We start from the raw sequence: 72,089 nt of genomic DNA, 5'->3' as shown, positions 1-72,089 counted from the left end.
CGAAGGAGAATATCCAATGCGATTGGTTATCCTGGAGAGTTGGGAGGGAGGCTGTTCTCCATGCCCCGATCATCAGGCGGTCCTCTGGGATGGAAAGGAGTGCGGGGGAGGGGGGGGTAATGAAGGGATGGACTGGAGACGGAACTGATGCTGGATACCTGAGAGGTAATTCCTGATGGAGGAAGAGGCAAGGTTAACCCTTTACGGTTCAATGTCAGACAGGGTCCAACATTACGATTTTCCCTTTTCAGTCCAATGTCATCATCGTCGAAATGACGTAAAGAACAGGTCTCTAGTCATTTTTTTCTCCGGAAAAAGCTGAGAAAACCATTCAATGGCTGAGTGAGACCAATAGGAGCCGAATGAAACCAAAAAAAGGGGGGTGGGAGGGCATGTGAGCAATAGCCCTAGCAGCTGCACCACACAGAGATAAGCAGACATAAACAAAGGACGTAGCTGCTTCCACATCCAGCACTCAAAGAATATCACGGACATTTGCAGAGTTTTTTGAGATGTTATAGTAATTAAATAATGACTTGGATCACATTATTCAGGAGTTTGGTGATAAAACGAGTGATCAGGAGAGGATTTATCAGTATGCTCATCTATAAAGAGGTATGTGAAAAATACAGTGAACAAGGGGTGGGGCTTGGCTGCAGATGCAGTACTGATGTTGCTTAGCCATCAGTAAAACCGGTTTTACTCAGAAAAAAAATAAACAGCGCGTGTGAAATTAAATTGGACCTGACGTGCCTGACGGGCGCTGAATAAATGGACGGCAAAGAGTTAAAGGATAGCCTGAGGTATGTGATAAAAGGCGAGAATGTGCTGGAGGTTATAGGTGGTGGGAGAGATCTGATTATGAGTGCAGAATGTGGTGAAGGAAGACCAGGCGGTAGAATAAGAGCAAGTGGAAGGTTGATTGAAAGGGGGAACTTCCCATGGGTTGGGGTCTGCTTCTAGGACCAGGCTGTGAAACTTGTGGACCATCACACAACCTCCACCATGTTTAACATTGGGCATGATAAAAATAATTTTTTAACTGCAAAGTGTTGTATTATGTAGTAAAATTACTACAGCTGGCCAAAGTCCAGTATCTGGGTGCACACTATGGTTCAGAAGACCTCATGGTTGATATGGCTTTATACTCCAAGTCTATCCGTTGTATTCCCCTTGATGTCCTGAATCCCCCCCCCACACACACACACACACACACACACACACACACACACACCGGTAAATCGTCTGGTTCTGTCACAGTGCTGTCACTTTGTTCCTTCAGGATTCCTGCAGAGGAAATGCTTCACAAGAGCAGTTACACATAGTACTTCCATGGTCAGCTCATTGAATGAACAGGAGCAGCCTTTTCTGAGGGTAGAGATTAAAGAGGAATGATGGAAGGAAGAGCATGGGGGGGCCCTTGAGGATCTCTGAGAGTCAGCGAACTGATGGGATGGATAAGATTGTTGGGGAAGGGATGGAGTTGAGGCAGTAAAAATACTGAATTCTAGAGATAAAAGCTTTAATGGCAGTGGGGGATAAAGTGAAGAGAATCCCTTGCATGGGCGATGGAGGCTAGAATCCAAAGCTCATGAAATTAGAATGGGATGTATTTGGTTTTTGAGTGCAGAAAGTTGTAAATGTTTTTCATCCAGTGGTGTATGATGATTTGATCGCTGGGGCTAAGGCTGTAGCCATGTAATGGTGAGCAGATTGCAGAAGGTTGGAGAGTTGTATTTAGTTTGATAGCAGATGTTGGTGTTGTGAAGTTTGGTGAGGGCTGAGGTGGCAGCTGGAGCTGAATGAATATATGAAATCGACTGCTGAGGAAATGCGTTTTTTTAATTTTTTTTAATTTTTTTTTATCCTGATTCTGGAAACAAAGGCAGAGAGATGAGATGCCGCCCATCTTATGAGTTAGTGCAGACATGTTTGTTACCAACATGTCTGCTTGGAATGTAAAAGGCAAACTCACATTCGGAGATTTAGGTTTCACAACTCCAGTCATTCTCCTAATAGTGGAACTCCTTAACTCATAATCAAGACAGATTTCCAGTCTCGTACCACATCTCTCACCATGTATTAATGCTCGTAGAATCTGAGAGGATGAGCGGACATAAATTGTAAAGGAAAGCTGGATGCTCTGGAAGAGGGTAGTTGCAGAGTTAAACAGAAACTAAAGTAACTTTTGCATACTGCAATAGTGAGCAGGTCTGAAGAGGGAGCCGAGATTTGCTGTAGTGAGGAGTGATTAACAGTAGAGGACAAAATCTGCTAAACAGGCAGAGATCCGAGGAAGTAAATGATGGAATGCTGTAAGCAGTGTGCAGTGGCTTGCTGTAGAGAGCAGAGATCTGCTTTGCAGTGGATATTTGGTATTTGAGAGTGAAGGAGGTTTTAGATGAGGTCAGGATGGGGCTGTCTTTGGGCAGAGATGAAGAATGCATAGTTCTGAGGCTACTGCAGAACCTGAGAGGATGAGAATGCATTGCTCTGAGGCTGCTGCAAAAACCTATTGATTTGATTGGGAGCAATCTATGAGTATATTGACTATTTGGGTGTAGAAAGACGTTTTGACTGAAACGTTGATAATCATAGGCCATGGTTTCCGTATCTGACTGGCAGTTTATATTGAAAAAAATGGTGACTTTGAAAGTTGTATAAAGTGCCTTGATGAAGTTGGGGGCAGAAGAAGTGTGAATCCAGGAATGAGGAGGAATGGTCTGAAATTAATGAGATGGTGGATCTTAGCATCTTAAAAAAGCCGATACGCTTGGCTTCATGACCAGGTCCTCGAAGGGGGGGGGGGGGGGGATTTGAAGAATAAAAGTTAAGCAGGGTAGCATATATTTGGTCATTGCAATTAAAATCCTTGTTTATGTATAAAACATTTGCTTTAGAACAGTTAGTTATGTATATAAATAAGTTAACATAGGCTAACATACAAGAGGAGCCTGCAGTATTTAGATGTCACAATTCAGTGAGTTGAACTCACTATCACATTGCAAAAGCACAGCATAAGGAGCCAGAAGATTGCAGTACTGAGGCACAGGCCCAGCATGCCTGTCAAAGCTACCTGGTCGCCATGGTATGTGAGGCGCTGGTGGAACAGAGTAGTAGTATAGCAGTGTCGTTGGAGCCAGTCTTTCTGATGAAAATGCAGACCAAGCTGAGTAATGAAGCTACGCTTTGGATGGTGCTTTATCTGGGCTGGAGACTGGATGGAGCAGGAAAGATTAACGTTGGAGCTCCTGCAGCTGCATAGAGAAGCTGAATGATGGGAAGAATCACCTGAGCAGGTAGGGGAATAGTTGATAATATCTTGGCAGTGCTGTGCAGAGAAATGACCTACAGTGAAAGGAGCGATGTTTTAAATATCAGCAAAGATGTTAAGTTGAAGCACGAATGACAGAGTCTGAGCATTTCCTACAAAACAAAAAACAAACGCAAGACAAAGAGAGGAAGTAGTGCTAGGTTAATATAGGAAAAAGGGGAAGATTGACAGGCATGGCTGCCAAACAGAACTCCCGGCGCTGCCCTGGCCACGCCCCTTGACTGACGTGACGAGTGCTGTGCGAGGCTATTTTAGAGACGACTAGAAATGACCTACCCCTCACCCAGATGTGATTGAGCTGGCTGATAAGAACATAAGAACATAAGAACATAAGAATGTTTACAAACGAGAGGAGGCCATTCGGCCCATCTTGCTCGTTTGGTTGTTAGTAGCTTATTGATCCCAAAATCTCATCAAGCAGCTTCTTGAAGGATCCCAGGGTGTCAGCTTCAACAACATTACTGGGGAGTTGATTCCAGACCCTCACAATTCTCTGTGTAAAAAAGTGTCTCCTATTTTCTGTTCTGAATGCCCCTTTTTCTAAACTCCATTTGTGACCCCTGGTCCTTGTTTCTTTTTTCAGGCTGAAAAAGTCCCTTGCGTCCACACTGTCAATACCTTTTAGAATTTTGAATGCTTGAATTAGGTCGCCACGTAGTCTTCTTTGTTCAAGACTGAACAGATTCAATTCTTTTAGCCTGTCTGCATATGACATGCCTTTTAAGCCCGGAATAATTCTGGTCGCTCTTCTTTTTGCACTCTTTCTAGAGCAGCAATATCTTTTTTATAGCGAGGTGACCAGAACTGCACACAATATTCAAGATGAGGTCTTACAAGTGCATTGTACAGTTTTAACATTACTTCCCTTGATTTAAATTCAACACTTTTCACAATGTATCCGAGCATCTTGTTAGCCTTTTTTATAGCTTCCCCACATTGAGATGAAGACATTTCTGAGTCAACAAAAACTCCTAGGTCTTTTTCATAGATTCCTTCTCCAATTTCAGTATCTCCCATATGATATTTATAATGTACATTTTTATTTCCTGCGTGCAGTACCTTACACTTTTCTCTATTAAATGTCATTTGCCATGTGTCTGCCCAGTTCTGAATCTTGTCTAGATCATTTTGAATGACCTTTGCTGCTGCAACAGTGTTTGCCACTCCTCCTACTTTTGTGTCGTCTGCAAATTTAACAAGTTTGCTTACTATACCAGAATCTAAATCATTAATGTAGATTAGGAATAGCAGAGGACCTAATACTGATCCCTGTGGTACACCGCTGGTTACCACACTCCATTCTGAGGTTTTTCCTCTAATCAGTACTTTCTGTTTTCTACATGTTAACCACTCCCTAATCCATGTACATGTGTTTCCTTGAATCCCAACTGCGTTCAGTTTGAGAATTAATCTTTTGTGCGGGACTTTGTCAAAAGCTTTCTGGAAATCTAAATAAACCATGTCATATGCTTTGCAATTATCCATTATCGATGTTGCATCCTCAAAAAAAATCAAGCAGGTTAGTTAGACACGATCTCCCTTTCCTAAAACCATGTTGACTGTCTCCCAGTACCCTGTTACCATATAGGTAATTTTCCATTTTGGCTCTTATTATAGTTTCCATAAGTTTGCATATAATAGAAGTCAGGCTTACTGGTCTGTAGTTACCTGGTTCAGTTTTGTTTCCCTTTTTGTGGATCGGTATTATGTTTGCAATTTTCCAGTCTGTCGGTACCACCCCTGTGTCAAGAGACTGCTGCATGATCTTGGTTAGCGGTTTGTAAATAACTTCTTTCATTTTTTTGAGTACTATTGGGAGGATCTCATCCGGCCCAGGGGATTTGTTTATTTTAAGAGCTCCTAGTCCCTTTAACACTTCTGCCTCAGTTATGCTAAAGTTATTTAAAACTGGATAGGAACTGGATGACATGTGGGGCATGTTGTCAGTATCTTCCTTTGTAAAAACTTGTGAAAAGTAATCATTTAACATATTTGCTATTTTTTTTTTCTTCCTCTACGATTTTGCCATTTGTATCTCTTAAACATTTAATCTCCTCTTTGAATGTTCTCTTGCTGTTGTAATATTGGAAAAACATTTTGGAATTGGTTTTAGCTCCCTTAGCAATGTTCATTTCTATTTCTCTCTTGGCCTTTCTAACTTCCTTTTTGACTTGCTTTTGCAGTTCTGTGTACTCTTTCTGTGTACTTTCTTTTTGGTCCTTTTTTAATGCTCTGTAAAGTGCCTTTTTTCGCTGAATATTTTTTTTAATTGATCTATTAAACCATTTTGGCAATTTAGTTTTACATTTAGATTTGTCTACTTTAGGGATATAATTGTTTTGCGCCTCTAGTACTACGTTTTTGAAGAACAACCATCCTTCTTCTGTGGGTGTTTTCTCTATTTTACTCCAATCTACTTCTGTTAGTCTCTGTTTCATACCTTCATAGTTTGCTTTTCTAAAATTGTAAACCTTAGCTTTAGTCATTACTTTTGGGGTTTTAAAAAACACTTCAAATGAGACCATGTTGTGGTCTGAGTTTGCCAGTGGTTCTCTGACCTCTGTTTTAGTTATTCTATCTTCGTTATTTGAAAAGACTAAATCAAGGCATGCCTCCCCTCTAGTGGGTGCCTTCACAAATTGTGTTAGGAAGCAGTCATTTGTCATTTCCACCATTTCAGCGCTACCCACCGGGTTTTCCCATTTTATTTGGGGGAAGTTGAAATCCCCCATTAGTATGGCTTCTCCTTTGCTACACACATTTCTAATGTCATTGTATAACAGATTATTGTGCTCACCGTCTGAATCTGGCGGTCTATAGCATGCTCCTATTATTATGCCTTTTGAATTTTTGTCTGTTATTCTGACCCATATTGATTCGGTTTTATTTTCTTTGTCCAGGTTTAACACCTGGGCTTCAAGACTGTTTCTTATGTATAGCGCTACCCCTCCTCCTCGTCTGTCCTGCCTGTCTTTCCTATACAGTGTATAACCTCCCCCAGGCGGAGCGCGGCTGAGGAAAGTTGGAAAGTTGGAGTAAACGACATAGGGAAATGAGGTAAACAGGGAAACCGCAATGAGAGCGCTTTCTACGGCGTCCCCCAAATTATGCCTAAAGGTTAACATTTGAGACCCCTATTCCTTGTTTCTTTTTTCAGGTCGAAAAAGTCCCTTGGGTCAACATTGTCAATACCTTTTAGAGTTTTGAATGCTTGAATCAGATCATCGCGTAGTCTTCTTTGTTCAAGACTGAATAGATTCAATTATTTAATCCTGTCTGCATATGACATGCTTTTTAACCCGGAATAATTCTGGTTGCTCTTCTTTGCACTCTTTCTAGAGCAGCAGTATCCCTACATTGTCGAGATGAAGACATTTGAATCAACATAAACTTCTAGGTCTTTTTCATAGATTCCTTCTTCAATTTCAGTATGTCCCTGTGACAGAAATATAATGAGTTTTGGTTGGAAATCTCCCTCCCGACCTGTGAGGGCGCTAAGTAGCAAAAGGGGAAGTCTTTGGACGGGCTGATCTGACAGTTCATTTCCATTTTCCATTTTGTAACACCTATCACATCATAGTTACTTATTAGTGCAGTAGCTTCAAGTTCTAACATTTAGTTTCTGAGACTTCTAGCATTTAGATAAATACATTTAATGTCTGTCTTATCTGAGTTGTTGCCCTTGTTTTGATGTAGTCTCCCTTCTGTTTTTTTGTTGATTTCTCCTCCTTTCCTTTCTAGGTGTCAATTGTGACACATATCCTCTATTATTTGGCAAAACATTGTTTCTTTACGTAAAAAAAAAAGAATAAATAAATGCAGCATTTTGCTAAAACCGCCCAAAAATCCCACAATTGTTTCTTTTTCATTATTTTGAATTCTCTGTTTGCCAGACTTGCCTTGCAGGCTTGTTGAATGCAGTGCATGACTGGTCCATGGCCACAGTGTTTTATTCCACTCAGATTCAACATTGCACTGCTTCGGTTTGGACCCTGCAACACCTAACACTGTCAGTACGGTATAGGGTTACCATGGGCAGCCAGGACAGCACTGGTCCGGTGTAATGGGGGAGCGCGTCTGAAAAGTGTTTCAGTTGTTCTGGAGGGATACGTGACTCATTCCTTAATAATGACCAGATTCTTTGGGATGAAAATCTGTAGTGAAGTCCTTTCTCCAGATTGTGCATGTCTCTGGTCCATCAGGGAGATTCAGTTTGTATATATCACAGAACGCATGTCTGCCATTTACACAGAACTGTGTTACAGAAGTGTTTATATGTCTTAAATTCAGTCTAACCCATTTGCCATATCTAGTGCTCTAATGTAGAGGTTTATTTTAACTCTCCAGAGAGTTTGTGTTGTGGGTCAGCACGGTGTTGATGGGTTGTGTCCTATGGAATATTCCAGTGTGCTGACAAAAGTCTGCTGATCATCCGCCAAGAGCAAAGGCAAACTTTCCCAGGGCAGTGACAAAATACTTAGTGGAACTGGTGAGAGAGCTGGAGATCCTGCACAGCGCTGCTCCACTTCACTAAGGATTTTACTTGGTATTTTGTTACTGATTTGTTCAGTTATGTATCCTATGTACCTTTTGTTAGGCAGGTTGATAAATGATTATAGCAGTTTTTTAAATTTTTTTAAATACATTTTAATGATTCAGGACCAAAACAATACCACTTTCCCAAGCTCTGTTTCTTGGTACTGAAAGAACAAATCTGTTTATTAACAAAATCTAATAGACCCAGCCAGCAGTGGAGTAATGTAAGATCATTAAGCTTTACTGCCTCTGTGCCCCTCATATGTAATTTAAGAAATCATTGTAATAATAATAATAATAATAATAATAATAATAATAATAATTAATTAGTGGGCAACAATATGAAAATTGTATATCGATATTGTGCATGTATTTCGATATCGATAATATCAAAGTCTTCTAAAACTCAAAAATGTAAAAACACAATTGCAATATCAAACATATATAGATGTTAACTGATATTTACATAAGAACAGCAAAAACTTATTTTAACTTAGTGGTGCTTTGCTTCACAATATCCATGGAGAAAAACAAGGTCTTCTTATATTGTTTTACTATTCCATCATCAGCCACCTCAAAAACAAAATATTTCTATACTTCACTGCGCACAGACTTTCTAGCCAATCTGGAAATAATTGAATCTTCAGCTGCTCTGCGTGTAAATGCTGACTCACGACACCTCTAAAAGTATTAAGTACTGTGTCATGCTGAATTTTGCATGGTTTTGAGATGTTGTAACAGGGCCAGGAGCCCTGTACATAAAAAGGGGCAGGGCAAAACCCTGCTGTAAAATGTATTTGTTTTGTATTATGATTTCAAAATGTATTTATTTATTTTAGAACGGGGAACCCCTCCATCCATGTGTTTAGTGTTTATTATTTTGTATTTGTTTTGTTGTATGGTTGTTATTATTATGATTTATTTATTGTATTTAAATATGACGGCGTAACCGTGTTTTGTTATTGGTTTTTTAAATTTATCTTTATTTTCATGTTCTGGCAGAGGCGAGTTCAGTAGCTTTGTTAATTTTAAATTGTAATTTAAAATGTCGTACAGAAGGTGGCCATCTCCGGAATTAAGCAATTCATTTGTTTCTAATCGGGAGATGGTCATCTGCATGTAAGCCTGCAGCTCTCTGCACTCGGGATGTGTTCGGAGGAGAGAACCGAGGGAGCGAGCGAGCGAGCGAAGAGTTTAAAAGTAAAAACTAAAAAGTAAAATACAGGAGCAGTGAAGGCGATTACCCAGCCTGACCTGTATGGTTTTTGTGTGAGTTTTTTTTTTTTTTTTTAAACCTTTTACTTTGCTCTGTGAGCAAAGTGATTTTTTGTTAACCGTTTTATTTAATTTTTGTGTTGGTTCAAAAATAAACGGAGGGACAGCGCCATTTTGCCCTGCTGAACTGCATTGTCTGTGTCTTCATGCTTCTGGCCTGATGTCACCACTCAGCTACCCTGTCACAGATGTGTTTTTATGTTTTAAAAGTACATCTCATTTATAATACCGAAAGCTCACATTTTAAAAAGACATTAATAATAGCGGAAGTAATGAACCGCTGAAGTATGCGCATATCTCAAAATAATGCAAAACGGATGGCCAATGGCCTTACGCAGCATACAGCATGCAAATAACAAAGCTACCTCTGTGACTATGAAGTTATTATGTTTAAATAGATTTATTTATTTCAATCTTTTTTTTTTTTTAAATGTGTAATTAGTTTCACATTGCTCTATTAAACTGTTTCATTTAGCATATACTATTTGTGCATCATTATAATTACATTAGCGCAGTCAGCTTATAAAAGTACTCTCCAAACTAATCAAATTATTTTTTCTGCTACGTGTTTGTAGTGTCAAATAAAGACAAGATGACAGCAGAAATCAACGCAAGGGCTGGTGTTCTGCCCTTTTTGCCACTGCCACTTTTTGCTTCCTTCGGGAACTGCTCATGCTCTGCACATGCTATTTTGCTAACTTTGCTCAACACATCTACTATGCCAGAAATAACTACCCAATACAACCAAGAGACGAAAAAGATTTAGGAGGCCATTTGATACTTTAATTTCTGTGACTATGTGATGGAGAATATTCCCAGAATGAAACCCACTCCTGTTTGATTGAAACCTGTAAAAATAAATATGTCTGCATGAGTTCTGAAGTTTCACGGTGACTGTTTGTATGGATTACGAGAATGGGTTCACACATATTTGGCAATGACACAGTTTGTTACAAGCTAGTTACAATTATAGACTCAAAATAATATTTACATAAATGAAAAGGTTAAAATCACTGAATCTGTATTTTTAAATACAGTTTTAGTTTAGAAGATTATATCTGCGATCTATAGTTTTGTAGAGCCCTGCCTACCGCCATACTTCTGTAAACTGTATGTAAACTTTTGAAAACTATAATAAGATCCAAAATGGAAAATTTTCTATATGGTAACAGTATCCTGGGAGGCAGTCAGCATGGTTTCAGGAAAGGGAGATTGTGTCTTACTAACCTGCTTGATTTTTTTGAGGATGCAACATCCAACATTGGATATGCAAATCATATGACATGGTTTATTTAGATTTCCAGAAAGCTTTTGGCAAAGTCCAGCATAAAAGATTAATTCTTTCAAACTGAACACAATAGGGATTCAAGGAAATGCATGCACTTGGATTAGGAAGTGGTTAACATATAGAAAACAGAAAGTACTGATTAGAGAAGAATCCTCAAAATCTCAAAAGCGAGGTAACCAGTAGAGTACCACAGGGATCAGTATTAGGTCCACTGCTCTTCTTAATCTACATAAGACTTGGATTCTGGTATAGCAAGCAAACTTGCTAAATATGCAGACAACACAAAAATAGGAGGAGTGGCAAATACCTTTGGAGCAACAAATGTCATTCAAAATAATCTAGACAGCTTTCAGAACTGGGCAGACACATGGCAAATGACATTTAATAGAGAAAAGTGTAATGACAATAAAAAGTGCATTATAAATACCATATGGGAGATACTGAAATTGAAGAAGGAATCTGATCAATGATCAGATATATAGTTAAAAGTGTTGAATTTAAATAAAGGGAAGTAATGTTAAAACTTTACAATGCATCAGTAAGACCTAATCTAGAATACTGTGTTCAGTTCTGGTCACCTTGCTACAAAAAGGATATTGCTGCTCTAGAAAGAGTGCAAAGAAGAGCGACCAGAATTAAAGGCATGTCATATGTAGACAGGCTAAAATAATTGAATCTATTCAGTCTTGAACAAAGAAGACTATGCGGCAATCTGATTCAAACATTCAACATTCTAAAAGGTATTAACAGTGTCAACCCAGGGGACTTTTTCAACCTAAAAAAAGAAACTGGGACCAGGAGTCACAAATGGAGATTAGATAAAGGGGCATTCAGAATGAAAAATAGGAGTCTCTTTTTTACATAGAGAATTGTGGGAGTCTGGAACTAACTCCCCTGTAATGTTGTTGAAGCTGACACTCTGGGATCCTTCAAGAAGCTGCTTGATGAGATTTTGGGAACAATTAGCTACTCAACCAAATGAACAAGATGGGCCGAATGGCATCCTCTCATTTGTAACCTTTCTTATAGTACAAGTACATGGGGGAATGATAACATAGGGTGTATGTTCTCTGCAATGTATGCAGATGTATGCGGTTTGATATTATAAATGTTGGATTTAATTGTAAGTTTTTTGTTTTTGTTTATTTATTTATTTTTTGGGCTTGAAAATAAATATTTCTTGCTTCTCCTGTTTGCTTCCTGCAGTACATCAACCATGTGACCACACTATCACAGACTGTTCCTTTATTAATAATATTATTGCTTTTAGAGTGGAAAATTTTGCAGCTGTTTATATACTATGTGAAAAAAAAAACATTCCTAAAAAAAACTACTTGATAGTTATTACACTCAAACTAAGTGGCTCATAAGTAGTTTTTTTTTATAAAATTATGTAGTTGCTGACTGTTTTCTTCACCAGTGTCGTAGGAAATGTAACAAATTTTCCCTCCTTTCTAAATCCCCCCCCCGATCGCATCATGTGACAATTTGTTTTTGTTTTGTTGTTCATTATTTTCTGTGAAAAATACAATATTACAATATTTTTTATTGTTATGTATAAAGCAAACAATTAGCTGTCAATGCCAAATTCAGAGGCAACAATTAATTCAAACTGGCTCTGACAGGAATCGAAGGCCACGACGTGCATAGAATGGAGTGTCCTTGTGCTGTTTTCCCCAAGAGTGTCTTTTTCCTTGGCGCGACCATTGAGACCTTCACCATGCAATACTCAACCTGTGGTTGAAATGGAAACCTTATTCCCATCATATGATATGTGCTATTTAAAAAATAAGTAGCAGGGTTCCGAAAAATATAGCGTTGCACATCCCCATATTTTGCTACAACTGTTTAAATAAAGTACCGGTACCTGTAATATTTCTTTTCATTATTAACATCCTGACAACTTTTTACACTTATAAACGTAAAGTCTGTTTCAAAGCTCTTTTCAAAATGTCCTCTCTAGTGCACTGACAGTGTAAGGATTGGCCACATTGTCAAACAGGAACACAGCAATAAAGGTCCATGATGTACTACGGAACAGAAAAGCCAGAGCACTTATGTTTAAAAAAAAGAATGTATCGCTCTTCCTGCAGTGATCAAGAGGACAGATCTCAAACCCAAGTACAGCTTTGAAACAGACTACTGCAATTATTGCTTCATGTAGACTTTTGCAATACTATTTTGTAGTTTCTTTAATTACATGATGTAAAATAAAATATCAAAATTACGTTCATTATTTTTCTATTAGTATGTCTCAATCTTAAAAATGTAGGTTTGATTGATGTACAATATGTGTCAGTATGTTTTAAAGAAGTACCCTGTCCAGACAGGACCGGCTAGGCTTCATGGGCCCTGGGGAAGGACTGGTATGTGGTCATGCATATTCAGAGGGTAGAAAGTATTCATGTGATGCTCTGTGCATATACGGACCATTAGACCAGGAGCCAGTCTGTTATCCTGTGGCCCCCTGCTCTGGCTGATAAAAAGACTGCAGTTTATTTTTTAGCTCCTGCTTGTACTGCACAGGAATTACAAACACCAAAATGATTATACACACCAGCTCCAGAAGGGATGCCTGCTAATCTTAATGTTTGCACATAACATAAGCAAGACTATTTTCAAGCCCTAGGCTGCTGCAACCTTGTGTGACTAACATCACTGCTCCTCTGGGGTTTGGAGCAATTTCCTTGGCTTGCCTGTAGAGCTCCTTTTGTCCCGGGACAGTGAACAGTTAACCCTGGGATGTGGGATAGGGGAGGGGCCTATCTGCCTGCTCTGGAGAAGGGCTCCTGTGTGTGCATCCTGAAGGGTTGGGGTTGGTGGGTGAGCTGGTGAGCAGTCCTGAGGTGCTGACAAAGTGGCTATTGTACAGCAGGTCTCTCTCTCTCTCTCTCTCTCTCTCTCTCTCTCTCTCTCTCTCTCTCTCTCTCTCTCTCTCTCTCTCTCTCTCCTGCACTCCCTCTTTAACCCTTGTGGACGGGGTTCTAATATTCCCTGCTGACTCTCCTCTGGAAGGATGGCTCCTCATGGCTCTCCAAGGATCTTCCTCCTCCTACTTACCTTCCTGGGGTCACTGCTGGCTGCTGTGCGATCAGGTAAGACAGTTCAGGATCTGCTATCTTCTGTTTTCTGTGGATCCCACGTTGCCTGACCTGAGGCAAGAACCACAACGGGTCTCCTGGGGCCAGCATCTCAAAGCTTGAACACAAAAAAAGAAAAGTTGAATTTTGTATTTGTTATTCTTCCCTCAAATGAAAAAAAAAAACACATTTGAGTGTAATTTGATTTTAATTCTAAGTCTTTAATTACAAGTTGTAATTGATAAGTGCTGGACTGTGCTACCAAAGATTAAAACCCTTTGATTGAGTCGTGCTCTGATTGATTGCTGTGTCTTGACTGAAACCAGATTCATTACATTTTTTACTGAAACCAGAAACCTGATTGAAAATACCCTGAATTAGATTCCAAAAATGTTGCTATTTAAAAAAAAAAAAAAAAAAAAAACACCTGAATTGACTCTGCAATATCAGCGAAATTACTGATTATTATTATATTATTATTATATATTATTATTATTATTATTATTATTATTTATATTATGATGATTATGATATATTATTATTATTAATACTAATAATAATATAATAACAATACTAATAATAATAATAATAATAATAATAATAATAATAATAATAATAATAATAATAATAATAATAATAATAATAATAATAATAATAATAATAATAATATATTGAGTTTTGTCCAGGATATCCTACTAACTAATATGCCGTTTTGACTTGCATAGCGATTGAAGTTGTAACTTGTTGTTGAACAGCGTAAATGTATATGTATATGTGTAAGTGACTGTGTATGTATTGGTATGGTCTCTCCCTGCACAGATTTATTATAACACTAAAGTTGTTTTTACATTTTCTAAAAGCACAAAAACCTTAAATATTCAGTGATATGAAAAATATGTTGACACATACATTGGAATACTAGCTGTGGCTTTTAAAAAAGACTTCCAATTACCAAACCTGTAAGAAGATAATTCCAACGTTAAATGTTCCTAAAGGAATTGCTCTTTGTTTGGTATTCAGTACAAGCCGCTATTAGAGTAGTGCCTTCATTCCAGTTGCATTCCCAGATTGCAGTGGAGTCCCTGTTTGCCTCATTCTAATGATGGACATGGCTCTGGACTGCATGGTTAGTCCCTCTCAGTGGGGCTCGTTCTTTATAACTGGTGACATGAACATAAGAACATAAGAAAGTTTACAAATGAGAGGAGGCCATTCGGCACATCTTGCTCGTTTGGTTGTTAGTAGCTTATTTATCCCAGAATCTCGTAAAGCAGCTTCTTGAAGGATCCCAAGGTATCAGCTTCAATAACATTGCTGGGGAGTTGGTTCCAGATCCTCACAATTCTCTGTGTAAAGTGCCTACTATTTTCTGTTCTGAATGCCCCTTTGTCTAATCTCCATTTGTGACCTCTGGTCCTTGTTTCTTTCTTCAGGTCGAAAAGGTCCCTTGGTTTGACGTTGTCAAAACCTTTTAGAATTCTGAATGCTTGAATTAGGTTGCTACGTAGTCTTCTTTGTTCAAGACTGAATAGATTCAATTCTTTTATCCTGTCTTCTTTGCACTCTTTCTAGAGCAGCAATATCCTTTTTGTGGTGAGGTGACCAGAACTGAACACAATATTCAAGATGAGGTCTTACTAATGTATTATACAGTTTTAACATTACTTCCCTTGATTTAAATTCAACTCTTTTCACAATATATCCGAGCATCTTGTTGGCCTTTTTTATAGCTTCCCCACATTGTCTAGATGAAGACATTTCTGAGTCAACACAAACCTCTTTTCATAGACTCCTTCTTCAATTTCAGTATCTCCCATATGATATTTATAGCACACCTTACACTTTTCTCTATTACATTTACTGCTGCAACAGTGTTTGCCACTCATCCTATTTTTCTGTCATCTGCAAATTTAACAAGTTTGCTATTATGCCAGAATCTAAGTCATTAATGTAGATTAGGAATAGCAGAGGACCTAATACCCTGTGGTACTCAATGGTTACCTCGCTCCATTTTGAGGTTTCTCCTCTAATCAGTACTTTCTGTTTTCTACATGTTAACCACTCCCTAATTCATGTATATACATTTCTTTGAATCCCTACTGTGTTCAGTTTGAGAATTAATCTTTTATGCGGGACTTTATCAAAAGCTTTCTGGAAATCTAAATAAACCATGTCTTATGCTTTGCAAATATCCATTATCGATGTTGCATCCTCGAAAAAATCAAGAAGGTTAGTTAGACACGAGTTTGAATGTTCTCTTGCTGTTGTAATATTGGAAAAAAACATTTTTGAATTGGTTTTAGCCCCCTTAGCAATGCTCATTTATAGCTCTTTCTTGGCCTTTCTAACTTCCTTTTTGATTTGCGTTTGCAGTTCCGTGTACTATTTCTGTGTACTTAGTTTTTGGTCCCTTTAAAACGCTCTGTATAGTGCTTTTTTTCACTGAATTTTTTTAAAAATTGATCTATTAAACTATTTTGCCAATTTTATTTTAAATTTAGATTTGGCTACTTTTAGGATGTAATTGTTTTGTGCCTCTTGTACTACATTTTGAAAAAACAGCCATCCTTTTTAGGTGAATGTTTTCTCAATTTTATTGCAATCTCCTACTGTTAGCCTCTGTTTCTACCTTCATAGTTTGCCTTTCTAAAACTGTAAACCTTAGCTTTAGTCATTACTTTTTGGGGGTTTTAAAAATCACTTCAAATGATTGTGGTCTGAGTTTGCCACTGTTTTAGTTATTCTGTCTTCGTTATTTGAAAAGACTAAATTAAGGCAAGCCTCCCCTCTAGTCGGTGCCTTGACAAATTGCGTTAAGAAGCAGTCATTTGTCATTTCCACCATTTCAATTTCATCCATTGTGCTCCCCACCAGGTTTTCTCATTTTATATGGGGGAAGTTGAAATCCCCCATTAGTATGGCTTCTCCTTTGCTACATACATTTCTAATGTCATTGCATAACAGATTATTTTACTCGGTGCCTGAATTTGGCTGTCTATAGCATGCTCACATTATTATGCCCTGTGGCAGAGTTTCTCGCCCTATATATATATATATATGTGCGCATGGTTTTTTATTATTATTATTATTATTATTATTATTATTATTATTATTATTATTATTATTAGTCAGTCTCAAAGTGTGGATGGGGTTGAATCCCCATCCCTGTAAAGCTCGTGGGAATGTGGCTGGAGCTTAATAAGGTAATGATTTAATGGTTAATTCAGCCTCCAGTAACGATATAAAAGACCCACTCCAAGCTCATTGGGGGAGAGGGTTCAGAGTGGAGAACGAGTGAGGAGTTGGGAGGTAAAACTAAAGTCCAGAGATAAACAATTGCTATACATGTTGGTTAAAACCAGCACGATACTTGTTTAGTTACTATTATTGTTTATTTGTTTGGCCAATGCGCATTTTTGTTTTGTGTCTTTTATGTTTGTTTAAATATTTGTTTTATTATTTAAGAAATATACTGAGCATCCCTGTGTCTTAGTTTCACCCGCCTTGTTTTGGAGTCTGTGTTTCTGGTTTGACGTTACCACTACAAGCTACCCTTTCACATGCCCGATGAATTTTTGTCCATTTATTCTGACCCATATAGATTCGGCATTGTTTTCTTCATCCAAATTTAACACCTGGGCTTTAAGACTGTTTCTTGTGTATAGTGCTACACCTCTGCCTTTTCTGTCCTGTTCCTATACAGTGTATACCTACAAATATTAGATTTGTCTCCATCACTCTCAGACAACCAAGTTTCTGTTTCACCTATCACATCATAGTTACTTGTTAGTGCAGTAGCTCCTCAAGTTCAAACATTTTGCATCTGATACTTCTAGCATTTAGATAAATACATTTAATGGCTGTCTTACCTGAGTTGTTGCCCTTGTTTTGATGTGGTCTCCCTTCTGTTTTTTTTGTTGATTTCTCCCCCCTTCTTTCTAGTTTAAATGCTTCTGAACCTGCTCGAGGATCTTTTCTCCAAGTAGATTGGTTCCCTTTTCATTTAAGTGCAGTCCGTCCTGCCTATATAGATAGTCCTTGTTGTAGAATGTGGTCCAATGTTCAAGATAGGTGAAGCCTTCCTGTGTTTGCCACGTTTTCAACCATGCATTTTTGATGAATTATTTCCAGCTGTCCATATGCTCCTTTGCAAGGTGCCGGCAGTATCCCAGAAAATACCAGTTTTTGTCTGGTCTTTTTCATTTCCTTCCTAGCTCTCTGAATTTGTTTTGCAGGGATTTTGGTTTGTCTCTTCCAATGTTGTTTGTACCAGTGTGGACACCTACTACTGGGTCATCTCCTGTTCGTTCTAGGAGCCTGTCCATGTTCTCAGTGATGTGCATGACAAATGCTCCTGGAAGGCAGCACACTGTTGTAGTAAGGGGTTTCAAACTGCGAACTGAACTTGCTGTCTTTCTCAATATGGAGTCCCCAACAATCATGACCTCCCTTCTTTATGCTGTCTGGCCGCCGCTGTTAATAGGGTCCTGGATGTTGTTCCTTTCCTTTTGAGCCACATGGTGGCTTCTCTGCATCACATTTCATAGCTTGGTCTCAGACACTGTTTATTAGCATGACTACAGTGATATTTGCACATTCCAAACCACGACACAGAGCAGCAACTGTTTTTCCTCATCACGCTACATCAAACCCTGCTGACCAGGCACCCAGTGTGCTCAAAAGTGGGCACCTGTAGGGTTGGCCTTCATTCTCCAGAGGCTAGTAGCTTGCTGACATCTGCTCTCGGGTTCCTGGCTGTAAAAGAAGAAGCTGACTTGGTCGTGGGATTGGAGGATGCCCACCGAACCTTTAATTCTCCTGAGCTGTGTGGGGAATTCCTGCAATGAGGGGGGGAAATGATTGGACATTCCAAATTGGGAAGAAAATCGAGGGTGAAATAATTGAGCAAACTACATTTTTAAATAAAGTAAATAAAAATAATAAAATGGAGCAGGAATCAGCTGAAATTGAGCTCTTGGGAAGTTTGAGAAATTATCTCCCCCTGCCTGGTGGAAACAGCTTGTACAGCTCCGAAAGTTCCTCTAGAAACTGTGATAGTCAAAAGAGCTCAAACCACATTTTAATGCAGCGCTTTATAGCAGAACGAATTCTGTTCATGGATTAGATATCACCCATGAGGGACACAAAGAGCACAAGCTCCTACTACAGCAAGGTATACAAACAGCTCAGTAATAACAACAAACGAAGTTTAAAAAAAAAACAAAAAAAAAACCCTGCATTCCTTGGAGAGAGGACTGGGTATCTTTGTGTTATGAAAACCAAAGTCTCCACAAAGGTATCAACACAACTACAAATGGAAACGACTGCAATTTCAGCTTGGATTTATTCAGAGTACATTTCTGAAAGGAACTTTCATTAATTTCCATTTGATTTCTACAAACATTCTCTGTTTGGCTGCTGTAGTTCTCTTCACAGTGACTTATACTTTCAGTTGGCAGAGCCTTGCTATACTGTAGCTCAGAGCTGCCCAACCTCTTTGGCTGAAAGAGCTGCACGGTTGACCAGGAAGCTTTTAAGAGACAAAATAGCTGACTGAAAATAGCAAAGACATTTTAAAGAGAAAGATGAAAATGAGATAAGGATTAACTGCAAAAGCCCATGTATGTTTGTGATCCTCATGTTCCCCTTGTAGTTTTAAAACCCATAAAGAGCCCTGAATGGGAGATTCCTCTCCCATTGGAAATCAGAAGAGACACATTATACATTTCCATGAGCCATATATTGCTCAACAGCATTGTTGTCACAATGCTCTTGTGACAACACTTTTTAACCTGATAGAACTACCAGAAACTGAATATGGTAACTGGATGGCCTCCAGAGTGCCTCGCTCTGGTAAAAGCTAAGCAGAGACTAGCTTGGTGAAGGAGGTAAAATCACTCTGTAAACATATTTGTTTCTGTATCCTCCAGCATTGCATCAGCTAAGATAACCAGAGGGGTAATGTGAGGACATGGGTGTCAGTCTGCTCTGGTGAGGGGGGTCCAATCATTCCGATTGGTTCTTTTTGCCATGTCTCCAATACTGTGGAAGAACAGCACCGTTTGGGGAGCTGCACTTTGGAACACGTTTCCTTTAGTTTTGCTGGCAGTGCACTAGAGGTGGGGCTGTTTTTTTACTAATATAAAGACAGCTGAGCTTGCCTGAGTCTAGATCCTGATCTAGAAGTGAGCAGGAGCTCCTGAGCTCCTAGTTAAAGCAACACAGACTTTTCAAAAGGTAAACCCCACAGTGTGATAAGAATCACAGATTCTTATAAATGAGAAGTACTGTAGGCTGAAGTACTGCAGGCTGCCTGGACTCACTGAGAAGTAGTGTAAGCTGCCTTGACTCATTTAGAAGTAGTGTAGGCTGCCTTGACTCATTTAGAAGTAGTGTAGGCTGCCTGGACTCACTGAGAAGTAGTGTAAGCTGCCTTGACTCATTTAGAAGTAGTGTAGGCTGCCTTGACTCATTTAGAGGTAGTGTAGGCTGCCTGGACTCATTGAGAAGTAGTGTAGGCTGCCTGGACTCATTGAGAAGTAGTGTAGGCTGCCTGGACTCATTGAGAAGTAGTGTAGGCTGCCAAGACTCATTGAGAAGTAGTGTAGGCTGCCTTGACTCATTGAGAAGTAGTGTAGGCTGCCAAGACTCATTGAGAAGTAGTGTAGGCTGCCAAGACTCATTGAGAAGTAGTGTAGGCTGCCTGGACTCATTGAGAAGTAGTGTAGGCTGTCAAGACTCATTGAGAAGTAGTGTAGGCTGCCAAGACTCATTGAGAAGTAGTGTAGGCTGCCTGGACTCATTGAGAAGTAGTGTAGGCTGCCTGGACTCATTGAGAAGTAGTGTAGGCTGCCTGGCCTAATTGAGAAGTAGTGTAGGCTGCCAAGACTCATTTAGAAGTAATGAGACTGTCTGGACTCATTGGCAGCTGACCCATAGTAAGAAAAAAGTAAGCACACATTGAAATTAATCTTTGGAGTCACTAAATGTTTTAAACTTTGATAGTGCCAACATTTGACTGCCATCATAATATCTTTCCCGAAGTCATGGTATACCCCTTCTTTCATGTGTATTTATTCTCCATGGTTTTGTCTGCTGATGGAAATGATACTGTTCAGGAGGAAATCTGCACTTGAAAAACAACATGATGGCATTTTATGCTTCAAAGTTACAAATCTACAGTGACACACTGCACAGCTTCATTAAAATAGTGAGGTCTTTGAAAGATTAAATTAAAGAAACATTATTATTCCAGGTAGTTTTTTCCAGAAGCTGCACTTTTCCAGCGTGTTCATAAACAAATCTGCTTAAGATGCCCCCCTCACTGTATCAGCCCCCAGCACAAGCGCCCCTTTGTGTCCGGAGAGAGACTCATTCATTGACTGAGCCACTGGCCAGGGCCCAGGGAGCTGTACCTGCAGGTTCCTCAGGCTAGCAACATGGTAAAAAGTCAATAGGTGTTATTTCCCAGCGGGTTGAAAATACTTCTGTGGTCACAGACTCTGGCTGAAAGGTGCACTTCATCAGGAACGAGGGGGCAGGAGAGGTGGTGGTGGGGGGGGATTCAACGCCCCTCCTGGGTGGCAAAGTGAGAGAGGAGGGGGGGGGGGGCTGCAACTCCCCTCCTGGGTGGCAAAGTGAAAGTGGCCCCCCGGCAAAGAGGATTGGACGAGCAACACAAGAAGATTTACGCGCAAGATTGATCTCTATCAGCGCCCGTCCGGTTCCATTGATCTCCATCAGCACTAGTCCAGGTGATTCATCTCAAAACATTGTCAAGTCATGTCTTGAACATCCCCATTCCATTGGTAAGAAGTGTCTTCTCCCTTAAGTCTCTCTCTGCTTCATTTATAACTGTGTTCCCTAGTCCTTGTTTCTATGCTGCGCTTAAAGTATTGGTTACAGTTAACCAATAACTGTTAACCAATATTGAGTTAACTCAATTTAAAGAAATCAATCAATTCCCCTCTATTATTTTGTATCTATTACCAGTTTGTAAGTTAATATGTCCAGTTGGTCGTGTCTTACGTATCATTTCATATGGCCAGCTGACCCTGTCTCTATATCATGAGGGACAAATTATCAAATTAGTTTCTAATCTTTATTCTCACACTGATGATGCAAAAAGCCCTTGGTCTTCAGGAGCTGGGCTATGAACCTTCCTGTGCTCAAACTTGTTAAAAAAGAAAAACAGAAACAAGATGAGAAAAACATGAATGGCACATGGGCAATATTTTTTCAAACAATCCCTTCAAAAAGTCAGCTGTATTTAGACTGCATGCTAAATAATAATCTGAGAAAAAGCAATAGAGAGGGGATAGACACATAATGGTGTAATATTAGGAACATGTAGATGGTATAAACACACCTTATGCTGCGTGTACTGGATGCCATGGAGAGTTCCGGGGCAGGGTCTGCATTCAGCTGGTATCACAGTGCTGTGAACAGCATTTAGACTCTCCGCGGAATGTGACTGCGAGCTGCGAGAGGGAGGGAGTGTTCTGTACGATCAGCACCAAACATCTTCTCCTACAAAGAGCCCCATTCACAGACACATGGAAAAATATTCCACTGTCAACACCAAAGAGCAACCTCTCTGCCAGATTGCTGTTTATTTGCTTAGTCAATATGGAGGGGCCGGACAAAAACAACTATGTTCTAGACTTTTTCCCACTCGTGTTTCTTGACAACTTATTATAGAAATCCACTGACCAACCACTTTATACAGGAAAAGCCCTGTGTGAAATAAATCCAGTGAATACGCAGACTGTGCAGTGCGTTTCTAGGTGGGTGATTCTGAGTGTTTCCTCTCTCTCTCCAGAGACCCCAGCAGGCCACGCCCCCACACCTCAGAGTGACAGCCTGGACACTTCCTCAGGGGGAGGGGCCTATGACATCACCACAAGGGGCACGTTCCATGAGCTGACACACGCTCCCTTCACTGTGGAGTACGAGGACACCACCCACTCACAGCCAGTGGACAGGGAGACGGGTGAGAGCAGCTTTCCATCAGATACCAGCCCTCTCTTTCCATACACAACATCAAAGCGGTTTGAACAGAGACTCAGACGCTGCCAGAACTTGCCTGGCTAATTGTGGTGTTAAAGTGTTCATTGCTAGCAAAGTCATTGCGTGCATTTCCACTCATGCAGATGCATTCACCAGCAAGCTCTCAAATGTGGAGTTTTGAAAGAAATGTATATTTTTCATTTTAAACACTCAGTTAAGACATCTCTGTTTACAGACCTGATTTCAGATGCACTTTCTTAGTCATTTCACCTGGACAGTGACATTGATCCCACCCCTTTAGGGCCTTCTTTCCTGTCAGCTGCTTCTGCTAATGATTGGCATGCTCTGCAGCCAGTAACATTCTTGACCCAGAAGACACTGCTGAGGTGAAATGGACCAGGAAGTGCAAGTGTGACAGACTTCCTGGAAAGCAGGGCAAACAAACTGAGAATGCCCTTTTATAGTACCAAATGTCATGTGTTTAAATAAAAACGCATGTTTGCTCTATTATGTTATTTTCAAAACTGCACATTTGAGACCCATAGTCAATTAAATTGTAGGAAAAAAAAGGTTTAAAGTATTTTGCTAGCTACACCAACCATCAATATGAGGGTCACTAGAGGTGGCTTGCGCTACAATATGTATGCAAAAAGGAAGGCTGACATGTCATGGAGGGATATTGAGGGCATTATAGATGAAGATGGGACCACTGATAGGCAGGCAGCCCACCATGTCTCAAATATGCACTACAGAGTAAAACACAGTTCACGTAACAACCTGTTCAGAGTGTGATTTTCTTGTGCTTTAAAATAATCCCATGTTTTTTCCTGCAGTCTTCCAGTGTAAACAGTGGCACCTGCTATCTTGCTCTCCGTCTCCCCCTGCAGGCTCCCTGGGTCCTGGCGCCATTGCTGCCATTGTCATCGCTGTCATCCTGGGGGCCTCAGTCCTCATGGCGTTGATCGTCATCACTGTGAAGAAATTCACAAGCTCGTAGGTAGAGCCAGCACCTCCTCCCCCTATCTCCCTCAGCGGCTCTCTCTCTTTAGAACCTCTTTAGTTGGATTGGACAAAGAATTAGAAGCACCTGCCATAACACTGTCAATGGGGTCAAATTGTGAACCACCAGGAAATCTGGTCACGTGACCCCATCTTCGTAAATGCTGTTAGTATAGTTTTTTGGCTTGCTCTATATTACTGTATGTGGCATCTATATACACTTAATCCAGCCTTTGTTGTGTTTTTACAATCCAACCTGCAACTGGACAATATATGTGATTCCCATTTAACATTTGAGTATGTGTCTGGTATATAGTGCTGGTATGAGGTCCATCCACACATACTGTGGCTTATCGAGCTGAGGTAGAGTGCTGAAACTTAGTACTGGCACATGACAAACCCTTGGGAGTGACACAATAAAAAAGTGGCCAAAGAGGGCGCTGCTGAACTCCATTACATGCTTACACAGTGTAACTCTGAGTGATGTGATGCTGAAGCGATGAGTCCTCAAACAGCTTTATAGTTGCACAAAGGTAATTAACTAACATGTTGGCATTGTAGCTTGCAGTTCATTTAGAAATATTGATCTATTAAGTTAATTGATTGCTGTGTCTGTATGTTCCAACCAAATATTAGCTTTTTCAATTGTCTCAAAGTGATTTTCTCAAAACAGCATCTGTGTTGTTACCTTCATCTAGCCTGACTCCTTCATAGATATCCTGTCTAGCCCGACTCCTTCATAGATATCCTGTTTAGCCCGACTCCTTCATAGATATCCTGTCTAGCCCGACTCCTGTCCTCTTGTTATAATGATGAAGTGATAAGGGGGTCCAGGGAAGGTCTATTCACTCTTCATATCCTGCTCTTTTACGCTGCTAGTGAAATGCTAGTGGAATGAATAAAACAAAACAAACTGTAGATCTAGCTGGTTCTTTGTGTAGGAGAGAGAGAGAGTGTGAGTGAGTGCGAGAGTGAGAGTGTGAGAGTGAGTGAATGTGTGTTTGAGTGAGAATGTGTGAGAGTGAGAATGTTTGAGAGAGTGAGAGAATGAGTGAGAGTGTCACAAGTCACACTGTTACCCACAGGTGGAGCTGCATTGCTCTTGCTAGTATAAATTAGTATAAATGGTATAAATTAGATTCTCTCTCTCATGCATGTCCAGTGGCTGTTGTATTAAATGTTTTGGTCTGCGTGTGTTGTTGATTTGTGCACCTAATCAAGAAGTAATGTGTACAATAGAACCTATGACTCCCACAAATATTTGAAGTCGGTGTTTTCTGTTCAATATTTCTCTTAAAGGAAAGTGTACACTTATACAACTCACACATTTAACACAAATACGACCTGAAAAAAGAAACAAGGAACAGGGGCACAAATGGAGATCAGATAAAGGGGCATTCAGAACAGAAAATAGGAGGCACTTTTTTCCAGTCAATTGTCAGAGTCTGAAACCAACTCCCCAGTAATGTTGTTGAAGCTGACACCCTGGGATCCTTCAAGTTGCTGCTTGATGAGATCCTGGGAACAATAAGCTGCTAACAATCAAACAAGCAAGATGGGCTGAATGGCCTCCTCTCGTTTGTAACCTTTCTTATGTTCTTAAATAAACAGTAAAGGAAGAATGAATGTTGAAGCAGCGCTGTTGATTTTGACTTTAACAAAAGCTACATATTTTATTAGTATTAGACTGTACACCTCCTCACATCAGCTACATTGGAATCTGTTAGTCGTTTCAGGGATCCAGTGATATTTACTTAACAAGCAGGTAAGGAGTCTTAGTGGCTGTGTAAAATACCCCACCCCCTGACACTCTGCATCTATTCCTCTGTTGAGCCATGTGACTCTCAGTCATTAAGATGTCCTGATATTCGTGGAGCCGGATGCATACAGTCGGTGGAAAACACAGGGTTGTGATTGAAATCAGGCCAACGTTGAGTTCTTGTGTCTCAGCACAGGGGGCAGGCCTGTAAATAGGGCTGCAGTCTCTTGCCTGGCTCCCTATGGCTCATCTCCTGGTGTATTTGTACATACAGTACACTTAACTGTTTTGTACAAGAGGCATAGAGCTAAAATACTATTTATTTTTTAGAGTCAGTAGCTTCAAATGAAATACTATTACTTTTTTCTTATTGTTCCTTTACTTATTTTTTAAAGACGTATCTGTGTTAAAGTGTTTTGACTGAGTTCAGGAGCAACTCTCCAGGTCTAGTTACCAGATAAAGATATGTGTAACACAGGCTGGATCAGCCAAGCCTGTAAGCTGTGTGGTCGAGGGGTTAAAGAAAATAGCTTGTCATCCTTCCAAGCATTAATGTTCTATTTGCTAAGTCTGTAATGTGCAATTGTGTTGCTTGAGACACACTGGTATTACCATGTATTGTACTAGTGTATACAGTGTAATGATGACAACATATATGGCTATATGGCTTAATAGCAACTAAATCACATGCAAACAGTCCTTCGACACTTCCCTAAAAAACGGGATTATGATGAACAGCAATGCCTTTAAATAATAATGCCAGTATGCATGTGGTCTGAAGTGATATTAATGGCCATGTGACAAGAAGACAAAGTAGAGTAACCATCGGCAATGGCATCGTCGCTTCTGCGACAGTATGAACTCAAAGAACAATATAGCTGCTGGTGACCGGTTACTCTAGGTTACCACATATCTTAAGGGGCTCTTTCTTCTTAAACAATCACAACCTTGTTATTTCCCAATCACATCAATATTGAGGTTCTAGTTAAATGGCACACACTGTTAACCCTTTGTATAACTATTTTAATTTAATGTTTGTAATGTTACTTAATATGTGTGTCCATATACGTAATATGAAGAAAACAAAGAATATGCATCGCAAAAAGACGACAATCTATAAGGATTATTTAAAAAAATGTAAATATCATTTTGCACATAAAATATACATCTTTTTCTTACAAAACTGAAAGTGTCTCATGCAGTCTGGCAAGACCAACATTTAGAAACAAGGTCTTTCATCGATCCAGACCCCGTAAAGTTTGTGAACCCACAGAAGACTGCTTGGAAAGCAAAGCCCATATAGTTCCCAGCCTCATCTTGCATCTTGCAAGTCCAGGGAAGACTGGCTACTGTCACCAAGTCATGTTGTAAAGTGGATTGATAAAAATAAACCATGTGCTGTACAACAGTATTCACAAATTAACTGGAGTTGAGGTTTATAGTACACAATTGCAGTCAGTATCTGTTATTTAACTCTTATTTATTAGAAATTATTCATTCAGAGAAATCTGTGATGCTGTGGCTCTCCACTATTTTGTTTATTGTGCAGTCAAAGGGCACTTTTGACTGCTCAACTACTGAACATGTGACCCTGATTAGATGCAAGTTTCAATCTAATGGTTCAATAGTTTATCAATAATTAAATGACAGAAGACAATTTACATTTCATTAATAGATACTGGTCTAGCCTCCTTGGAATTCAAAGTGCTCTCTGTTCTCAGAGGAGCTCTGAGGGCAGGAAAGAGGCACTGCAGTTCAGTTGCTGGAGTAGTAGTTTTCTGCTGTTTACATGCTGTTGTGTTGAGCTCTTGCACGCTGTATCATCACATGTGCTTCTGTTTGGTCACAGCTTCTCACTGCGGTAACCCTGTCAACAGGATAGCTTCACCTGAATGTCTTATCCCTGTTACATAGTGTCGGTGTTTCTGTCTCTCCCTGTGTGAGAGTTCAGCTGGGTGCCACCCTGCTGTGGTGTGCTGTGGATCCCAGTCTGTGGTTGCTGCGTGTCCAGCTCTCCTGGGCCCTGTAGATGCGGTGGCACTCCCGCAGGTTCTGAGCCTTCAGCTCCTGGTTATGGATCTCTTCCACCACCTTGCAGGGGAACCAGCCCTTCTCCCGATCATGCAGCCTCTCCCCAAGCATCCAGCCTGCAGAGGGGCAGAGCAGATCAGAACAGAGAGGAGCACAGCAGAGCAAAGAGGGGCAGAGCAGAGCAGAGAGGGGCAGAGCAGAGCAGAATGGGGCAGAGCAGAGCAGAATGGGGCAGAGCAGAGCAGAACAGAACAAAGAGGAGGAGAGGACAGCAAAGAGGGGAAGAGCAGAGCAAAGAGGGGCAGAGCAGAGCAAAGAGGGACAGAGCAGAACAGAGAGGGGCAGAGCAGAGCAAAGAGCAGAGCAGAGCAAAGAGGGGCAGAGCAGAGCAAGCAAAGAGGGGTATAGCAGAGCTGAGAGGGGCAGAGCAGAACAGAGAGGAGCAGAGCAAAGAGGAGCAGAGAAGGAGCAGAGCAGAGCAAAGAGGAGCAGAGCAGAGCAAAGAGGGGCAGAGCAGAGCAAGCAAATGGGGGTATAGCAGAGCAGAGCAAAGAGGAGCAGAGCAAGCAGAGCTCAGAGGGGCAGGGCAGAGCAGAGCTCTCCGAATCACAGAACCCAAACACACTCAACCTGCTCCACTGCACAAACGGACAGGGCAGGGCAGTACTGGATATTTCTTTAACTACACTTGTACAGCTATCACGACAAAATTCTAACTAAATTTTGGGAATCCTGTGGTTATTTGTGTATGTTTATGTTTATTTCATGTACGGTAAGTAATTGTATTTGTAATAATAATAATAATAATAATAATAATAATAATAATAATTATAACTGTTGGCATATAAACCAGTTGATTCATACATGACATGCATATTTTCTTTTACATTTCTTAAGCTCAGCAGCACAAGCCCTGTGTATCTCGACTGCACAGCCCCTTTACAGCAGTGGGGTATATTGTCATTTTTCCTCTTAGCTGTAATGCACAATACATTCAATGCCCGGGCCCGGGTCAAAATTCTCGGTTTTCCCCCCTACTGTGGGCAAGGCTGGTGTGGTGCATTGTTATAGTACTGTGCATTGTAATAGTACTGTGTGGTGCATTGTAATAATACTGTGCATTGTAACAGTACTGTGTCATGTGCTGGAATAGTACTGTGTTGTGCAATAGTACTGTGGGACCTACCATCCTCGGTCTGCTCCACAACATTGAGAACATCGGCCAGGTCCAGAGACAGCTCATCAGGCTCCTGAGAAACATAGTTGTGAACACACTGCACCTGTGGAGAGACTGGCACACCCAATACATTCAATACACATAGAACTACTGCCCTGAGGAGAGACTGACACACACAAACAACACACTGAGAACTACTGTACTGAGAGACTGACACACACAATACACCGAGAACAACTGTACTGAGAGATTAACACACACAATACCATCAATAAACAGAGAACTTGAACTCGTAAAAAAAATCAAATGTGATGAAAGTGATGTAAACTGAACAGATTTTCCCTAAATGCCAGCAATGTTTTTTTTTTTTTCCCCTTGTTGTTAAAGATAAAGTTGTGGTTTGTGTTCAGCTTGAACATTTTAAAATATTGACTGCAAATTTCTATGAAGTAGAGTTTTGTAGGACTATGTAGGAGTAACATCGGAATGTTTTGTTCTTATGTTGTAATATATTTTTACAGTGCTAAAGATAATTTACAATGAAGTGAAGTGGAACCCCACAGAAATAGCAGGGAGTTCAGTGGAATTTGCAGCCATATTCTGAAGTGTAAACAAATTTTGTATTCACATTCCTACGTATGGCCACACAAAACAGAAGGATAGATTTTTTTCCAATATAGCATTCCATTTCCATAGTAACATAGAAGACAGCGTTATAATACACTGCATGCACTGTTATTCTCAATATCTTTCACAGGGAGGGGCCAATTAAAGTGAAAGCAAAGTGACATGCATAATTATGTGTGGCTGCAGCAGAGCCAGGTCCACTCATATACCTGCTTCACTCACTAAGGAATCAGGAACCAGGTCCACTCATATACTTGCTTCACTCATTAAGGAATGAGGAACCAGATCCACTCGTATACCTGCTTCACTCACTAAGGAATCAGGAACCAGGTCCACTCATATACTTGCTTCACTCATTAAGGAATGAGGAACCAGGTCCACTCGTATACCTGCTTCACTCACTAAGGAATGAGGAACCAGGTCCACTCGTATACCTGCTTCACTCACTAAGGAATGAGGAACCAGGTCCACTCGTATACCTGCTTCACTCACTAAGGAATGAGGAACCAGGTCCACTCGTATACCTGCTTCACTCACTAAGGAATGAGGAGCCAGGTCCACTCTTATACCTGCTTCACTCACTAAGGAATGAGGAGCCAGGTCCACTCATATACCTGCTTCACTCACTAAGGAATGAGGAGCCAGGTCCACTCGTATACCTGCTTCACTCACTAAGGAATGAGGAGCCAGGTCCACTCATATACCTGCTTTACTCACTAAGGAATGAGGAGCCAGGTCCACTCATATACCTGCTTCACTCACTAAGGAATGCGGAACCAGGTCTACTCATATACCTGCTTCACGACCTGTCACACGTGGTGATCAGGAAACAGCAGCAACGTTTTATATACCAGGCATATTCCAAATTCAGTTTTACATACCTGCATATCCCAAATTCAGTTTTACATACCTGCACATTCTAAATTAAAAGTAAAATATACTACCCAATGGTGAGTAACACAGTAACTACATTAGGGCCACTGCCCCAGTGTACAGCACAGAAACTGCATTAGGGCCACTGCCGCCTGGTGTACAACACAGTAACTGCATTAGGGACAGTGCCCCCTGGTGTACAACACAGCACTTACCGGACTGATGTGTATTTGCAGAGAGGAATTTGGTTCTCGGATTGGGAGTGAGAGCACTAATCCAACGCTTCTTGTCACTCCTACAGACAGGGGAAAAAACATCCTTGTGATTGTGTTAAATGTGCTGCTGCACTGCAAAATCAAAGAAGGTGTCAAAGAGGATACTCCACTAGCCATCATGAAGATGTTGATGGAGATCCCCTTGCTAGAGCTTTTAAGATGCTACTAGAGGGGGTTTACTCAACATGTTACACTGGCCCTAACCATAGCCATACTTTAGACTTGGTTCAGAATCTATTAATCACTGAGCTCATGTTTGCAGACCATTCCAGTGTTCTTATTAAATATCATTAGCTAGTTCTATTAAGCACCCAATGCGCTGTATTCAATATCATTCTTATAACTTGTCAACTACTGCTATGTTTTGGAAACCTTGTCTGCTGCAGCTCCTGCTCATAGGATCAGTTGAAGAGTTAGAACCCACTGTAATATCCTGGATCCTGTATCACCATTTATGTAGCATCCTCCCCTTATTTAATGAAACATCTATGCTTAAACAAGTGTGTTCTAAACTAGAACGTAGATGGAAAGAATGGAAAAAATTGCAGGTGCATTATCTCACCTGGAAAGATAATTTTTTAAAATGCAGGCTGCACTGTCTTCAGCAAGATCATCCTACTATTCAAATCTTAGAAACAAATAAGGATAATCCTCAGTTTCTTTTGTGACTACAGCTAAATGAACAAATCCGCAGAAGGTACCTGCTTTAAATACTTTATCATCAGCAAGTTGTGATGATTGTATGAATAATTTTAACAAGAAAATAATTGATAGAAGAAAACAGATCTCAAACAGTATTGTAACAAACTTTCTTATTATTAATACTAGACACTTAGTCCATAAGCGTATACTGATTCCATAAGAGAACATTCAAAACTTTTGGAAACAGCAAGTAAGAAGTTAGTGTATAAGGGATTAAAAGGGGACCTGAGGAGTACGCTTAACCCCAAAAATGTTTATTAGAAGTATATCTGGAAGGTGAAAGGGATATAGAAACCATATGAGCATAGACAACACGAAAGTGTATCAGCAAACAATCCTGTCGACACTGGGGCTCACTATACATAAAGTATAATTTAGTTTAACCAGCAATTGACAATAAGGTGTAAGCAGGTAAAGACAAACGCCATCCAAATTCTCCTCTTGTCCTTGTTTGGGCTCCAGATCTGTAACAAACTTTCTTAGTATTACTACAAGACATTTAGTCCTGAAGCGTATGCTGTTTCCAAAAGTTTTGAATGTTCTCTTATACAATCAGTATACGCTTAATTCTGTATCCAAATGTCATTGCACCTTAACATAACCAAAGTTGGACCTTTTAATAATTTCAAAGTCACCCCACATCATATTTTTACATATTTTAATAATTTTCAACCCATCATGGGTTCAACACACTAAATTGAATAACATTTCTAGTCACTCAAATTATGACTACATGATTTGTTGAATGTTTGCTGCTTGTTTTTTATTACTAGTAAAACCTTTGTACCCTTGAACATCAATCTTTAAAATTGAACAAACAAGTAAATAACAGAAATGGTGGCCCATCTGTCTATCAAGCACAGACAACAGAGGTATGCAAATTCAGTCCACACATGAACATGTGCTAACAAGAGTGTTCAAGGAATGTAAGTATCATTCTTGTTTTAGGTCCTGAAATTGGGAGATGATAATGGTCTGCAATGTCCTTTAACTGCTTCTGTTTTAGAGTCTTTAGACCTTTTGTCTTGGGTAAGTGGCAGAGATTGGTTTGACCATACATGAGAGGGTGACTAATGTTAATTTGGTCATAGACTGCCTTGCGCAGTGATTGCCAATCCTCCTCCTCTCCCAATGCTTCCAGCTCTTGAGTGTCATCATAATCAGGTGTCAGGTGTTTGTTGACATGGTGACTTGTAAAAAAGCCACTGATTTGTCTGGCTGTTCTCCACTCCTCGATTTTGAAAAGCAGTTGTCCTTTGTCATTTCTAGTATGTTTCATGTCCCTGGAAACTTATGTTGGATCTGCCTTTTGGCCAGTTTTGGCCATCCTGATTGAAAATGTCAAGCAGATACTTTTCATAGTTGAGCATATAGCCTAGCCTTCCTCTTTGGATTTGCTTGGGATGGTGGATTTTCCTACTGACAATTCAAAGCTAAGTTTCTCTGGTCCAAATTGACAAATTCCGGATATAGCTTGAGCCCACTTCTTTGGAATTTTATCATAAGTGGATTCCCTCTCCGTTTCTCGACAATGTTGTCCAACATCCATGTGCTCTTCCTGCTCTTTACTTGTTGCAAAGCCTGCCACACATCCAGTTTCAGAACACTGAAATAGTGTCTTTGTAACTAGTCTTTTGGATGACATTTGTCCTTGAAAAGAATGGGAAGGACCAAACGGTTGACATACAGAGCGATGTGGCCCCCTGTGACATCTGTGGGACTCTCTGATAGAGGAATAACTCCCCTTTGTCAATGTTGTAGCCTTTCCATGCCCTCACACCTTCTACTTCAAACTGGAAGTTATTCAATGCCCTGATTCCCTCCAACCCCTGCTCTCTATGCTCTTTGCCTGTGATACCACCGTGGGATTCCTCGGCTTCTTTCATGTCCTCTGCAGTCAGAACATTGCGTTTCTCATTCACATACTGTCTAATGTGCATTTTCATGGATGCAATCTTTCTATCACAAATGTCCTTTCCAGCTTGAGGGTCTTAGAAATCATAGCGTGACATGGATATGCCTGTCCTTTCACCCATAGATGGCAAGTTTAACAGCAATGAAGCACTGTGATAACAGCCAGCATTGTCTGACCTTAGGAATGTTTAGACATTGAGGGATTCTCAGCCTTGATGGTTGCTAGCACATGCTCTAGAATAGAGGCAACAGAGAACCAAGCTTGCTTGCAGTTGTTGAACACATGGACTCCACATTGTAGTTTCCATCTTCTCCTTTGCTGATGACCGCTGACACATGCCAGCTTCTCACATGTTTCAAAAAGAACTGTCATCTGCTCTCTGTATCGCATATGCAAAAACTTCATTGCCCAATCCATGATGATCAGAAGAGAATGGTTACCAAGCTGCTATAGCACAACTTGCCTTGCAAACTCCTGATTGACCACATGCAGCAAGTGACCCTTCCAATGGTGTATAGCAATTGACGATTGCTCAAAATCAAACAATCCAACTTTTCTGCTCCTGTCAGAAGCCCTTCCTTCCTCATCATGTTTTCCATCTCTTCAAGATAGTTGTCTATCTCAGAACATCTATCATATTCAGCATCATGGTTGTGGTTGCATTGTATAGCAAATGCCTCCTTCCCTTTCTCGCTCAGAGCAAATGCTACACAGTGGTCTGTGCTTATATCTTCTATGCTGACATGGGTCTTGTAATCTGTCTTGAGGTAGCATTTGCCTGATTTCAGATGTTGTTTTATAGCCATTGCTCATGCTGCTGGGGCCCCGTTCAACATGAGAACATCAACAACTTCAGAGAGCATGTCAAAAGCTTCAGCTCCATCTGTTGACATATAATCCAGACCTTGTAGTGACTTTGTCTGTCTGTGATGTCTTCCTAGGGTGTATTTAAACTGGACCTTAATGGACTGATTCGTCCATCAGTGTTATGATCTATGGCTGCACTGAAATTATCCCTCTTCTGCTCTTGTTGCATTTGTCTATCCACCCATACACTTGTTTCTAGCTCTCCTTCACTGCTGCTCTGGGATTCAAATGTGACATCATTGATGGCACTTCAGATTCGCTATCTATTTGACAAGGTTGATTCCCCTTGCTAGCACCAGCTTAAAACAAAACAGTTGAGGGAGATGCAAAACTTGGCCCTGGTTAAATTGGTGGTCCCATTGACACCACAGAAACAACGCTTTCATCAAGTGCCTGACTTGCTCCTGGCTGCAGAGAAAATGTGGTCTCAGAGATTGCAGATGTATCCGTTTCCACCACTTGTGGATCCTCTGGTTTGTAAGCTTTTCTACATGAGTCACAGAGTGCAGCTCCAACAAGTATTACCTTATTATAGGTTTTGTACATCTGATTTGACAGACGCATTGATATTCGTCTAGGATGTCTCAGTGCCACTCACTTCCCCTTATGTTCTGGGTGTGTGCATTTTGTTCTCCTTGTCCCATTCAAGTTTATGGAAAGGTCATATCGATGCCTGGGACAGACCGTCAGAATGGCCTTTTGCTTCTCTGACCAACCAAATCTCCCAGCCCTATTTAGAATCAGATCATCTTCTGTGATTTGTAGGGTTTGACCATGTCCACTAACTCCCAGATTACAGAGGTAATCTGTAACATCTTGTATACAGACAAGTAGGGGGATTGCACCATATTCTGACTCTGAATTAACAAATGTTTGACCTATCAAAGAGACATTTAGACCTAGGAAAAATATCCCTAAACTTAATTTGATTCAATTATGATATTAGATATTAGTAGTAGAAAAAGAAATAGAAATAGAAATTAGAATATAATTAGAGAAAACATAACCCACAATGTTTTAACTGTTAATTACACAATTGCAAACAGGACAAATAAAAACAAAAACACATTAAATCAAGTAATGAAAACAGGCAATGAATCAACTCTTTAAAATCATACACCTATGGGAATGAGGCGCATGTTAACAGTATTATTGTAATCAATTTGTACTTACAAATCTATTGTTGAAGGCTCACACTGAAGAAATATTCAAAAAAGAGGTAGAAGCCAGATCCAAGAGTTCCTGGAGTGACAACAAGGGTCCTAAGACTAAAAGGGGTCCTAAGACATAACATCTCTCAATGATTCATGTGGGAGGGGTTTGGGTTGGGGGTTGGGAGGTGTTTAATCAGTGCTTGAATGCTGTAACTGCTGTAATATCAGACACTCAATCTACCATGAACAAAAAATATACACACACATAAGTGAATAGAATATTAAACATTATATGTGGAAGGCCATAAAGTTAATTAAATAAAAACCCTGATCAAATGTGATGGAATAGCCCCTGGAATGATAAAAAAAATGAATCATATTTTGATTTAATTTGGTTATGTTAAGGTGTAATGACATTTGGATACAGAATTACTGTTGTAACACCCTGGTACACCACTATCACAGCATTCTTGAGACCACTATGAAGATTCCAAAGCTATTCATTTGATATTTCTAAGTAAAGGTCATGACAGCAAGTGGTTTAATTTGAGTTTTAAGATATTTACCCATAACACACCCAGTTTTAGCTTTTAAATCAGATATGTGTATTCTTCCCAAAATCAAAGTGTCCCCCAAAGAGCCCCCTGTAAAGATCTCACCGTATTAACATTCCATGTATGTTAAGGTTTTTATTAAAAGAGGGCACATGCCTTTATTCAAAATTGCCAAGCTTTTTTCTTGGAGTTGCTGAGGGTGAGCATCCTGCTGCCTTCAATATGAGCCAATTTTTCAAAAATATGTTTTGAGATTTATCCGAACTTTGAATGCCGATACTACCACCATAACTTAATGATTAGGGCTGTAAATGTTCATGGTTGGAGATCTCCTTTGATACGAACATTAAAAGCAGGAGCTGAAGTCATACCTTTTTTTTTAGAATTGTCACAACAGTAGTATGAAATTAGTCAATTTTAAGGCCTAAAATGTATATTTTGGATGGCCACTAGGGGAGCTCCCAGATCTCAGAAACTAAAAACATCTGAAATCTTATATTATATGGTTAATCATAGTTCCTCATAACTATCCTAAATACAAAATATGGAGAGATTTGGCTGACCCCCATCTTCCGACCTTTGCCTGGTTCTCTCGTACAATGACACTTAAGGGGAGACGCCATCAGTCACTGCTTTTAAATTAAGATTAAAGACATTTGTAGAATTTAGGATATGTATTTTAAATTTTATCAGCCTTTTCTTTTTACTACTTATAATAATATTTTTATTCTTACACTGCTTATTTTCATCACTGCTTTTTTAAAGTAATAATTAACCTGACTTGGGTGTTTGTATTTTCTCTCTTTTACTTGATTTGTATGTGATTCATTTTTGTTATTTTTGCATGTGAAGTGCTTTGAGGCAGAAGGCTCTATATAAGAAATAAAGATTAATAGTAAGTCTGACAGTGCTTTATTTCCTGAGTCATTTCACCGTAGCAGTGTCTTCAGAGTTGAGCATCTGTGTGAAGTGTTCATTAGGAAGCAGAACAGGTGTCATTAGTTAATGTCATCTCTGCCATGCTTTATTGAGCTAGATCAGAGTTGCTGACCTTCATAGAAAACAATGGGAGAACCGTTTCCAGCTGTTGTAGAATTAAATGTAATAAACTGTTACTCTTTGTTAATAATCATCAAAACCTATGACAATGCATTTCTAGACGTTTTCGAAATGTGCCTGTATTGTATATAAATGCGTTTCTAGATGTTTTTGAAATGCGCCTGTGTTGTATATGAATGCATTTCTAGATATTTTCAAAATGCGCCTGTGTTGTATATGAATGCTTTTCTAGAGGTTTTCGAAATGCGCCTGTATTACATGCTTGTGAATCTCTAGTACAGGTGATTGTGCTCATTACTCACGGGCTGCAGGCCTTCAGCATGTAGTTGACAGTGCGCTCCTCCTGGTTCTCCAGCAGGCACAGGGAGAAGATGTTGGAGAGAGCCCTGCCCTGGTCCTGCTGCTCCTCAGTCCTCAGCATGGAGCGCAGAGCCGAGTCCAGCACGCAGAACTTCTCTCCACTGCATGCCATGCAGACAGAAACGCACACACAGCAGTGAGAAGAAACAAACTACTGTCCCTTTACCCTTGCAATGATCCAGAGTGCTTCTAATTGATGTTATCGATGATGATGACTATTATTATTGTCATTGTCATTATTGTTTTATGTTAATCATTCTGAGTTTTGTTTTATTATTTTTAGAAGTCTGTGTTCAGGAGTTTCTCTTCTGTTCTAGTTCCCTCTGACAGATATATGTTCTCTAGATAGTGCTGGATAATATTTCAACACTAGACATGTTGACAACCAGGTCACACGTGTCAATGACTGGTAAATAGAACAGAGGAGCAGCTTCTGAACTCAGTTCAAAGCACAATAAATAAAAGAAAGCTGAACTAAAAGCAAACCCAGTGTTTGAGTAACTGCAATAAGAAGCATCAAGTGGTTGAGAACATCCTAGAAAGGTGAGGGGACATAAACACATAACTGTCTCTGTCTAATTTATACAAGTGGCAGTAATCTACAGTGTAATTAATTGCTTGTGTTAAAATAGTGTCATTTTTCCTGTGTTGATGGGCATTGGACTAGTTCGCTCTTTAGATTGGAGTTTATAGTCAGTGGTTTATCATATACATTAAGGCTCTATTTGCAGTGTTCAGTTCTGAGGAGCGAGCAGCATATTGTAACCACTTTTTGAGTAACATATCTGTTTTAAACTGGGTTCTTCACTGATACGCCATGAATCCAAATGTTAATTGTGTAGCAGGCTCCACAGAGATGAAGATGCAGAATAAAGGGCCCTACACCTGTACATGATATATCTGTGTGAGCTGAGAGCTGCTGGCCCCCTGCTACCTGGAGCTCCTGCGCGTGACCAGCAGCAGGTTGTTGAACAGGAAAAGGTAGAGGGGCTGGAAGAGCTTTCTGCTGCGGAAGGTCCGGGTGCTCTTGGGTCCAGACATCAGCTGTAGCTCCCCTCTCTTCAGCAGCCAACGCGAGTGCGAGATCACCGGCACAGACTATCAAACACACAGCAGACAGACAGACTGTCAAACACCCTGAAGCACAGCACAGCACTCAGACCGGCTCTGTCCCTGTAGAGATTACATATTAGAACACTCAAGGGGACCTGTCCCTGTAGAGGTGAGGTATTAGAGTTCTGAGGGGGGCCTGTCCCTGTAGAGATGAGGTATTAGAGCATTCAGGGCGGTCTGTTCCTGTAGAGATGAGGTATTATTATTTACTAATGGGATTGCATCTGTGCAGGAGTCTTCAAAGTAACAGTGCCTTAGTGCTGATGCTCCTTGCTGGGTTATTCGCTTACCTTGCATTTGAACTCCAGAGTCTTCTCGATACTGATCAGCTCCTCGGTGCGGCTCATCTTCCTCACCCCCTCATTGCAGTCCCTGACCACCTGCCAGGAGCAACACACCCAGCATTAAAGCACAGAGCAATGCCGGGCAGGAAACGCAGTCACACTCTGGTCAGATCATTCTTATGGCTTGAGCACTGCCAGCACTGCAATCTGGTGTGACTCGACGGGAAAGCTGGTTAGAAGCTTACCGCTCAATCAAGTGAACGTATTTGACAACAAAACAGGATTAGAATCACAAAAACACAAAATATATCTCAGAGTAACACACGCTCATACAGACTCACATAGAAATATACACCAACATACACTCACGCGCCTACTACACTCACACATTTACAGTCTAACACTCATACACTACACTCACAATCTCCCACTCATACACTACACTCACAATCTCCCACTCCCACACTGACACTCACTCACTCACTCTCAAACAGACAATCACACTCACACAGTGGCACTCACACTGAAGTCTCACACTGATACACTCACACTAACACTCTACAGACACTCACACTCACACATGGACACTCACACACTGGCACTCACACACGGTACCTTTTCCAGGTATTTGTGTGCCATCACAGCGCTGGCCTCTTCCTCTGACCCCTCCTCCGCTTTCTTCAGGATGTTCTGCAGTGTAACAGAAGAGACACATTTCATGAGAACCAGCTACCTGCTCACACAGCTCCGTTTATCACAGCCGGTACCTGGTGAGGGAAGAGCACTGCTTCAAAAACACAGAGCAATTTGGATAGGGTCTGTTCATGCAGGTTACACACATAAAAGGAACAGGTGAGTTTATTAATCACATTGTCTAAAGCAGTGTTTCCCAAACACAGGAATAATGAACCCATGACCCCAAATTATTCACTAGTTGGTATATCAGCTGAAATACTTAAAGGTAACGAAAGGTAAAACACAAGCTATCCCACCTTGCTGTTCCAAATGTATTTGGTCATAATGCCACACTGCTAATGTCCAAAATCACGGTTCTCGAGCATCTCTTCTGAGCCAAAAAACATGAGTTCCGCATGTACCATCTGAAATGTACCAGCACATGCTCAATGAAGCATTGTATAAGCTATTTTACTTCCTCGTGGAAACACACTAGACTGTGTGACTAACATGGTCCGTCTAATTTTCTATAAGGAAGGAGCTTGTACCTGCTTTTATTTTGTGTAGTAGACAGCTTTCACACTGTATATGTTTCCTTCACGTGCTGCATTTTTATGTATTATTATGATTCATGTTGCATTCAATAAAAGAAAAAAATGACAATTATCAGCATACTATTCAGCTAAATAATTAAAGTTTTAGTTTTTAGAACAAAAGCTTGTATTTAAACTTTTACATTTTAAAAAAGGAACAGAGGCCAGAAACCCCACTCCCTCACAACTGTCTAATGGCCTTTTAACAAGGAGGAGACTGGGGAAAAATAAAAAGTTTTTTCCCCTAATCGCCACACCTGCTGTCAGACAAGAGTACAATGTTAAAAAGTAGGAGAAACCAATGGCTTCTCTTAAAAGATCATTTACCCTATTGTTTTCTCTTATGCTTGTTTCTCTTTTAAATAAGTTAAATGTATTGTGGCAAGATGCCCTGCCCCTGTGCATGTACATGTGTGTATGTATGGGAGCACAGGGATGTGTGTGTGTGTGTGTAACAGTGAGTGACACTGAGGCACTTAATCCTCCCTGCAAAAACACATGGGAATGAGGCTGGGAATGTGGTTGAATTAATGATTAAATGATTAAGGCTCCAGCCACAGGTGTATAAATAGAGTGATCATGAGTGACATGGTGTTTGAAAGAAAAATAAGTTGGAGGAAACGGTGTGGAGGATCAGTGACACAACATCCATGGGAGCTATGTGGAGGAGAATGCGGGGTATGAATGGGTTGCAAAGTGGTTTTAAAGAGATTCCCATACTAAAAGGGGATAAAGAGTATGTAGAAGATGAGGAGAGGGCACAGGTGTGGGTTGAGGCGTTTGCTAAAGTTAGTAGTAGAGAGAATTGGAGTGAGGAAAGGAGGATAGAATTTATAAGGGAAAACAAGGAATTCAGAGGTAGTGGAAAATACTATGAGTATGAAGCTTGGGAAGAAGAAATTAAAAGAGCTTTGAGAGGGAGGAAAAACCCTGTGCCAGGAAAGGATAGAATTTGTTACATGATGTTTGAAAAAAATACCGGATTGATGTTTACTGGTTGTGCTACAGCTCTTTAATTTAGTTTGAAAGACAGGTAGGATTCCTAATAGTTGGAAAGAAGAAGTAGTAGTGATTCCTATTGGAAAGCCAGATAAGGATGTAAGTAAGTCATTTTCATATAGGCCAAATTTTGGAAAGATAATGGAAAGAATGATAAATTACAGATTATTGTATTTCTTGAAAAAAAATCAAGGAGTCAATCAAAAAAGTCAAGGAGGATTTAGAAGTAATAGATGTACAATGGACCAGACTTTCTAGTGTCAGAGATTCAAAAGAGGATTGTTAATAAACAGTATATGGCAGCAGTGTTTCTGGATATTTAAAAGGCATATCATATGATATGTTGTGGAGAGAGCATTGGTTAAAATGTTTAATATAGGGATAGTTGGAAGAATGTTTAGATGTTTTAGAAATTTTTTGGAAATTAGAAAAGTTGACTGGGAACAGTTTATCAGAAATAGCAGACATTGAAAATCTAGTTCCTAAAGGGAGTGTGTGAGTCCACTCATTTTTAAAATTATGACAAGTGATTTGCAGAAAAGTGTTGAAGATAGTGGGACATTGATGTATTTGGATCATTGTGTTGTTTGAAGTAGAAATAGAAATTTGTATAGTGGGGTCAAGAAATTGAATGTTAAATTGAAGGAAATAAATTTATGGGCAAAGAAATGGGGTGGTGAGATTTTCAACGTTAAAAACAGAAGGAGTTATTTTTTCTTGTAAGAAGAAATGGGGAGATATTAGTAGAGTTTGATGGGATGATGTTAAAGATAGTACCAGTGTTTAAATTTCTGGGGAGTTTTGTTAGATGACAAAATTAAAATGGATAAAATAGTTGTTAGATGTAAAAGAAGGAAGAATTTGTTGGGGAATGCATGGGGAGCAAGTATGAAAACATTGTTAATGATTTATAGAGCATTGATTAGGCCTATACTGGATTATGGATGAATGACATATGAGGAGGTGGTCAGTAAGGATTGGGGAAAACTGGATGTGGTACAAGCTAGGGATCTTAGAGTATGTAGTGGAGCACTGTGTTCATCTCCAGTTGCAGCATGGCAAGTAGTTACTGGGGAAATGCAACTTTATTTAAGAAGGAAAATGCTGAGAATTCAGTACTGGGTCAAGGCATTGAATGGAGGAGATGGAAATCCTGTGCAAAGTATTTTTGAGCCTTGTTAGGAATATGAGGTAATGAAGAGAAAAAGGAATGTGTGTGAATGTGTGTGTCTATTGGGGTGAGAATTCAAAAGGATATTGAGGGTCAGGAAACATTGAGATATTGTTTAGGTAGGGTGAGATTAAAAAAGCACAATCTAATATTAGTCCGTCATGTTTTAAATCTCCTTGGATTGATTTATCTTTGTTGAAAGAAAAAGAGAAGGCAAAGGACAGAGGTGAATTTTGTAACAGGCATTGAGATGAGTAAATAACGATTGGGAGAATTATTGTAACGTTTTTACAGATGGGTCATTGCAGTGGCCATTATATACCGGAATTTGTGGTGGGAAAGCATTTACGTATTACAGATGATGTGTTAGTGCAGGAAATAATGTATATTTTTTTTTTGGAATGCTGTTTTTTAGGTTTCTATGTAATTTTAGTATGGATTCCAGCTCATATAGGAATAGATGGGAATGAGAGGGTGGATATGTTAGCTAAAATAGCAGTGAAGAAAGAGGAAGTGGATATGGATGTGCATTATGGTTTATCCTGCGATTTCCAAGTGGAGTGCATGCATGTCAAAATTTGCCACTCCCGTGAGAATAGCGTGCAGGCGCTTATCTGCGCATCTGCAAAGTTTAACACATCTTTTTAACGTGTTTCAATGATAAAATAAGAAAACTATATTGTAAAAGTGTATGCAGTTTTGTTTTTTATTGGCAGATGGCAGCAGTCCCTAAGAAATGTGCTTGACAGACCGGGTCATCTGTATACATAAAGCTGAGAGTGAAAAATTGATTCCTGTGTATCTACAGAGAATAAAATATTTATTTGTTGGTGTTACAGGTTGTAAGGAAGCCTTGTCAGGTTTGGTACTGGTCAAAATGACCTATTTATGCATTGTACCTACACTTCACAGATAATAACTCATATAACAGCGCTATACACGCATGCCTGAAACTGGGGAAGATACTGACTGAAAATAAAGATGTTATGTTGTGATCTATATTATAATGCTACAATTGTAAACACATTGTTGTTATTTTAAGTTCTAATGAAATCCTGTATTTCTGTTTATCATAATCACAATAAAAAAGCGTGCATTTAAAAAAAAAAATAGCAACAATTGTTTTTGAAAACTGTCCAAATTGCTTATTTGAGGGCTAAGAACGAAAAATCTGCACAACAAAAAGAGCATTTTTAACATGGAAATTGCCAAACTAAATGGGCAGCTGCGTGGTTAAATGTATATTATAAAATAATTGAGAAACAGATTATTAATGTCCCCATGTCTTTGTGTCTCTGGCAGTGCCCTGCTTACCTGTCCCTGTGTCTCTGTCTCTGGTAGTGCCCTGCTCACCTGTCCCTGTGTCTTTGTCTCTGGTAGTGCCCTGCTCACCTGTCCCTGTGTCTTTGTGTCTCTGGTAGTGCCCTGCTCACCTGTCCCTGTGTCTCTGTCTCTGGTAGTGCCCTGCTCACCTGTCCCTGTGTCTCTGTCTCTGGTAGTGCCCTGCTCACCTGTCCCTGTGTCTCTGTCTCTGGTAGTGCCCTGCTCACCTGTCCCTGTGTCTTTGTCTCTGGTAGTGCCCTGCTCACCTGTCCCTGTGTCTTTGTGTCTCTGGCAGTGCCCTGCTCATCTGTGTCTGTGTCTCTATGTCTCTGGTAGTGCCCTGCTCACCTGTCCCTGTGTCTCTGTGTATCTGGCAGTACCCTGCTCACCTGGACCAAAAGTTTGAGTCGAGTGATCCTCTGGAAGGGTAGAATGAGGAAGGAGGTGAACGGGAGGCCCTTGCACTGCGGGGCCTGCTCCAGACCAGACATCACTGCTCGGAATCTCTCATTTTCCTTTCTGGAACAAAACAGAGCGATTTGTAGCTGAATACACGCTTAATATTACAGAACATATACCCAGATTCCATTACTGTCAACAACAGTTCTCATAAATCTTCATCGCAACTGAATGACACACAGTTATCTGAAAAGACAGATTCCTACATTATACATTAACTGAGCCTTTATCAAGTGTCATCACAATTGGATAAGTGGCTTGCTAGATATGAGTAAAACACATTGCACATACAGGAGCCTCCTCACTGATGCTGAGCTGGGGCTACCCACCGCTCACCATGAAGACTGCTAAAACAAATGCTAGTGCTACTGCCCCTGTCTCAAGCCCCTGCAGTACCCACAATACCCCTCCAGATCTGGACCCCCTGTCTCGATCCCCTGCAGTACCCACAATACCCCCCCAGATCTGGACCCCCTGTCTCAATCCCCTGCAGTACTCACAATACTCCTCCAGCTCTGGACCCCCTGTCTCGAGCCCCTGCAGTACCCACAATACCCCTCCAGATCTGGACCCCCCTGTCTCGAGCCCCTGCAGTACCCACAATACCCCCCCAGATCTGGACCCCCTGTCAGGCCCCTGAAGTACCCACAATACCCCTCCAGATCTGGACCCCCTGTCTCGATCCCCTGCAGTACCCACAATACCCCCCCAGATCTGGACCCCCTGTCAGGCCCCTGCAGTACCCACAATACCCCCCCAGATCTGGACCCCCTGTCAGGCCCCTGTAGTACCCACAATACCCCTCCAGATCTGGACCCCTGTCTCGAGCCCCTGCAGTGCCCACAATACCCCTCCAGATCTGGACCCCCTGTCTCGATCCCCTGCAGTACCCACAATACTCCTCCAGATCTGGACCCCCTGTCTCGAGCCCCTGCAGTACCCACAATACCCCTCCAGATCTGGACCCCCTGTCTCGAGCCCCTGCAGTACCCACAATATCCCTCCAGATCTGGACCCCCTGTCTCGAGCCCCTGCAGTACCCACAATACCCCTCCAGATCTGGACCCCCTGTACTTGAGCCCCTGCAGTACCCACAATACCCCTCCAGATCTGGACCCCCTGTACTCGATCCCCTGCAGTACCCACAATACCCCTCCAGATCTGGACCCCCTGTCTCGATCCCCTGCAGTACCCACAATACCCCTCCAGATCTGGACCCCCTGTCTTGAGCCCCTGCAGTACCCACAGTATCCTGTGGTAGGCGCGCTGCTGGTATGTCTGGTTTGACACGTAGGTCACAAACTCGTGGAAGTGCTGACTGGCGTGCAAGGAAACAATGTCGCACACGTCCGAGATGATGACATTCTCTTCCACCCTGCGCTCCAGATCCAACAGGAACCTGCCAGGACACAGACACAGGACTCAGGACTCGTATTGCCTGCCTCTTCCCTGCCTCTTCCCTGGCCGAAGGGTGACAGGGAATGACATGCTTGGGATGGATGGCAGTGATAATGTTACAAGTGCTCATAAGAGGTAGAACATTGATTTTAAAGCATTAGTCAACACTCCATTAAGAATGATAATGTTGTGAGTGCTCATGAAAGGTAAGAACAGTTATTAAAGGATTTTAAGTTTGTTGTTGCCTCTCACTGACGTCCTTGATGTCTCGGATGTTGGAGAAGATGAAGTGGGCGTCTGATTGGCTCAGGGTCTGTGTGAGCTGGCGGTTCTCCTGGAAGTGTGTCACCAGCAGCTCCAGACTCTTGTAGTACGAGGTTTCAGAGGTGACCAGCTCGAACATGGCCTGCCACAGAGGAAGAGGACAGAGCTCAGGGATAGATAGCAGTGTGATTGATTCTTGGGTTCATTCCGAGTTTAATAAGACACACACTGCGGCTAATCAAGCTCGTAGTAAAACCTGGAAAAGGTGATTGCACCTCCCCTCACCTCCTGATGATGGCGCTTCTCTGTGCTCAGCACACTCAGCACTCCACTGCTCCTCACAGCCTCCAGGTTCTGCCACAGCTTCATGGTGCTGGAGGGGGAGTCCCTGCAGAGCTGAAGCGGCATGCCAGGGCCCCTCATAGCGGGCTCACCCTCCTGCTCAGCATCACAATTCCTCCGGCGCTGGATCTCCTGCAGCCGGGATTGAGTGCCATACTCCTGGTATAGCACCTCTGCACAGATACACACCAGTGAGAGAGAAACAGCACAGCACTGCTGCCCACCTGACCTGCCCTGCACTTCCATTAATTATATAGGTTGTAATAGTTTTGTAAGAAACATGTGTTTTCATTTTAAAACATAATATCTGGTACTACACTAGGTATCTCAATTTGTAAGTCATGCTTTCAGATAGTGCTGCCCTTTCTTAATCAACTGTATCGTGAAATTGTCTCCACCCCTTCTTTCAAAATAACATATTTGACAACTCTGTGTGTGTGTCTTTGTCTCTGTATGGGTCTGTGGGATTGTGTGTCTGTTTATCTCTGATGACTGTGTGTCTGTTTGCCTATGTTTGCCTCTGTGTGTGTCTGTCTGTCTCTATGTGTCTATGTATCCCTGTTTATCTCTGTGTGTCTTTGTGTGGGTCTGTGTGTCACTGTTTGTCTCTATGTGTCACTATGTGTCCCTGTTTTTTTCTGTTTGTCTCTGTGTGGGTCTGTTTGTCTCTGTGTGGGTCTGTTTGTCTTTGTGTGTCCCTGTCTGTCTGTCTCTGAGTGGGTCTGTGTGTCCCTTTTTGTCTCTGCATTTCCCTGCCATGTCTGTGTGTCTCTGTGTATCTCTGTGTGTCCCTGTTTGTCTGTGTGTCCCTGTTTGTCTCTGTGTATCCATGTTTGTCTCTGTGTGGGTCTGTGTGTCTCTGTGTATCTCTGTGTGTCCCTGTTTGTCTCTGTGTCCCTGTTTGTCTCTGTGTCCCTGTTTGTCTGTGTGTGTCCATGTTTGTCTCTGTGTAGGTCTGTGTGTTTACCTGTTCTCTGCGCAATTAGATTCTTCCAGGCTTCAGCAGGAGGTCCAACAGTCGCTGTCACTGCCTGATCTTCAGCTTGCCTCCCCACTAAGCTTTCTCCATCCAGCAACCTGAAACAATCACAACACACTGCTTTAACCCTGACAGTGCTTTTCACTAGAGGACTCTCATTGTACTGACTCTCCAGCCACGAGAGGCCGAGACAAATATACTGTTAAGAATAAAGATCGGAAGTATTTATCCTAAAAGAATAGACCAGGGTGGACTCTTTAAAAATACATGGTCTCTCTCATGTCAGCTGTTTAGTATGGAGGTTCAGTGAGATATAAGTAAGGTCCTGTGTAAATCATATTTTCATAGGCAGTGCAGAAATCACGAAATTAGCCCAATACTGCGATTTCTACAATATTCTTAAGAAATAAAAATAAATTATTTCATAATTATTATTTGTATTTCATGTGACTATATGTAACCTAGATGGGAAATTAAAATAATACACATTGTAAACAAGAAAATGGATGTCTCTAAAAAGGCTAAAAATGTGTCTGCAGCAGATCACATAAAGTAGTATCCAGCAGGAGCTTTACACAGCGACAGAGGTAAGCTCTTCTGTACATCATGCAATGTTACTGTAGCTCACTACCAAGAATCAGCTGTTGACAGGCATTGAGATTCATGTATTTACTTAAAGAGAAAGGCAGAAATCCAGAGCAGCACTGGACTGCTTTACTTGCAAAGAAACAAAAAACTGCGACTTCCATTTTCCAAAAGTCCACTGAAAACCGTGAAGCACGAAACACATTAAATTTTGTTTTAGCAGAGGCATTTGACTTGAAAAACTGGACAACCAAAAGTTAAGTAAATTCTTCAGACCGAGTGTAGCAAATGGTGGAGCGATTCCTTCATCAGCCCAGCTGAGACACGAATACTTACCTAGAGTTGCCGAGTGTAACAAACAGGAAATTATGGAATTGGTAAAACAGTCTGGTCGCTTGTCAGTGGTCTCTGACGAGTCGATTGATGCCCAAGATCAGTGTGGGTTACACGTTGTATTTGTTTTGCAAGACCTAAATGGTGAACATGTATCTGACGTACTAGAGCTGAAAGCTGTCCTTGCAGATGCACTTTACCTACAGGCTGTTAATTACAACCATTTCACAAGCTATTGTAAAGTGCTTGAACAATTTTGACATTTTTTTTTTGATAATTTCATGCATTTATCTCTACATTTGATGTTTAAAAAAAAAAAAAAAAAATAATAATAATAATAATAATAATAATAATAATAATAATAATAATAATAATAATAATAATAATAATAATAATAATAATAATCAGTACACATAATTTATAAAATAGTTCCATGCACATTCCACAAATGTGGATACTCTACCTGTGACACTGCCGTGAAAAGAAAATTTCCGCGATTTTCACAGGGCCTTAGATATAAGTGATTACAGCTAACAAAATGTGTAATTTTGAAAGAAATCTGTTTAATCAAACTTTTTTTTGTGTGTGTGTGTGTGTGCATGCATGTCTGCATGCTTTGTGGGAGTGTGTGTGCGTGTGTGTGCATGTGGGTGTGCATGAATGTGCGTCTGTGCATGTGCGTGGGTGCGTGCATGCATATGTGCATGTTTGTTTGTGCGTGAGTGTGTGCGTGTGGCCTTGTATGTGCATGTGGGTGTTTGTGTATGCAGGTATTTGAAGAATTCTTTTGGCATAACAACCCTTCCCACCAAACAAACCTGTAGTGCCAAGAATTCAGAACTCAAAAATCAAAAGAACTTGTACTGAGGAACAGCAGATTAACATGCTCTGCAAGTATGCTAATATGCTAAAGACCTCTGAAAGAGAAGCCCTGCAGGCGTCCACTTAAGTTCACTAGGCACCTGGCCAGTCTGCTGAAGCACAATAAGCAGAAACAATCCCTACTGATTTTGCCTCCATAACCCGAAACAGCACCTGAGCCAATGCAGCAATCCCTCTGGAATCTCCAGGGAAAACCAACAAATTTGTACAGCCAGGATGCAAATCTGTGCTCCCATGACTGCACACCACACGGTCGTGCCTTTTGCAGGGGAGACACTCGGGGACCCCTGTGCTCCCCTGACTGCATGATTCTCCCTGTGCACCACACAGTCGTGCCTTTAGCAGGGGAGACACTCAGGGATCCCTGTGCTCCCCTGACTGCATGTTTTTAGTGCAAAGCTGTGAAATACTTGCATTTTCCAAACTGAAGCATACAACACTAGGATGGTGTATTTAGGTACACGCAGCAATTACTTTAAACAGACACAACAAAATCATAGCATCTGCCCTCACTGTGCTGTGTGAAAGATGTTTGTTTTTATGAAATAGAGGAAACAGAGAAAGGGATCTGTTTTTGCTAACAAGTATGTGAGTGATTTACTGCGCCTGGACAATGGTCTGTGGGTTTGACAGGGATGAGGCAAAAAATGTTTTCAACTTTCACTCCAATAGGTGAAGCGGACAATAGACAGAGAATTCATTTGTTTGAATGGGAAGCCTGTCCTAATTGGCGGGAATGGGGTGTGGTGAGGGTAACTGATTACCAATTTAGCCTGGCCTTGTGTATAAAAGATCCTTTGAAAAGTTTAGTGGAGGAGGAAGTAGGAAGGAAAAAACATTTGTTAGTTTGTTCTCCAGACACTGATACCAATGACTAAGGTTCTGGTTGTCATTTTTTTTGTTTGTTTAAAACCTGTCACAGGGCTGAAAATCAAACTTAAATCACAACAATATTCTAACAACTCAACTTGCACCAACATCCTAATTCTCATCTCAATTGGATAAGCATGGTTCTCAAGAACAGTGAGTGATCTCAGTCGAACCCTCTTGCTCTACCCTGATCCGAACTAAAGCACTCTTTCTAGTAAACAATATCGTTCTCTTAGAGACAAATTGAGGCCAATAAGTGTTCATCAAAAGAATCACAAAATACGTATTCCTTCGAATTTAAGAAGCACTTTTTAACCATTTTTTTCTTCTCAAAAATAGCCTGTGTCTTAAACTTAAGTCGTGTATTAAAATCACAACAAAAGACATGACCTCCTGAGTACAAACCAAAAGACAAACCAAGCTTCTGAGGAACTCCAAGAATTACAATTTCAGCATTTTTAACAAACAGTACCAGCTTGAACAGATCGGAAATGCTGACCAGACCCCCGTATTTTTCGACATGCCAAGCAATGTTCAATGCTATTTTGTCGTTGCTAGGTTACATGTTGCCTGATGCACTGGAGTGTTGTGTCGTGCTTGCTTTTGCCAGGATGTGTGACGTCGTAAGTGAGTGGTGGTATGTGTACAACAGAGACGCCATCTTAAGTACCAAACAGTACGCAGCACAATAAACAAGCTCTGTGGTTAATCTACAACACGTTTCATGTTTCACTTTTCGTGTCAGTTTTGTACGATACAACAACGTCACTGAGGTTGTATCTTTCTAATATCTTTCTTGACATACTTGGGTGCTGACATCACACTGACCAAGCCAGTTTTCTGACAGTCCCCCAATATCCGGGGGGAGAATGAGAAACCTGTTATTTCATTTTGATACATTTTTGCACATTTACAGTTTAGGAACTTGCTAGGCTCCTAATATGTTTGAAGTAAATCTGAAAAACAGAAACAGCAGCAGAAGATCTGTTTGGGATCTAGTTTGGTACAACACTGATCTTTCACTTGGTACAGTGAGAGGCTATGATGTCCATATATGCCAACAGGCTCTATATGGTCGGGACAGTTCCGATTTCCTAGCAAATATGCCACGTCCCGATGCATAGGAAGAAAGTCCCAATATTTACCCATAGAAAAAAAAAAAATTCTGCAGAGTAGAGTTAGTAAAAACCACATGCTGTGCTCTTCGTGCAGCTGACACATCTGCTGATCACTAACTTATACAAAGGTAAGACTACTTCATTATGTTTATTTTTACTGTCATGATGGTCGTGTCGTGTTGAGTTGGGGGGGGGATACCTCTGTTATATGATAATGAGAGTTTTTTGCGTATGACTCCTTCCATGTGTTTGATGCGTATGACCCCCCAGTACCTCCCGGAGATGAGTGTCCCACTGAATAGTTTCCAACAGTTGCCAAGTATGGATGTCTGTGTAATATAATGGAATTTTTATCGTGTTACAGCATCTTGTGCTCCATCAGACATCATCTTACCTGACCGAGATGTTGTCAATGGCGATCAAGTCCTCCCCTCGTTCCCCCTGTGGAGGGCAGCCCTTCTGAATTTTACAACAGGATATCTGCTGAGATAGGGATTCCATCGGGACAGTGCTGTCAGAGGGGGCTCTCCTGTGTTCACTGTGGTATGGAGACAAGCTGTTCTCTGGTAACATTCCAGACAGTTCCTGAATCAGTGCAGTGTGTGCTCCCCCAGGGATGAGGCCTGTGGTCTCTCCATTCAAATTTAATTTAATCCCAGGCTTGAATGCAGAAGTAGGCCTAAACACAAAAAACATACATATAATAAAATTTACATAAAAAAAAAAATATATATTTCAGTCACCAGTGCAAAGACACAAACTGAACAAAAATAGTAACGGTTTTGTGAGTTTAACGTAAATAATGGTAGCAAGCTAGCAATGCCAATACTTTAACCCTTTGCGGTTCTATGTCGGAGCAGGTCCGACTTTACAATTTTCCCTTTCTAGTCCGATGTCAGACCCTGTCCGACGTCATCAAAAAGACATAAAGCACAGGTATCTAGTTGTTTTTTCTCCGGTTAAAGTCGAGAAAACCATTCAATGGCCAAGTGAGACCGAAAGAAGCCAAATGAAGCCAAAAAAAAAGGACGTATCTGATAGCCCCCTGCACCACAGAGATAACATGGACATAAACAAAGGAGGTAGCTGCTTCCGCATCCAGCACTCAAAGAATATCAAAGACATTTGCAGAGCTTTTTGAAACGTTATAGTAATAAAATAATGACTTGGATCGCATTATTGAGGAGTTTGGTGATAAAACGAGTGATCGGGAGGGGATTTATCAGTATGCACGTCTATAAAGAGGTATGTGAAAAATACAGCGAACGAGGAGTGGGGCTTGGCTGGAGATCCAGTATTGGTGTTGTTTGCCATGCAATGCCTTTTAAATCTGTTTTATTCTAAAAAAAAAATCACTTTAAACAGCGCATGTAAAATAAACAGTGCGTGTGAAAATAAATTGGACCTGACGCGTCTGACAAGCACTGAATAAATGGACCGCTAAGGGTTAATTGTACTCATTTATGTTTGTTTGAATTGATAAAGTAATTGTGAAACATCAGTTTGATTGTATTCATTTGTTTGAATTGATAAGCAATTGTGAAACGTCTGGTTTAATTGTATTCAATATATATCAGTAAGTTCACAAAAAGAGTACCTGACATTATCAAACACAGGATTTATAGCTAGTCAAATTGTGCTGGAGTCCTCCTTAATGCAATGTGTCTATGGAATCTCATTTTTGATGTTTTTGAAGAAACTGTAAACATCATTGCAGCTGTGAAAGGAGCCAATGTCAATGATGAGACTATTAGGGGAATGATTAATTAATTATTTATGGTAGCAAAAATAAATATAGGATTACATGTATTTGTTTCAATTAAATTAGAATAATATGATGACCTAGCCAATGCCTGAGCCTTCCTATATTTAACCAGGTGGCCCTTCCATGCCCTGTAATGAACATGCAGTTTAGATTCCCGTCATTTCCATTCTAGTTTACGACCCTCATCTTTCATCTTACGAGTTGTATCATTAAACCACGGTGAGCTTTTTAAAAGACACTCTGAGTTTTGATTGGCGCTACAGTATCTAAGATACCAGTCAAGGTGGTGGTGTAGGTATTAACCAGCTCATCTACTGAAAATGAGCTTAATGCATCAGAAAGCTTAATAGCAGTTGAATAATTAATTACCAGGGATTTAAATGTATGGTCCACAGTCTTTGTAGATACTGGCATATTCACCTCAAAAAGAATGGCAAGATTATCAGAAATAGTAAGATCTAGGTTTATGAAGTTTTTAACAGCTAAGCCACGAGAAATTACCAGATCTAAAGTATGGCCACGATTATGTATAGGACCTTTTACGTGCAGGATATAATCTAAGGAATCCAGTAGCCTCAAAAATTCAGAGTTCAATTAGAATTATTCATTCATTAAAAAAAAAAAAAAAACTCTATACCAAACACTACCTCTGATCAAAATGGGAATTTGGTTTATTAAATCAAAGATATCTAATAATTGCACCAACAGACTTGTCCCCTGTCCTCCTACAGTGGACTTTTCATTTCTCGGTTACCTCTTTCAATATACGTAAAAGAGGTCTCTGTTCCATGTTCTAATTATAACGCACACCGAATCCTTTAAGCAGCACTGCTGACTCACAAGGGGTTTTAAACTGACAGGATGGTTTACACAAGTATATTCCAATAAAATAAAAACCAACAAGATCAAATACATCTTAAATATCATTACATACACATTTAATTTCCTCCTACTGGTACAAAAGAAAGTAAAGGTGAAAGACAATACCTCTGACCATGGTGGTGTTGACATGCACAAGTCATGACAGTATTCCTCACCACGTGTTTGCCTACTTTTAAGGAAATGCAATGCTATGGAGTTCTGATTTAGGAAAAAAAAAGTTGTCCGTACCAATGCAGATTACTCAATTCATAGTCATTTAGGGGAAGGGATATTTAAATGTCTGTGTCTGCTTACTAAGTAGGAAAAAGAAGACTGGATATCGTGAGGAGAGCTTCATGTGTTGCCATGAAGATAAAACAGCATTTAACAAGAGAAAATAATTCATGTGTTGTTGAGCACATTCTGAATTACTCAACGCATTAGCCAATTGTTTGTCTGGTTACTTTTCCAATACACACACACACGCACACGCACACAAAATTATATAAAATATAATTTCTACTAAGTACATGTTTTACTACTTAGAATGTGTGTGTGGGGGTGTGCATGCGTGCGTGTGTTTGTGGAACATCTCAAAGTTACATTTCATTAACATTACAATCGCATTTTACAATACATGTTTTTATTTTGAATATAACCTACAATATTTTATTTTTTAATACCGGTATATACAAACCTGTTATCTCTACAGGACCTAGTAGCCATCAGTTCCTTTGTTTTGTACAAGAAATATGCACCGGGGAAAATACCAGTAGGAGAGATTTCATCTTGAAGCGACACACACATTTACACACACTAGTTTCATTTGAAATGTTTATTTTATTACAGTTTTTCATTTTTTTAAGGAGTGCCATATTTGGCAAGTTAGAAAATAAACCCTTTTATGTTTAATTGTTCTTTTAAATACGACCTTTCGGGTGTTTAAATATTTGATATGATGTGCTTGAATAAAACTTTTTGTATCCGATAGTTTGTCTTTCATTTTAATATTTATGATGTTTAAAATGTACCGTGATAATAACTGCCGTCGGCATGAGTATAATCGCTGCGGTTCTAAAGTAGTCCATAAATGTACATTTTGTGTGTGTGTGTGTGTTTTGTACGGCCTTTCTACTGGAAATCACGTGAGATTAAATCAGAAGAAGTGCATCTTGACTTCTGAAATCTCATGAGCCACAAGCACGATTCCTGCTGAGGTTTACATGGGGTTTTACAGCTGTTTTTATCGCGAGAAAGCGATTGACCCTGCCCTTAAAGTCACGCTGCCAAAATGACGTCATTTTGCTGTTTCAAGACTGTAGAGTCGATTTTCATGTGCATGTAAACCCAACCACTAGTCAATTACCATACCTGTTTGGGATTTCTTTAAAAATCCATTACTTCTAATTTAGATTTTGTTATTATCTGTTTAAAAACTAATAACACGGGAATAACTCATATCCACTTGCAAAAATATTTAGTAGCATATTTTAAAGTGCTCTAAAACTTAATTATATGATCAGCTTTATAAATAGCTTATTATATACTAACCATTAACAAGCACAGATGATAACAGGATAGTGACCTTGTTGTTAACAGATGATAAACTCAGAAAGTCCTCCTTAAAATAAAGCATGACCTCGATACATAACTATACCTATATCGCCATATCCTGTGTAACATTGGAATAGCACAGCGGAGTGTAGTTATGCAAAGGCAAATAACAGGTGCATGATAAAGTGTTGTGAACTGTAAAGTTACAAACATAAAACCCTTGAATCTCTGTGGGCAATGAGAGACTCTTACCCCAGAAGGAGTGGGGGCAGGGTGGTTTTCTGAAGCACTGGGGGTCTCCAGCAGGGAGATCTGTCCGAGTTTCTCTCTGAAGTTGAATTCTTCACGTCTTCTTTGCAGTCTCGGTCTGTTAACACACAGGAGAGGACAGAGAAGTGAGGGACTGTGTAGGAGGAGGGGAAGAGCTGTCAGGAGGAGGGGAGGGGCTGTGCAGGAGGAGGGGAGGAGCTGTCAGGAAGAGGGGAGAGTTTGTGCAGGAGGGGAGGTGCTGTGCAGGAGGAGGGGAGGAGCTGTCAGGAGGAGGGGAGGGGCTGTGCAGGTGGGGAGGGGCTGTGCAGGAGGAGGGGAGGGGCTGTGCAGGAGGAGGGGAGGTGCTGTGCCGGAGGAGGCTGTGTTCTCAGACTGTCAGACAGGCAGGTTGAGCACTGTATGTGTGTGGTGTTTGATCGGTAGCTCTGATAAGACTGTGCATCATGTCCTCAGTGTACTCCAGAGAGCTGTCTCAAGGTGAGACTCTTGAAGGTCTCCACTTTATTAGAACCTGGATTGGCAATGCACTGAATTAGAGAAACAAATGATGTTGATAATGTGATGCAACATCCCTCAGGAACTAAAAACTTAAATTAAGTAACAAACATTTTGACTAGAATTTTTTTTAAATGTATTCAAACTAAGTTGCCTGAGTTTACTTAAGCATTGTTGAGGATCAAGTCCATCCAACATACTGCAACTCTGCTCCAATAGTAACGACTGCTTTCCATACAATAATGCACCCCTCCACCAAGACAGGATTATGAGGAGCAGGACTGAGGTTTCAGGCATCTTCCATAGCCCCCCCCAATCTTGAATGACGCATTCCCAATCCTCTGCCTACCTCTCTGAAATGTTAATGACTGGTTAACAACCCTGAAGACACCTTCCAGCACAGTCTGTGAGCAGGTCAAATGTAGCCCCACCTGATATCTGGTACAGGTCTCAGTGTGCCCATAATGACCATACACCAATACCCAGAAGTATAGAAATAAAAACCTATGTTTACTATATATTTTTTCTTAACTTAGTATCATAGGCATAAATAGCTATTTTTGCAAAAATAGGCATTTGAAAGAAACGGCAAATAAAAAAGGTAAAACTCAGTGTTAAATAAAAAAATGTTACTATGATTGATCATTTAACAGTAACGGAATAGAATACTTAAGTAAGAATGCTTAAGTTGATTAAAAGGTTTTCTTACTTTTACTTGTAGATAAAGCCTGCACTTCTCTCTTTCTGGGTTGTGAAATGGTCAATGACCATACTAGCAAGGGCTCAATTCCAGAGCCGTCACAATTCCTTTTTCAATGGATAGAATTGCCAGGTTTTTAAGACATTCTTCTGCCATTGTGTTTCTTGTATAGCTCTTTACCCATTGAGACAGGCGAAATTTCTTTCCACACTGGCAGACGTTGCTCCGATTGTTGCTATTAGAACACATCAAGCTTGTACAGCTGGTGAATAGCTTTGTCAAGACCACTGCCCTTGAAGTACCGCAGCAAATATGAAATTTTGCCACTGTCACCTTGCAACTCAGTGTCTGAATAGAAAACTTACAGCTCTGTTTTCAAACGTTCCATATCCAAAAATCAGCCATATCCCTCAGTTAAGCAGTTAGATGCTTAATCTGGGAATACGTTTTTTATTGCTGCCAATTTCTCACGATTCCACAGCTCAAGGTACAGCTTATCCAGGCTTGCATATCAATGAAGAATCTGGATTATTAAATTGTCTAAAATGGAAAAATACAGTGTGTGGTATATTGCTGCTTACGTCTCGGAACTCATCCTACCATCAGCAACTGTCTCCTGGGTGTTTCAGCTTGGTCTTCTGTCAAGTTGGCTGCTTTTTTGTACAATGTATTAAATGCTTCTTCAGCCCCTTTCACCTCTGTAGAACAAAGTAGATTTTTTATTGTTTTTGCAGTACACAACACCCATAGTCTTTTGCTGAACGATATTAAATACCGTATCTGTATCAGAAAAAAATCTGGTTGAACGTGAAGAGCAGGACTGTGAATTGAAAATCTTCGAGAGTTCAAATGATCTCGCATGCACCTCTGATTGAATCATCATCCATGCCCTCCGAGTTGACAATGCGTGAGAAAGTCTCAACTAGCTTGTCATGATTATTGGCAATCGTGTTGACGATCCTTGAACTGAAGTTCCAGCAAGTTGAGGCATTTTTTGGCAGCTGAGGACAACCAGTTTCTTCCAACAAAGCTACCCTTCGGGTGGATTTGGAAAAAAAACTATGTGAATCCTCCTAATGTTGTAAAGAATACCCTTGCATTTGCTCCTTGGCTTAACACAAGGTTTAGACGATGTGTGTAGCAGTGTATAACGACAGCACTTGGAGCCACTTCTTGTACTTTGGCTTGTAGCCCATTTAATTCAGAAGCCATCTCTGCAGCTCCGTCATACATTTGTGGAACCAGTTTCTCTTCAGAATTATACACCCCGTTCACACTTGTGGTTTAGGCCAGCCCAGGGCTGCCTTATCTCATGTATGAACGCTCGAAAAATGAAAAGGCGGCCCTGGGCCGGGTGAAATTTAGACCAGCTTTTTGATGCGGCCTAAAGTACCAATGCTGCCGCGTCAGTGCGGTGACGGAGCTCAAACCACTCCCTTACTAGGTCGAGGCATAGTCGATCAAACAATGTTGGTTTTAAGGGGTAGCAGCTGGGATGATGCAGAAATTAACCCTTAGCGGTCTATTTATTCAGCGCTTGTCAGGAGTGTCAGGTCCAATTTATTTTCACACTCTCTGTTTTAAATTTTTTGTTCCAGAGTAAAGCAGGTTTAAAAGGTATTGAATCGCAAAAGGACAGTCCTGCATCTCCAGCCAAGCCCCACCCCTTGTTCGCTGTATTTTTTACATACCTCTTTATAGACGTAGATACTCTTTTTATCATCAAACTCCTCAATAATGCGATCCAAGTCATTATTTTATTACTATAACATCTCAAAAAGCTCTGCAAATGTCCTTGATATTCTTTGAGCGCTGGATGCAGAAGCAGCTATCTCCTTTATGTCCATGTTATCTCTGTGGTATCTCTGTGGTGAAAACTTTTTTCCGAGAACAAGAAGTATTTCTTCATCATAGAGCATTCATTAAAATGATAAAACTTGCACTCTCTTGCCCTCTCTGTCTCTATAAATATATGTGTGTGTGTGTGTGTGTGTGTGTGTGTGTGTGTGTGTGTATACACACATACACACACACACACACACACACACACACACACACACATTTCAGATTGTAGCTAAGATTGTAAATCTCAATATTGATAAATATTGCATTGAACGTTGCATATTCAGTCACTGTTAATATAATAATCTGTATTGTGATTAATGTAATGTACACGTCCTTGTTTGCTGCCTTTACGCATGATCCAACACGATCGCTTCTTTCCACAGTAACTGACTGAACTGTCAACATACGCCTTTATTGTATCTTATGCAATAAGTACAGTACCAACAGTGATGCAAAAAATAAGATTGCCATATTTACATCTGCAAATTTCCCAGCTCAATCTTTTATGTTGACTTCCACGAATGCAGTGTTTACTTCACTGATTACATTCCCGACAAGCACTTCGCCTCAATTTAGGCTTCCTTTTCAGCCACATATGTGAACACACTTAGGCCCCCTAAAACCTCAACTGTGAACGGAAATTCTGAGGCGGACCAGAGACGGCCCAAGGCCGACTCAGTAAATGTGGATGGAGTGTTACTCTGTCATTGTTGTGCTAACAAGGCTGAAAACTGACTGCGCATCTTGCCCACTAGCTATGTCAAAAAAAAAAACAGAAAACGCTTGTGTATATTTCCTGATTCTTCCAATTACCGCACAATTACAGCATAGAAAACTGAGAAAGACAGGCAATGTCAGTTAATTCATCTACCTGCCATGCAAAAAAGCGGCAGTATTCACTTCCTTTTTATCTCTTAAAGCACGGATAATAAGATACAAGAAATCAAATTATTCTGAATTGTTTTTGGTATTCCTGTAAATACACTAGACTGCTCAATATGAGTGGCAAGCAATTCATCATAGCGAGCTATTACCTCTGTGAGCTCCCGGTAGTTCCCCTTGTTTAAAGAATCTGCCATCTCGTCGTGCCCTCTGAACGATAATTCCTGGCTTCCCAAGAAAGATGTTGCATCTATTAGACATTTTAAAACAGCTGTGTTCCTTGTCACGGTTTCTTTGTGTTCCGCTACTTGAATTCATGCACCTTCATCAATAACATGCTCAGCAAATTTGTTCAGTTTCACTTTGGCACTGACATGTTCTTTTGCTATGGAATGTAATTTTACTGCTCAATCCAAAGTTTTTATATCATTATATCAGTATTTTGTCCAAATACTAGAAGAAATCGAGAAAAGTAAACAAGGCCAATACAGGTGGTTTGTAATAGTGCTGCCTGTCAGCCAGTCCACTCTATCATATCAGTGACAATGAAATGATCTAATAGTACGTCTCTTAACCGTATTGTCTTCTACATTTATTTTGATTTCAGGGTGTGGTCTACCCTTGGATTTTATACAAACTCTCTTTAAATTCCAAAATACCAAAAAGAGACTTTAGAAACCAATCTACTACATTCACGACTTTAGCCATTTACACTGTGGCACTAGTGCCACAGAATTCACTATAATCTGAACATATGAAAATTAAATCGTATTTCCTACCTTCTTCCAAAATTAAATTGAATAATATTCGCCTCACATACAGAATTTTATTACATTACATTGCTTAATACGAGCAAAGATGTCTACTATCAACTTTGATTATAAACTCTTCACTAACTTCAAAAGCGCATGTGTAATAGAACATTGGGTGAGGTAATAATTAATTGAAATGAGCAAGGTTGGAAGGATGGCGTCTCCCTTGAAAATGTTTTGCAATTCATCCAGTGATTTTCATCACGTGATTTTTTGTAGTTTGTACTGAAGTCTATTGCAGAGAGGGAAAACCAATGGAGCCAGTGTCTCCGGCTATCTGAATAGTGTTAAAACACAGTTTCTTTTGTGTGTGTCTCGCTCTGTATATTATAAATAGCTACCTTATAAAATTTAAGATATTTTAAAAAATACACTTGATTGTGTGGTTTAGTTATATATTATATATGAACAGAACACAATTATAAAACAAATTATACCCTTATGGAACAAACATTTTAATATATGGTAGAAAATGTTTCATATATAGAATTTGGCCCCTATTTTGTATATATTTATAAATATATAATTTAGTATGTAATCCATATATTTATTTTATATGAATTACAGACTAATGAAAATATATGGTGCACCCTATATTTTCAACATATAAAATAAATATATGAATTACAGACTAAAAAATATTTTAAATATATCCCATATATTTTAAATATAGAAAAAAGGGGCCAATTTCTATATGTGATAAATATAAGGATCATACTTTTTTTACATATAAAAAATGTATGTTTTTTTCCATAAGGGTATGTAATATAATTTATATAAAAGTGAATTTTAATTTCAGATTTTTTGGGGAGGCACTGCCTCCCTTGTCTCCCCTGAGGAGCCTCCCCTGATGTGCACACTGGAGGGTAACAGCAGCCTGCAGCACAGTATGTGCACACTGGAGGGCAACACTCATAAAGACAGAATCACTCATAAACAGAGAATCACCCTGTGAGAGAGCCGGGTCGCTGGTTCCTGGGCAAGTGTGTGTGTGCCTGTGAAAAATCAGCTGAGACACGCAGCTGGAGACACGTTGCTAAGCAACCAGCTGAGCAGGAGGCTCCCCCTGAGCTAAGATGATTTGGAGGTCTGGATTTGCTGGGGGGCGTGCCTGGGGATGCTGTGCAGTGCTCAAAAAGCAGCTGCTCTACAGCTTGGGGCTGCTGCAATGCCATTGCTGTACAAACGGGTGCTGAGTGAGTTTGTTTACATCGAGGAGGGAAGTGTCTGCTCAGCGTGAACTACTACCACGGAGCCTTATAACTGCAAGACAGAACACAGAATCACCCATAAACAGAGAATCACTCATAAACACATAATCACCCTTAAACAGAGAATCACTCATAACACAGAATCACTCATAACACAGAATCACTCATAAATACAATAATTCATTACACATAATCACTCATAAAGACAGGATCACTCATAACACTCATAACACAGAAACACTCATAGACAGAAACACTCATAAACACAGAATCACCCTTAAGCAGAGAATCACTCATAAACAGAATCCCTCATAAACAGAATCACTCATAAATACAATCACTCATGAATACAGAATCACTCTAAACAGAGAATCACTCATAAATCAGAGCTGTCCAACATTTTGGCTGAGAGCAGTGCCTGTTACCAGGGAGATCTGAAAGAGCTGTCTCGGTACCAGGGAGATGTTAAAGAGCCACAGGAAAACAAAACCTGTATCATTTTAGTTTACTAAAAGGCTGATGAGACTGTAACCACTCCACTCAGACCCCCTCAGTAGTTTCTTGCTCATTAAACATGTTTGAAACACAAACATGGATTTCAACACTGGATTTCAACTCCACTTGCTTTCTACCCAAGACTACAGATTCAAAGTGGGTTCTTCAAAGTGCCAGTAGTGGAGGTCAGTGAGACATACTGTATGGGGCTTGAAAGCCAGCTGTTGGACAGTCCTGATTGGATGATATCAAGTCAGAACTGGAATGTATTAATGGCGGCTCTCACTGTCAGCGGGCTCTGTTGCTGGTCCAGTCTTGTTGCTCCTGCGTCTCCTGACTGAACGGTAGAATCGTGAGTCCCGGCGCATTGGAATGTTCCTCCTGACATGCTCCGCCCCAGTCATGTGATCAGAGTGGTCCAGGTCCTCCTCAGAATACTCACTCATTTTCATTGTTTCCATGGCAGCGTGTTGTTTACAATTTGGAGCTCAGAGGAAACTGTCCTGCTTCAGCTCGGCCTCTTAAACAATAAGAACAACACGTTCAGAACAACACAAACCACTAGGGCACTGTCTGACCAGAACTGCACCACCAGGACTTACACACAGTGCATACACTGTGGACTGATGGACAGATGGGACCCTCCATTTTTATATATATATATATTATGCCCAGATTCTGATACTCTCATGAACTATTTCATTACAGTTGGATTATCTAAATTCATGGTGAATTGTTAGTGTACAAACAGACAGTCTCCATATGCACAAGTTATGATACACTCAATAATGTGTGCTAAAGAAGGTCCTTCATCAAAATAGTACAATGCATTACAATATATTATAGCTATACATGAACACCTCTTTTCCCGTTGGTGTTAACATCTGTCTGAATAAATCATTCTAATTTATTTAACAATATACATAGCTTAGAGCAACATATTTGTGTATATGTTTCATAGATGTATGCCTTGTTATTAGTGGCTTCAAAAATAATTTTTCATTATTGGTTTACTGATCCCTTCAAGTTTTATGAAGTTTGCAATTGTTCCAAGAGGAATTTCTCAAAGACTGTTTTTTTTTTTGACTCCATAAGTTCATAAGCTGCTCTTCAGTTCTGGTTGCCTTCCAAAGACATGTTTAACCCTTTGTTGTAGTAAGCAGCAGAACCATCTGTTGCTCAACTATGTATTGTCATCAATTGGAATAAGAACTAGAGCCAAAGTAGCAGATCACTAGATGGTGCTGATTTATTACTATAAACTTAACTGCACTGACTGTATATAACAGATTGACTTTATAAACTCATTATTTAACTACTTTACAACCATGTATATATTTTATGCCGACTCGATCGGTTTTAGAGGTTTTAGAGGTTTCTAGCTACTTTTGTAATGTAGTAAATCAGAAATAATTAGCTAATACTGTAGTTTTGCAGTAATTAAGAAATTATTTTGTAGGAGCCAGTTTGAGACGCGTTTACTCACTCAGCATGCTAAACAGCCAAAATATATATTTTTAACCTAGGTTGGAATAATTAAACCAAAGTTGGTGTTATATATTAAAAAAAATCTTTCTATATGTATTCTTTATATACTTGCATGCTGTGTTCAGGAACTCCCTTGTACCAAAAAAGAATAAAATGAGTTCACATGTGCACCACACATATTTTGGAGATGTAGACTAGGGGATGATGGCCAGTTACCAGGTGTTTTGAAAATGTTATTCACTTGAAGGACAGGAGCTGATAAGGCAGATTAATGTTTAAGATTTAATTAAGACTTTTTTCACAAAAACCAAGGTAAAACCCCAGTCAAGTATTACAAGCTGATGTGATCCATGCTCTGAAGATCTCTGACCAAGCTGATTGCTGTTTGGGTCGTATAGAGAAATATTTGCCTTTGAAGACAGTTCCAGTCCTTACACTATGTTCTACACTTCTCTATATATTTTGGAAGGTAAGAACTATTTTGAATGTATGTCTCTTTTATTGATGCATTGCTATAATATATATGATTTATATTTTAGCTGTGGAGAATGATATATTCGTCGCGCTAGTATTTAGTGGTGGGTGTTTTTAGCTTCATGCAAGCATAGCTTAAGGGCAAAACATGTTATAACCATAAACATTTTTAATTATATTATACCTGTTAAAGCACTGAACCTCTCAGATTGCCTGTCAGTAGAGATTTGACCTAGTCTGTAACTACTCAATCCATTTTTAAGCATTTAATAAACTGAAGGAGTACTGATACTACTCTGATTCATTCAAACTTCAAATCGAATGAGTCTGTGCAATTTTCTTGATTGTCTAAAAGTCATCTGGATATGTTACAAGCCCAGTGCACGAACAATCCACCTACAGTAGTCCGAAACATCTCTTTGTCCTCCTAAATGTCTCCCCTGAGTTTAAGAGTGTAACACGGCAATATAGTAACACGGCAGGGAGGAGGTTAATATCCTCCCTGCCAAAAACATGTGAGAATGCACATTTGTTGTTAGGTGTTAATTGTTTAATTACACACAAAATTTTTTTTTTTTTTTTGTTCCTGGGTAATAAGTGTTATTTCCTAATTGCTTATGCCTCAAAAGTATAGAACATGGCTATTATTCCCCACAAACTTTGCTTTTGTGACCAGGACAGTGATATTTCAAAATATCACTATTTCCAGTGGGAAAATGGGCAAATGTGTGTCTTTTCGTTCACATAAAGTCAGAAAAAACAACATATGAATCCAAATTAACATGTATTTATATTAAAGTAACACAAAAATGACTACAAAAGATTTAGAAGTGAGTAGTTTTTCGAGATTTACGATTATACTGTAAATACAGTATATCCCCTGCACCTGGTGTTTATTGTAAATTAGAGCCAGGTGCAGGGTATTTAAGGGAAGCAGCCAGTGTGCTGAGGGCTGCTGTGTGAAGAGCCTGGTTGATGGTGCTTTCAACTGTAAGGAAAAAGGTAGTGTGTAAAAGCCTTTTTGCGTGTTATGGCAGGTAAACAGCTTAGCTGTTCTGTTGTATAGTTTAGGCTCTTGCTTGTGTGTAGTTAGTGCTCTAGTAAGAGCTAGGTGATTGTTTTGTGTTCTGTTAATTTTGTTTTTGTGTATTAAAAATAGCATGCACAAACTTCAATTTGTGTCCTGGGTCCTGTCTGAAAGGGGTAACGAACCGTGTGTGGAGTGCAAGCTTGGTTACTATACCTATATCTATATCTATATCTATCTCTCTCTCTCTCTCTCTCTCTCTCTCTCTCTCTCTCTCTCTCTCTCTCTCTCTCTCTCTCTCTCTCTCTCTCTCTCTCTCTCTCTCTCTCTATATATATATATATATATATATATATATATATATATATATATATATATATATAGTACCAGTCAAAAGTTTGAGTACACTTGCTGGAAACCAAGTTTTTTTCATAATTGATGTTATGTCAAAAATGTTTTACGTCATGTGTTTCTTTAAATATTTGAAAATGAAAACACATGTTACAATATACAAAACATAAGGAGTATCAAAGCAATGTTCAAGAAAATTGAAAATTGTCTCTAGATCTTGGATTCCTCAAAATAGCCACCCTTTGCCTCAATAACAGCCTCACAAACACGAGGCATTCGGTTAACAAGTTTAAGCAGGAAATCACCCGACATGTTTTCACAGCTCTTCTGCAGCAATTCCCAGAGATGTAGGGCACTTGTGGGTAGCTTTGCTTTGACTCCTCTGTCCAGTTCATCCCATACAAGTTCTATGGGATTGAGGTCTGGAGACTGGGGAGGCCAGGTCATTAGATTGAGTTGCCTTTCACTTTCTTTCTTCACCAGATAGTTCTTGTACAAGTTTGAGGTGTGTTTCAGGCCATTATCTTGCTGAAGAATGAAGGACTGCCCAACTAGCCATAATCCTGATGGAATGGCATGCCTCTGAAGTATGCTATGATAGCCATGCTTGACATGGACTTGGTAAAAAAGATCACCAACTCTGTCACCAGCAAAGCAACCCCCGACCATGACACAGCCTCCTCCATGCTTGACAGTGGGAACCATACATGCAGAACTCATGCGCTCACCCAATCCGCATCTTACAAATACTTGGCGGTTGGACCCAGATATTTCAAATTTTGATTCATCTGTCCATAAGACCGACTTCCACTCCTCAAACGTCCAGTTTCTGTGTTTTTTGGCCCAGGCAAGTCTCTTCCACTTATTCTGCACTCTTAACAAAGGTTTCTTTGCAGCAATTCTTCTAGTTAGGCCAGATTCACGCAATCTCCTCTGAACAGTTGATGTTGAAACATCTGTACTTCTAGTAGCATTTTGCTGAGCTTGTATTTCAGGGGCAGTTAATCCTCGGTTTCACAGACTTGTGACTCAGACTTGTTCTCTGATTCTGAGGTCACCCTTGGCCTGCCTGACCTTGTTCGGTCCTCATGAGTGCCAGTTTCTTCAAATCATTTCATGGTCTTGGCCACAGCAGTTACAGACACTTGCAAAGTTCTTGCGATTTATCTTAAAGATTGACCTTCATTTTTTAAAGTAATTTTCTTTGCTTAACTGAGCATATATTTTGCCATTTTCTGCTCCCTTATATTTAGGAATGACAAACTTGTGCTTATGCTACCTATATTTATAGTAATCATGGACCCTCACCTGTTAACAATAATTGGTGACAAAAGGTTAATTAGGTAACATGCTAGTTAACTCAGAGAACATCTAACAAAAACACTTTTATACTTAGGCCAGTGTTCTAACACCGTGTTATACACATTTCAGACCTTTAACTGACTTGGGCATCAGACTGAAATCCCCTTGCTTTGGTTGGCCATTTCAATAGAATTGACAAGATTTACATTATCATTTAAAAATTAAATTTTTGAATGCAATTAACTTATGATTATCAGCTTACATAAGTACACATATCATATAATGAAATATTAGGTGTTTATAGACAAGTTTATACAGTTAAAAGCATAGATAATCATGAAAAACCTGGTTTCAAGCAGGTGTACTCAAACTTTTGACTGGTACTATATATATATATATATATATATATATATATATATATATATATATATATATATATATATCTATATGAGTATGTTCAAATCTGACACAGTCCCACTGATTCAGTAAGATGGAATGGTCTACAGTATCAAAGGCAGCACTTAAATCGAGAAGAATTAAAACTGATGGAATCCCAAGTCAGAGCTTATCAGCAGATCATTCACAACTCTAACAAGGACCATCTCTGTGCTATGTGCAGCACAAAAACCAGATTGAAACTTCTCAAATATACCATTAAGAGTTTGTAATTAAATGTTTGTAATTGAATTGTAAAAACTCGCTCTACAATATTTTAATTATTATTTTGTCTTCTACAAAATGTTGTCACAGACTTATGAAAACACATACATAGGTAGAGACCTATAGGCACATTACCAGACTGATGTCCAAAAGTTGAAGAAGTTCACAGTTTGGCCACAAGACTAGAGCTTGTGAAAAAATTGGACAATTTTCAAAAAGTTTTTGTTCACAGAAACGGCTGAAGATGGAGATCTAACAATGTCAGCATATAGCACACGAATGGCCTATAAAAAAAATTTAAAAATTGTTGAAACTAAATCATTTGAACGGTTGGTTTGTCTGCCGCTTTGGATTTGCATAAAATATTCAAAGATTTTCTTGTCTGAAACAGCAATGTTGATCGGCACCAAAATTGTCACATTTGCTCATGACAAGGTCCTTTCTAAGTTTTGAAAATCCCTGCTTTTTCGTTTAAAAACATGGATGCAGCAAGCAAAATAACAATTTCACGAGTGCTATATTTACATATATTAAAGTACTAATCCATACTGCATTACACTAGAGACATGAAACTGAGTATGATAGTAGAGGGTAATGTGAAGTACTGCTGATTTCAAAATGGCGTGTTTTGGTCACATGGTTTGGCGGCCATATTGATCATTGAAAAATGACTTTTATGACCCATAACAAGAAGAGTGTTGCACGTATGCACTTCAACGTTGGCACAGTTGTGCGGCCTATAATAAAGTAATAACCACTAAAATCAAAAGCAGATTGATCACATGGTTAGGCAGCCATATTGAAATTAACTTTTACATTTTATCTCCTAGGGCGTGTCGATAGGGTCATAGTTATAATGGAACACGTATAGGAAGTAATTTGTGCTCTATGAAAAAATGTCATCACCCGTGACCTTTGACCTCTCCCAAAGGTCAAACTAAAAACGGTCTCCTTGCACCTCAGGGATCACAGATAGAGTCATGGTTCATATGGAACACATATAGGAAGACATGTGCTCTATAAAAAAATATCATTACACATGACCTTTGACCTCTGCTAAGGATCGAAAATGAACATTTCCAGTAGAAAAAGACCTTAAGGAGTGCAGATATGGCAATCATTTATATTGCACACATATAGGAAGTCATACGTGCTCTATAAATAAAAGTCATCACTCATAACCTTTGACCTTTGCTAAGGTTCAAACCCACAAATTGGCCTATAGCTCCTCAGCTCTGTCTAACACAGATCAGTGCACTAAACTTCAGCGTAAGATTATGCTCTGTACCCGATACAACTTAAGTAGCGAATTAACTAATTGTAGAAAATGTAGCAAGCTGTTTTAATGATTATTTGTGATGATTGAACCATGTTTTCTTTGTAAGCCTTTATAGTTGCTAGCAACTCAAGTTATTATTATTATTATTATTATTATTATTATTATTATTATTATTATTATTATTATTATTATAATAATAATAATAATAATAATAATAATAATAGAAGGAGAAGGAGAACCCCCACCCCTTATTGTAGGAAACCTCTGGTGGTCCTGGCCGAGAGAAGGCCCCCACTCCAAGCATGCTAGCAATACTTTGTTGTAATATCAAGGAGAGAAGAGCTAATGTAAGATTTCATTGCGGATTGGTTGATTTTAACTTTGGCTGCTGGTGTTGCTGCACCTAAACGGAATGAATTGGAGAATACCAAATAAAATTGCACCTGCCAACAGATATCAAAAAAATGATGGAGAAGAGAGTATAGGCATAACCTTGAAGGCATCACAACTGTCTGCTTTAGCTAACCAAGAACCCCATCCTGATATTTTGATGGAATGAAGAGCATCAGATATAGTGATGTAATGAAGAGAAAACTGATCTGAGGGAATGAGAGAATTAATGCTGCTGATAGAGGAGCAACGAGGGGCAGAGAGGACGATGATGAAAGCTTCTTACCTGACATTTCCCTTTAGCTACTCCAATAGGATTAATACGGAATTGAGGGAAGGGAGGGACTGAAAACGTACCCTCCATGAATCCCTTTGAGATCTCGGAATTGACGTGAAAATCACCAACTTCTGGTTATTTTATAGCAGATTTGAGGTAACGAGTAATAGAAAAAGAAGGGATTGATTTTAAATCAGTAGAAAAGCCATTAGTGAAGCCAGAAATTAGACAATTAACGAACAAAAAAAAAATGATCAGGTTGATACTGAAGAGCATCTGATAGAGCCGGGATGTTGATGGGGGTAGAGGCGATTATTAATGATGAATGTCATTTAGATTAAAGAAGACAGATGGAACGTGAATGAGCATTGCCACAGAAACTGCACATACATACATAAAAAAAAGAAATGCATCCTTTGGAAATGCAGAATGAGAAATTGAAATTATTGCATAGTTGTCTGCTACCAGAATAATGGGTCTTCCATTGCTTGTTGAAAAAGCTGGCGGAGCTGAAGAATGGATAGGAGGAACTGCTGGCACATAATTTCTTAAAAAGGGAGTGTTGTCAAGAGCAGGAGAAGAATAATTTTTGGCTGATGAAGAGACTGTAGAGGAGGCTGTTTTTGGGCAAAAAGAGGTAGAATGGGCAGTGCAAGCACAAACTCTGCAAGCCTTAGCACGGAGACCATTGAAGAATGTATTAAAGGATCACAATCGGGTTGAGCCCAGTCAATCAGTGTATTGTCCAATGCTAACCGAGAAGCTGATTTGGCTGAAAAAGCTTTATGATGCTGCTATCTAGCACACAAAGAGGATTGTTTGCTTTGCTTAGGCACGGGCTGTATGAGATGGGCTAGGTGTGGTGAAAGCACGGCTATTGGGAGGTGTAGTTTTGCTGATATTACTTACGAGCAAACTAATGATTTGATCGGGTACAGGTTGAAATAATTTAGGTCAGCGGGAAATAGGTCGGTAGGAAAGAAGGGGAGGGGGAGTTTCTGTATTTAACAGGAAGAAGAAAGCAACTAGAGAGAGGAATGGACGGTAGCGGTGTGGATCTGTATTGGAACGAAGCACAGCAGTAACAACAGGGCCTGGAGCAGCGTGGATCTGAGTCTGGAATGAAGAACGGTGGTAGCTGCAGAGTAATGTGAACAAGGTGAGCTTAACAGAAATACAGGGAAGTTAATACTTTTTTGTTTTGTTTATCAGGCTGTTTTCTGACCACCCCTGTTTTTAATTATTTGTGCAGTTTTTATTCCCTAGTGCTCTCCCTTGGTTTGGTGCACTTTGTATTTGCCTTTTATTTAGTTTTATCTCGTTTGACTATAAGGAGCTCCTGCATTTTAATTAGAAGCCAATAGGATTTTAGTACTGTTTTTAGCAAGGATTTTATCGATATTTTAACGTGTCCTTTTTATCTATATTACTGTAGCAAATAGTTAAGCTCTGTGTTTTAAAGGGAAAGGAATGGTAGGCAAGTTTTAATTGTGTTTTTAAAGTGCCATGAACACTTTTACTCTTGCCTCCATAGAAATAAATAGAGAGGGACGCAGGACCAGTCCAGGCTGCTGGAAAACCAGTTTGACATGAATCCCCTCTATGGTCCTGGAAGACCGGTTACCTCGGTGCTGCAGCAAGTGGGCGTGGCCTAAACATTATTGTTATTTTTTTTTTTTTTAGACTTTCCTTTTTATTTATTTTTTATACTTTGCGCCCTAGCAAAGTAGTAGGTGTATTTGTTTGATTTGCTACTTTTCCACCCTAGTCATAATGTGGGTACTGGTCCTTTGGTTTTAAACATTTGTTTTATATTTTATAAAAATAAAATGATTTAAAACTGTTAACGCTTGTGCTGTCTGTCCCTGGGTGTGCTGGTCTCTGATCTTGCATCCTGTTGTCTCAAAATTTAACGAACCTGTGTAAAGTAGAAATTGGTAAACACAATAGTTATACTGGGTCCTGTTGCCCACAACCACCGAGTGGCTTAGTTGGCTACAATTGTTGGGTGTGAACCGTGACACCCTTATCTTTTTTTTTTTTTTTTTTTGCTTACTAACAAGTATGTTAACAAGTTGTGTTGACGTACTGGTTAATATGTAGTTTCCTATTTATGAACTAATAAATAATGGGCCAGATAAAACTATTAAACATTAGATGCTTACTTAGGGAACTTTGATTCTTAATTCTGATATCTTAACATTCACATAATCAAACTAAAAGCATGACCAAGATTAGAAAATGAAAACCACAGCAACAAGTCCCTTAATTGCACTGTGCAACACCCCTCGGACCCCAATGCTGAATCTTTAGGACGGGCCAGTCTATCGCACAAACCTACCAACTTCCCAGTGCAGAACTGAACTGCAGTCATGCAGCCCAGCAGCAGAGAGCCAGACAGGCTGTCATTACTCTACTGTTGTTAGCAACACAAGGTTTGTTTGAGACAGACCCACACCCAGGGTTCTAAGTGCAGTATCTAGTTTCATGCATATTGAAATGCACTCTGCTGTGAAATGTTTGCATACAGAGATTATAGAATGTGTTTTAGTCATGCTAGACTGTGTTTTCATGAAATAACAATGATTTATAGTGTGGATTATATTCTTTACACATACGCATTTTAAAAAAACTCCTATTTTTTGAAAAGGTGAAAAAGTTACAAAACTGAGAAACAGCACATGAGTTTTGAAGAAATATTCAATTATAACACCAGTTATAAGTTTTCTAGTTCTGTAAAATGAACAAGTGTTTTTCTTCTTTAAAATAAATTCATTAAAGACCAATGGAAACACTTTGAAAATATGGCCTTAAGCCTTTCAAACACTCAATTATAAATTCGGAGATCAAACAAAGCATATTTGTACATCTATTTGACTCAGCTCCTTAGACTCCTTATATTTAACACATTGATCCCAGCCTCACCCCCAGGTATTGGATTGCTGGAATACAGGCCCACAAAGAGGGCCAACAATGTATATATACTGTATAAGAGACACTCATTTCATAGATGTTGTTTCATATTGTATCTTATAAAACTTAACTTACCTCTATATTTCATTCTTCACACTGTCTGACAGATGTAGGAGATGATAATTCCTGCCCCACAGTCACACTCTCACTCACTCAACTGAGCAGACAGGCTGTGCTAAGCTTGCCCTTATCTCTTATCAACTATCCAAAGGTTATTGTTTGCTGCCAGATCAGGTAAAATGAAGTTGTTCCTTCAGAACACAACCTTGTGGAATGTGTACTTCAAAGCCTACCCCAGCCAGAGAGGAGCCGTGAGTTCCAAAAGACATTCACCCTGTAGAATAGGGTTTGTCACAGGACAACAGAGGAACTAAATGGATCCTTAAATTTCAATGACCATAGTTTTATAGCAAAGCATTGCATTGAGAAATGTCCCTGCCCCCTGCCTTCCTGTCGCAGTACACTCTATCTTGGCCATTATTTATACTGACATGCCTGAAACTTCCCTGTAAACATCAAGATGGATTTCTCAACTGACTCAAACCAGTGTAACCCTTTGTATGCTGGATGTGGGCGTAGCTGCTTAGAAACTTTCTTGTAGTGAAGAGATTGATCTAAGTTGCAGTTCTGCAGTACTTCAGTATTGGTCACATGTTTTATAGGTTTTAGGGTTTAGATTTTCAGTTTGTTTTTATTCTTATTTATAATAACACTAA

At 39.9% G+C, this 72,089-nt stretch overlaps 2 protein-coding genes across 4 annotated transcripts; one reads left to right on the top strand and one right to left on the bottom strand.

The window, feature by feature from the left end:
- The first annotated feature begins 13,361 nt into the window (after positions 1–13,361).
- snorc (secondary ossification center associated regulator of chondrocyte maturation) lies at positions 13,362–23,542 on the top strand. 2 transcript variants are annotated; one of them, XM_041262993.1, is made up of 3 exons: positions 13,362–13,528; positions 22,335–22,505; positions 23,356–23,542. In XM_041262993.1, exons 1-3 carry the CDS (start codon positions 13,450–13,452, stop codon positions 23,517–23,519), a joined length of 414 nt encoding a protein of 137 aa, XP_041118927.1. In that variant the 5' UTR covers positions 13,362–13,449; the 3' UTR covers positions 23,520–23,542. The 2 variants fall into 2 exon arrangements, with proteins under 2 accessions (XP_041118927.1, XP_041118928.1); XM_041262994.1 differs by having other exon boundaries at positions 13,365–13,528; positions 23,410–23,542.
- Positions 23,543–26,743: 3,201 nt separating this feature from the next.
- On the bottom strand, positions 26,744–71,806 carry ngef (neuronal guanine nucleotide exchange factor). Of its 2 annotated transcripts, XM_041264722.1 has the most exons (16): positions 71,449–71,806; positions 61,439–61,672; positions 54,695–54,809; positions 50,657–50,941; positions 46,463–46,572; positions 45,439–45,668; positions 45,135–45,295; positions 44,738–44,890; positions 43,422–43,551; positions 38,887–38,961; positions 38,278–38,367; positions 37,809–37,972; positions 36,817–36,975; positions 30,204–30,283; positions 28,498–28,602; positions 26,744–27,427 (listed from the first exon to the last, which is right to left on the bottom strand). In XM_041264722.1, exons 2-16 carry the CDS (start codon positions 61,611–61,613, stop codon positions 27,228–27,230), a joined length of 2,232 nt encoding a protein of 743 aa, XP_041120656.1. In that variant the 5' UTR covers positions 61,614–61,672; positions 71,449–71,806; the 3' UTR covers positions 26,744–27,227. The 2 variants fall into 2 exon arrangements, with proteins under 2 accessions (XP_041120656.1, XP_041120657.1); XM_041264723.1 differs by lacking the exon at positions 61,439–61,672.
- Between the last annotated feature and the right edge of the window lie 283 nt (positions 71,807–72,089).

This window comes from Polyodon spathula, chromosome 11, assembly GCF_017654505.1.
Source record: "Polyodon spathula isolate WHYD16114869_AA chromosome 11, ASM1765450v1, whole genome shotgun sequence".
NCBI lineage: Eukaryota > Metazoa > Chordata > Actinopteri > Acipenseriformes > Polyodontidae > Polyodon > Polyodon spathula.
Note: the sequence above shows the minus strand (reverse complement) of the source record. Positions and strands in the feature narration are given on the sequence as shown.

Coding starts and splice junctions, on each gene's coding strand:
- ngef (XM_041264722.1), bottom strand. CDS start 61,613: ATGGAAACAATGAAAATGAGTGAGTATTCTGAGGAGGACCTGGACCAC. Junction 44,891..45,134: donor ATCAAGGACGTCAGTGAGAG/GCAACAACAAAC, acceptor GTGTCCTGGCAG/GTTCCTGTTGGATCTGGAGC. Junction 37,973..38,277: donor CTCTGGAGTTCAAATGCAAG/GTAAGCGAATAA, acceptor TGTGTTTGATAG/TCTGTGCCGGTGATCTCGCA.
- snorc (XM_041262993.1), top strand. CDS start 13,450: ATGGCTCCTCATGGCTCTCCAAGGATCTTCCTCCTCCTACTTACCTTC. Junction 13,529..22,334: donor GCTGGCTGCTGTGCGATCAG/GTAAGACAGTTC, acceptor CTCTCTCTCCAG/AGACCCCAGCAGGCCACGCC. Junction 22,506..23,355: donor GCCAGTGGACAGGGAGACGG/GTGAGAGCAGCT, acceptor TTTTTCCTGCAG/TCTTCCAGTGTAAACAGTGG.